This window comes from Myxocyprinus asiaticus, chromosome 6 (genome assembly GCF_019703515.2).
Source record: "Myxocyprinus asiaticus isolate MX2 ecotype Aquarium Trade chromosome 6, UBuf_Myxa_2, whole genome shotgun sequence".
In the NCBI taxonomy this organism is placed as follows: domain Eukaryota; kingdom Metazoa; phylum Chordata; class Actinopteri; order Cypriniformes; family Catostomidae; genus Myxocyprinus; species Myxocyprinus asiaticus.
This window is the reverse complement of record NC_059349.1, coordinates 9,668,981-9,741,069: the sequence shown is the minus strand read 5'-3', so window position 1 is coordinate 9,741,069 and position 72,089 is coordinate 9,668,981. Positions and strand designations below refer to the sequence as shown.

At 38.4% G+C, this 72,089-nt stretch overlaps 3 protein-coding genes across 3 annotated transcripts; 2 read left to right on the top strand and 1 right to left on the bottom strand.

Annotated features, from left to right (window-relative positions):
* Positions 1–13,793: 13,793 nt before the first annotated feature.
* LOC127441954 (arf-GAP with coiled-coil, ANK repeat and PH domain-containing protein 2-like) lies at positions 13,794–23,953 on the top strand. Its single transcript, XM_051699561.1, has 13 exons — positions 13,794–13,907; positions 14,334–14,385; positions 14,467–14,567; positions 14,647–14,755; positions 15,679–15,884; positions 19,845–19,914; positions 19,996–20,090; positions 20,287–20,480; positions 20,628–20,729; positions 22,717–22,809; positions 23,118–23,335; positions 23,630–23,711; positions 23,866–23,953. Exons 1-12 carry the CDS (start codon positions 13,855–13,857, stop codon positions 23,672–23,674), a joined length of 1,338 nt encoding a protein of 445 aa, XP_051555521.1. The 5' UTR covers positions 13,794–13,854; the 3' UTR covers positions 23,675–23,711; positions 23,866–23,953.
* Positions 23,954–25,431: 1,478 nt separating this feature from the next.
* LOC127441937 (translation initiation factor eIF-2B subunit epsilon-like) lies at positions 25,432–51,571 on the top strand. The gene is made up of 18 exons (XM_051699526.1): positions 25,432–25,540; positions 28,176–28,385; positions 39,400–39,555; positions 40,656–40,780; positions 40,865–41,050; positions 41,204–41,381; positions 43,319–43,399; positions 43,513–43,590; positions 43,667–43,979; positions 44,210–44,355; positions 45,657–45,801; positions 49,164–49,265; positions 49,352–49,459; positions 49,564–49,654; positions 49,744–49,867; positions 49,959–50,084; positions 50,953–51,063; positions 51,186–51,571. The coding sequence occupies exons 2-18, from the start codon at positions 28,284–28,286 to the stop codon at positions 51,243–51,245; spliced, it is 2,232 nt and encodes a 743-aa protein (XP_051555486.1). The 5' UTR covers positions 25,432–25,540; positions 28,176–28,283; the 3' UTR covers positions 51,246–51,571.
* Positions 51,572–52,794: 1,223 nt separating this feature from the next.
* LOC127441969 (mitochondrial ubiquitin ligase activator of nfkb 1-A-like) lies at positions 52,795–55,783 on the bottom strand. Its single transcript, XM_051699577.1, has 6 exons — positions 55,688–55,783; positions 55,496–55,579; positions 54,871–54,989; positions 54,597–54,684; positions 54,388–54,508; positions 52,795–53,690 (listed from the first exon to the last, which is right to left on the bottom strand). Exons 2-6 carry the CDS (start codon positions 55,518–55,520, stop codon positions 53,204–53,206), a joined length of 840 nt encoding a protein of 279 aa, XP_051555537.1. The 5' UTR covers positions 55,521–55,579; positions 55,688–55,783; the 3' UTR covers positions 52,795–53,203.
* Positions 55,784–72,089: the final 16,306 nt, after the last annotated feature.

Genomic DNA, 72,089 nt, shown 5'->3' with positions numbered 1-72,089 from the left:
GACAAGGGAACAAGAAGGGAATGTATGAGGTAAATTTTAGGAGAGTTATAATGATGTAAAGAGAAAAGAAAATAGATTTTAGAGGTGTACTTTTAGTCTAATACTTTATTTTAATTATATATTGATATAATTATACATATCATATACTTTGCACCCATCTACTGAGGTACTTCAGCTTGGGAATTAACATTACGTGAGTTTGAACATCATATTTATGGGCAAATTGACGTCATTTTTTTTTTAGACATTTCCATTGAATCAAAGAATTGTGGGTTGTGAGTGCCCAGAAGTATACACCTCATGCATCCTCCGAATTCCCGTGAAAGTAGGCTGCATTCAAAGTGTCCTACTCGCTTTTCTCGATGTATTCGACGTATGCGGCCGACAAATGCGACCTCAGGAGGACGCATCCTTCCAAACGAAACACAGCCAGTCCTTCAAGCCAAACGCCACGTTACGTCATTAATATTCATGAGTCAAGCCTTCGCAGAAGTAGGAGTGGTGAATCCGCTATCCGGATGGGGTGCAGCGCTACTGTATCATCTGGGATGCTTCACCGTCGGATATATTCACACCCGGCGCTGTTCAAATCAATACCATGACCGCATTAGCAATATCTGCCGTCGCGTGCACTGTAAATGATTTGGATTTCTTGCGTTAAACGCGAACGTATTGTGAATCATTGTAATTATTGTGTCTCGTGCTCTTGGGATAACCTCCAGACATCAGTGTCATCATTATCATTCATTCATCAACATGAAAGTAACGGTGGATTTTGAAGAATGTCTCAAAGACTCGCCGCGGTTCCGGTGAGTCCGATGCTTATTACAAACCATAAACGTCCTGCAATACACGCGCAAATGATGCACAAAAGCGGCGCTCCTGCATCACTCTGTCCTCATGAATGCAGCGGGCTGCGTTTCAAACCCTAATGAGCTGCCTACCTAGAAAACATCTCTAGGCACCATATGCGCGTTCCGAACGTTCCATGGCAGTCTAAGTAGGCAGCTCTTAAGTTTTAAGTCACAGCCATGTAGTCTCGCCTCTCCCGCTGCATTGTCAATGGCTGAGATGCGCTGGTGTAGAAATGATATGTTTCTGTCCATTAGAAATGTTTACATTGTGGCTACTCTGTATTTATATTTTATGGCATATAATACTGTTTGTGTATGAATGTCACTATGGTGGGTTAAACCTTGTGTGTTTATATAAAAAGTGTAGAGACACGCATGCTAGTGTGCATTTGGATTATGAAGACAGCAACATGAAAACATGATTCTCATGGTTCTGATTATGTAGTGATATTTTTGTTCATCACCAACACATGGATTTTCATTTACCAGGGCAGGGCAACAAGATCAGTGCTAGTACACTAGTCTAGGCCCTATTCTGTTCACTACAGATGTCATACATTACTAATATTGGCCATTAAATGGACGAGTCTTATTTCCAGAATGCCCACATTATTGCAAACCTGAGAAATATGTGTGTCCGACTGATTTTATATTTTAAAATATATGCAAAACAAATTGCCATTTTTACAAAGATAACCCAAATGTTATTGTATTGGTGAAGAAGATTAAAGTATGTGAAACAGTTAATGGAATACTTGAAAATGCTGGCATTATTTGTTTTAGGTTTGATCTTCTACTTTTGCTCAGCTGTTGTGATATTACACCAAATATCCAATTATAATATCATATCAAATCTCGCAAAATAATTTCGATTAAACAAATCAAACACACATGAATCAGTTAAAAATGTCATTGGGTTCACTTGAAAATTACAGTCAGAAGTTTTATCATTTAAACCAGTGGTTCTCAACTGATTTTGCTTCAGGACACAAAATTGTTTATCATACAAAATATGTTGTGGTCAGCACAAACCATATTTATCCCTGCAAGTGAAACCGTATTTAATGTTGTCTGTATCATGTTTCATTTTACAGAACCTTGCATAGATTTGCATTTCTTGCATTTATGGTTTTCAAATGAGGGTATCTGCCTAATTTGGTTAGCTTCTACCACCTGGTAGACATATTTGCACCAAAATACTCTTGGGTTTTCAGACTGGGGTCAGAGGACCCCCAGGGGCCGCAAAGGTGGTGCTAGGAAAAATTCAGAGAAAAAAGTTACATTTTTTTAATAAAAGTAAAATTTTTTTAATGTTTTCAAATTTAAAATGATTACTGTTTCATTCTGTTTTCTAAGAAATTAAAATTAATTTTTATATAATTGAAAATGTTTTTCTTCAGGTTTATACATCTTGTAACTCTAATAGTGAGTGTAAACAAGACGTGGTCAACTTAATAAAAAAAACTTTTTTTTTCTTCCAAATAATATTTTTTATAATTTCTTTTTGCTTTAGTGCAATGACAAAATCACTGGACGTCTTTCATTCCAGCGCATTCGTAAAGGTTAGGGCAATACATTTCGATACTGTGCTTTAATCACGCTTGGGTGGCATAGAGATAATTTGGGGTTAGGGTTAGAAAAAGGGTTGAAAGTTGAGTCGGAAACATAGAATCAAATTATACGCATGGGCTCAAACTTGAATGAGACCTTAAAGCTGCATTACGTAACTTTGTGCACTCTAGCTACATCTGTGGTTGAAACATAGAGAACAGCAGACTCAATCACTACCAGTATATTTTAATATGATTATTCAAGTGTTTTATCTACTATTAATGTTTGTATTGTACTACACTTACCAATCTAAGAGGTGATACTCGTGTTATGGCTGATTCAAGTTCAGTGGAAGATTTTATTATTTGTATTTTATATTGTACAGCCTCAGCTGATAATGCAAGTGAACCTTAATACTACAATAGTATGTCTATGCAATGCTCACATAACACAGTAAACTAAAAACATAAAACAAGACTTTAAGATTTGAAAGACCAAGGTCATATTTGTGTGGTATTGAGATGTCTAAGGACCAAGACCACAAGATTCAGTTGGCATACAGAATGACATACTACCATACTTTTACTATTTCTTCAGTATATCGATATGGCAGAAATGGTTTTATGCAATTCCAAACTCAGCCTCAGGCTTCAATTCTGGTGCGCATGTCTGTCCAGTCAGAGCTGAGGTACACCTCTGTAATACATTTTGAGAAGTGATCAATATCCCCCCTCATCAGAATGCAAATCATGAATCAGTAGCATGCTAAACACTTCTAGTGTGTCCCAGGTCGATTTATTTTACAGTGCAGAAAGTTTCTCAAATGGATGGATGATTTAAAGTGGAATTTAGCTTCTTTTTTTTCTTTTCTTTTTTTGCTTAGGGAACCATTCATAACAAAGCTGCATGAACTTACAGATGATTCATAAAAATGTTGCATGCTAATTTAAGAACATTTGCTGACTCTTTAAATCATTTCTGTAATGATGTGTTGTAGGGCCACAATAGAGGAGGTGGAGGGAGATGTTGGTGAACTGGAGTCAAAACTTGACAAGGTAGGCTTCTCCTGGGGGCATTGAATTATTTGGACAGTTAAACGTGTGAATGCTACACTTATATCATATAACAATATACATTTACTGAGCACTTGATTAGGAACACCATGGTCCTAATAAATTGCCTGACATGGTCTTCTGCTTTTGTAGCCCATCTGCCTCAAGGTTCGATGTGTTGTGCATTCTGAGATGCTATTCTGCTCACTACAATTGTACAGAGTGGTTATCTGAGTTACCGTAGCGTTTCTGTCAGTTCGAACCAGTCTGGCCATTCTCCGTTGACCTCTCTAATCAACAAGGCATTTCCGTCCACAGAACTGCCGCTCACTGGATGTTTTTTGTTTTTGGCACCATTCTGAGTTAATTCTAGAGACTGTTGTGTGTGAAAATCCCAGGAGATCAGCAGTTACAGAAAAACTTAAACCAGCCCGTCTGGCACCAACAATCATACCATGGTCGAAATCACAGAGATCACATTTTTCCCCATTCTGATGGTTGATGTGAACTTTAATTGAAGGTCCTGACCTGTATTTGCATGATTTTATGCATTGCACTGCTGCCACACGATTGGCAAATTAGATAATCGCATGAATAAGTAGGTGTACAGGTCTTACTAATAAAGTGTTCAGTGATTGTATACACTTGGGTTGTGCGGTATACCGGTACTAAAGAAATATTGCGATACTAAAAAATTTCAAATGGTACGATATCATCTTGTTGTTCATTTCAGTACCATATTAAAGTATGCTGCCATTAGCAAAATGTAATGTAATGTGAGAGTTTTGAGATTAAATCAAAGACCATTTGAAAAAAAAAAAAAGTCTCGATATGGCCAAGTGTGATCATTAAACAGCAGAAGGATGTCATTTAATGAAATAATATACAGTCACATGCGCACCACAGAATGAATGAGAGGGCCTCTATGCTCTGTCATCTCCTTCACTTGCACACAAACGCAACACACACTACTAATGCTTGATTTTCATGCAGTGTGTCCAATAATATCCATCTGCAGAGCCGCAGAGCAGTGTGTTTAGTGTATAATCAGCTGTGAACTCTGAAATGACTATTTTCACCATTGCTGCTCTGAGATTTCAGCTCACAAGTCACGGGAAGCTTGATATAATGCTATAATCCTTCACAAACATGAAGAACTTCAAAGATCTTTCAAAATAAAAGTCCCGCTGAAATGAGAGCTCTATTCAGCTGATTGCGTGAAATTGAAGACATTACGACAGAAAAATATTACTATTGTATAATAGTGTAATATTCAAAGTAGTCACAATAATAATCATAATAACAATAATATAATATTAAATGGTTATATTATTAGTATTATTATCTGTAAGCAATATCACAAAAGTAAGTGTGCTGAATATCAGCATGTTGTGATTCAGCCATGGCAGACTTTTGCCTCAGGTAATAAGATTGTTTTCATTTAATGTTTTCATTAATACTGTAAAGCTCTGTTGTGCATCTTTTTTGTTTTTTACCAAAAATAATATACACTTCCCTTCAAAAGTTTGGGGTCACTTGCCTGAAATGTTTCTCATGATCTTAATCTTTTGATCTGAAGGCGTATGCTTAAATGTTTGAAATTAGTTTTGTAGACAAAAATATAATTCTGCCACCATATTAATTTATTACATTACAAAACTAAAATTGTATTTAAAAAGAAAAAGTTTTTGAAATTGATGACTTGGACTAAATAATTAAGAAAAGCAGCCACTAAGTGCCCATCATATAGATGGGAACTCCTTCAATACTGTTTAAAAAGCATCTCAGGGTGATACCTCAAGAAGTTGGTTGAGAAAATGTCAAGAGTACATTTCTGCAAATTCTAGGCAAAGGGTGACTACTTTGAAGATGCTAAAATATAACACAGTTTTGATTTATTTTGGATTTTTTTAGTCACAACATAATTCCCATAGTTCCATTTCTATTATTCCATAGTTGTGATGACTTTACTATTATTCTAAAATGTGAAAAAATAAATAAATAAATTAATAAAGAATGAGTAAGTGACCCTAAACTTTTGAATGGTAGTGTATATATTATTATTGTTGAAATATTATTATTGGCTCTATATTGTTGAAAATGTATTATATTTTCATTTGATTAAATGCAATTTGATCATAACATTTAATTAAAAAAGGTACCAGGGCTGGTATCGTACCGAAGCCAAAATTTTGGTATCGGAGCAACCCTAGTATACACATCATACAAATGTTATACTTACAGTCATCAATGCAAACCAAATGACAATGTGAAACTGCTCCTAATTCAGCAATAATAAAAAATAAACCAATGCAATTGCTGTTGCTATCTTTGTGCCTAAAGTCTCTGGGTGTCATTTTCCTTTGACATTTTATAAATATTTACAGTAGGCCTAGGCCTCAAATGTGTGGATATTACTAGAAACATATGTTTGTGTTCATTTTGAAGTGGTATGCACCAAATGATAATGTGCTCTTTTGTAGCTGGTGAAGTTGTGTATAGGGATGATAGATGCTGGACGAGTTTATAATCAGGCCAACAAGCAGTTTGTGAATGGAATCAGAGAACTGGCCCTGCAGTCTACCAGAGACGAGGTCATTGGGGTAAGAGACAGCCTTTTCTGTCTTCTTTCTACTTTCTGGCTCTTTTCCCATCGTCTGGTTTGTAATTAATCTCACAGTCTCTCAAATGTGTGCAACTGCTGTTGTTTTATCCAGGCTGATAGTTGTGATTTGTCTTCTGGCTCGATTTTCTGTTTCTTTTACCATCTGATTTTAGAGACCCCTGACTCAATGTTCTCCACATGCTATTCCCAATAACTGCGTTTTCTCTTCTAGTCCAGTTTAGCAGTGTTCGCTGAGACTCTGCTGGAAATGAACAACTATCATACAGTAAGAGCCCTCAGACTGAAAGTATATTTATATATGTGTGTGGGATTACTATACATTCTGGACAAAATTGCCCCTGTAAGTTTGCTAAATGGGACAAAACCTCCCTTTGTGGATGTCCAGGGGACTGTTTGGCGATGTCCTCAAAGGTAAATAATTGTTTTATTTTTTAAATCTAAAAATGCAAAGAAACATGGGCAGAGTTTAGGTTTGAGTTTTGGTTTGTCAGTGTTGGGTAAGTTACTCAAAAAGAGTAATCGACTACAAATGACCAGTTACTTCTCTTAATTTGTAATCAGATCATATTACTGATTAATTTATGTTAAAGGTAATTCAGTTACTGATTACTTTACTTTTAAGTTACTTTCTAAAACACTTGTTACATATATTTTTTTTGTTTTCATGCAACAAATTAAAAACGATGTCAGAACAGTATTTTGTCCCGTCACAGAAAGGCAAACAGACATACAGTACATATTAAGATAATTTTTGTTTTAAATATATTCTACATAAATAATACTGTTTTAGAAATATGTGTAACCCAAGTAATGTGCTTAAAAGTAATGAACTCAATCGAAGGTTAGTAACTGTAATCTTATTACAGGAATTTAAAATGTAATGCATTGCATTACTTTTGAGGAAAAGTAATTAGATTACAAATAATTACTAATTATTGTGTTATTAGATTACACCCAACACTGGTCTGTAGTAATTATAATTATCTAGTTTATGATTTGTTCTCAACTTAGTAAACGTGTGTGTGTGTGTGTGTGTGTGTGTGTGTGTGTGAGTTTGTGTGTGGACATGCTCAGGTGCATCATGATTGTACTTTTCATTGTCATCCTTTAACAATTTCTGTTTCTGATTTACAAAATTATTTAGCTTAATGAATACAATTAAGGTCTGACTTTACATTAGTGTCATATTACTATGTAATTACATAGATAATTAATGAGTAATTATAATGAACAAGATGTACTCTGTGTAATTCTTTTGGTGATCTGCTTGTAATTACACATTGTTAATACTATTGTATTTAAAATAATTATAAAATCATTAAATTTTTATATAACATGTACATGTAATTTAAAGTGTTACCATTATAGAGAAGTTTATTATAAAGCCATTATGTACTGTATTATTAATTTTCAAATTTAACTCTGTTTAAAAATGCTCAAAGCAATTTCTCTTTTCTATTGCGTTTCTTTAGATATTGTTTGATCAAGCCCAGAGATCCATCAAGTCTCAACTTCAGACTTTTGTGAAGGAGTGAGTGTTTAAGACTTTTGTATCATTTATCCTTTGTTTTGTGAGGACTGCTGCCGTGTTGCTTGTTTTTGCATTTACATTTTATCCAAAGCGACTTACAAAAGAGGAATACAATATAAGCGAATCATCTTAAGGAGACAGTGGTACGAAAAGTGCCATATTACAAAGTTTCACTAGCATCAGAGTAGTATTTGTAAGACAGCTTCACAACCGGCGGGAAGGAGAACACAGGGAAGCAAGTTTTTCCTGGCTCAGGTAGGACTTTTAATAGGCCAATTTAGTGCTTTACAACTTCACAAACTCATCAGCTTCACAGGCACATAGGCATTTAACACATCAGCTTCATAAACATAACAGGTTAAACAGCTTCAGCTTCAGGAGCACCGTGGCCTTCATTGTGCCAGACTCTCTCACCCTCTCTGCTGGTGGTTTGGCTGCTTATATGCCGCTCTCCCCATGCTCACTGGAATTAGAGACAGGTGTTACAAATAATCTAGCTCAGCTGCAAGCGCCCTTACCGCTTTCTCTCCGGACGGATGCTTGACCACGCCCCCGCTGCCACAGTATTCAAGACAGATTAAAGTGCAACAAGAATTTTTTGTATTTACAGTGGTGTGAAAAAGTGTTTGCCCCCTTCCTGATTTCTTATTTTTTTGCACGTTTGTCACACTTAAATGTTTCAGATCATCAAACAAGTTTAAATATTAGTCAAAGATAACACAAGTAAACACAAATTGCAGTTTTTAAATGAAGGTTGTTACTATTAAGGGAAAACAAAATCCAAACCTACATGGCCCTGTGTGAAAAAGTGATTGCCCCCTAAACCTAATAACTGGTTGGGCCACCCTTAGCAGCAACAACTGCAATCAAGCGTTTGCGATAACTTGCAATGAGTCTTCTACAGCGCTGTGGAGGAATTTTGGCCCACTCATCTTTGCAGAATTGTTGTAATTCAGCCACATTGGAGGGTTTTCGAGCATGAACTGCCTTTTTAAGGTCATGCCACAGCATCTCAATAGGATTCAGGTCAGGACTTTGACTAGGCCACTCCAAAGTCTTCATTTTGTTTTTCTTCAGCCATTCAGAGGTGGACTTGCTGGTGTGTTTTGGATCATTGTCCTGCTGCAGAACCCAAGTTCGCTTCAGCTTGAGGTCACGAACAGATGGCCGGACATTCTCCTTCAGGATTTTTTGGTAGACAGCAGAATTCATGGTTCCATTTATCACAGCAAGTCTTCCAGGTCCTGAAGCAGCAAAACAGCCCCAGACCATCACACTACCACCACCATATTTTACTACTGGTATGATGTTCTTTTTCTGAAATGCGGTGTTACTTTTACGCCAGATGTAATGGGACACACACCTTCCAAGAAGTTCAACGTTTGTCTCGTCAGTCCACAGAGTATTTTCCCAAAAGTCTTGGGGATCATCAAGATGTTTTCTGCCAAAATGAGATGAGCCTTAATGTTCTTTTTGCTCAGCAGTGGTTTTCACCTTGGAACTCTGCCATGCAGGCCATTTTTGCCCAGTCTCTTTCTTATGGTGGAGTCATGAACACTGACCTTAACTGAGGCAAGTGAGGCCTGCAGTTCTTTGGATGTTGTTGTGGGGTCTTTTGTGACCTCTTGGATGAGTCGTCGCTGCGCTATTGGGGTAATTTTGGTCGGCCGGCCACTCCCGGGAAGGTTCACCACTGTTCCATGTTTTCGCCATTTGTGGATAATGGCACTCACTGTGGTTCTCTGGAGTCCCAAAGCTTTAGAAATGGCTTTATAACCTTTTCCAGACTGATAGATCTCAATTACTTTCTTTCTCATTTGTTCCTGAATTTCTTTGGATCTCAGAATGATGTCTAGCTTTTGAAGATCTTTTGGTCTACTTCACTTTGTCAGGCAGGTCTTATTTAAGTGATTTCTTGATTGAGAACAGGTGTGGCAGTAATCAGGCCTGGGTGTGGCTAGAGAAATTGAACTCAGGTGTGATAAACCACAGTTAAGTTATGTTTTAACAGGTGGGGCAAACACTTTTTCACACAGGGCCATGTAGGTTTGGATTTTGTTTTCCCTTAATAATAACAACCTTCATTTAAAAACTGCATTTTGTGTTTACTTGTGTTATCTTTGACTAATATTTAAACTTGTTTGATGATCTGAAACATTTAAGTGTGACAAACATGCAAAAAAATAAGAAATCAGGAAGCAGGCAAACACTTTTTCAGTGTTTTCAACACTTTTTTTGTATTTTTTTGGGACTGGTTTTTGGGACCGCAATGATATTTTTTATTACATTTTTTTCAGAGACTTGAAGAAGTTTAAAGATGCTAAGAAACATTTTGATAAGGTGAGTGAAGAAAAGGAGGTGGCACTGGTGAAGAACGCTCAGGTTCCTCGTAACAAACAGCACGAGGTGGAAGAGGCCACCAACATCCTGACCACCACACGCAAGTGCTTCCGCCACATCGCCCTGGACTACGTGCTACAGGTCAGTTAATGACTCTTTATCATCATACACTTCATACACTTTATATTAATTTCTGCAGTGAAAAAGTTGACTTGAAATTAACTGATCTAACTGATTACCATCAAAAGTTCAAAAAGGCGTTTGAAACTTTTTTGAACTTTTAGGCTTTTTCAAGCCAAAATTCATCATTCAAGTTTTTCTCAAAAAACTTTCCTTTTCTAGTTTAACATGTTGTGCTCATTTTCCAGATAAATGTCCTGCAGTCCAAAAGAAGATTGGAAATCCTCAAATCGGTAATATTTAGAAGATTTAGAAGACTCTATCATTTACAGAGGACTCTTTAATTCCAGATTTTAAGAAAAATTCCTAATATTATTCCTGTCTTTGTAGATGCTGTCCTATATGAACTCCAACCTCACATTTTTCCATCAAGGATATGATTTGTTCAGCCAACTTCAGCCACTAATGAAGCAGCTGGGCGGTCAGGTACAAACACTGCAGCATGCATTAGACACCCATACACACACATGTCCTGTGTTCGGATGTTTAGCTCACAGTGTGCTAATGTAGTGTTTTCTTCATCAGTTGGATCAGCTGGTAGTGGATTCAGCAAAAGAAAAGAGAGACATGGAGCAGAAGCATTCAACTATCCAACAGAAGGTAGAATGTGGACAGAAACTAGATTTCGTTTGCACATCATTTTCAAAATTGAACTGTATTAACATGCTGTAAGGAATGTGTTCTGTATCTTCCTTTCAAAACCTTCTTGGCTAATTTCTGATTTCTGTCTGCATTTTCAGGCTGCTTTGCAGGTAAGACCTCTTATCACATATACACTCACTTAGCACTTTATAAAGAACACTATAGTCTTAATAAAGTTCCCGACGTGGTCTGTTGTCAAGTCAAGTCATTTTTATTTGTATAGCGCTTTTCACAGCACACATCGTTTCAAAGCAGCTTTACAGAAGATCAGGCATTAACAGAAAATTAAACTGTAATATCTATAAAGTCTTAGAGTCATCATTGTGTAATTGTAAATTGTGTATAAATATAATTAATTAAATAATACTTGTACTTAGAAACCCAGTGAGCAAGCTGAAGGTGACTGTGGCAAGGAACACAAAATGGAGAAAAATAACCTTGGGGGAAACCAGGCTTACTGTGGGTGCCTGTTCCCCTTTGACTAAACAGCATGAATATAATGCCAGTATTACTTAATTATGTGCAGTGCAGGTCATGGTTTAAAATAAGTAAACTAAGTAAGTGTTAAGGGCCAGTGTTTAAACAAAGATTTTTTAAGAACTGTAAGATTAATGACTAAAGTCTTTGATGTTCATTCTGGATTAACTGCAGAAGTTCACATAGATGCATTGTCCTTTGTTAGTTGGCTGATGAAGGCTTTTGTGGCAATTAATTGATAGTCTATGTATTCCATTTTAAGAATGTAGTCCATCAATAGACAAAGGTGCTGCAGGCAGAGATCAATGAGGTGCATCGCAGTTCAACCTGCAGGTCATTTCGGTGAGGTTCGGTGGGGTCCATCCTAAATCCAAGGTTCAGGCAGTGGCATATGATGTATTCGATGTCTTACAGTTGGAGTTGGCAACAGTTCATCCTCTGAAGTCCAGTGTAAAAGACTGTTGTAGCCCATCTGCCTCAAGGTTCAATGTGTTGTGCATTCTGTGATGATATTCTTCTCATTACAATTGTACAGAGCGGTTATCTGAGTTACCGTAGACTTTGTCAGTTTGAACCAGTCTGGCCATTCTCTGTTGACCTCTCTCATCAACAAGGCATTTTCATCCACAGAACTGCCGCTCACTGGATGTTTTTTGTTTTTGCCGCCATTCTGAGTAAACTCTAGAGACTGTTGTGCGTGAAAATCCCAGGAGATCAGCAGTTACAGAAATACTCAAACCAGCCCATCTGGTACCAACAATCATGCCACAGTCGAAATCACTGAGATCATATTTTTCCCCATTCTGATGGTTGATGTGAACATTAGCTGAAGCTCCTGACCCGTATCTGAATGATTTTATGCATTGCACTGCTGCCTCACGATTGGCTGATTAGATAATCACATGAATATGTAGGTGTACAGGTCTTTGTAATAAAGTGCTCAGTGAGTGTATGTCTCTTTCATTGTTTTAAGGACATAAAGTGGATGGTTGAATCTCAGGAAATCTTCCAAGAACATGTCTAGGTCAGATCTCACTCTAAAATCAAAATAAAGAAATGATATTGTTTTAGTTATTATATGTGCTTAAAGAAAATAAAGCCTGTTTTCAGGACCATTACAAATGTTTTGCATTGTGACATTATATTCATGACTGTTAAAGGGATATTCCAGGTTCAATACAAGTTCAATTGTCATTTGTTAATTACCACAAAAATACTTTTGACTCATCCCTCTTTTATTTAAAAACAAAAATTGCAGTTACAGTGATTCACTTAATGGAAGTGAATAGGGCTAGCTGCTAAACTTTAAAATATACACTTTTTTAAAAGTATAGCCCAATGCATGAACATTATATGTGTTAACATAATTTTAGTGTGATACAATTACGGCATTACAGCGTTTACCAGATTATAGGGTTTGCCAGCATTGCTTCATCATGACAATGCAGTTGCAATATAACTTTACACAGATAAGGTTATTTAGTGATTTTATCACATTAAAATCAGTTAACGTATAATATTTACGTCTTGTGACTATATTGACTGGCCCCATTCACTTCCATTGTAAGTGCCTTACTGTAACCCAGATTTTTGCTTTTTCAAAGTCAAGTCAAAATTACCTCTGCAGTTATCAAAACTATGCACAAATGCTGTCGATTGAGCTTAACTTGTATTGAATCTGGAATATTCCTTTAAGCACATTTGCCCCCAAATTCTCATTACTGTAATGCAAAACAAGAAAAACCTTAATTCTCTTTATTGCAAAACTAAAAGACACTGTAAAAATAATTACAGTATGTTATTTATGTCATATAATGTACAATATTACCACATACTTTAAAGTGTAGATTTAAGTTCTGATCAGGCTTAATATACAATAAAAATATAATAATTATTGAGCCCTGAAAGGGTGATATCCATTACAGTATATACAATAATGAGAATCTAATGATAATCATTAAACAATTATGAGAATTACAACAAACTCAAAAGCAAACATCTAGATGCTTCAAAGTAATGAGAATTTGAGGGGAATTGTGCTTCATTGTCATGAAAACAATGTCAAATTGTAACCTTCAGAGACCCAGCGTAGCAGAACTGCAACGTGTGGTCAAAAAACAAAACAAAAAAAAAAACCAGTAGCTGACACTCTGAACTGTATCACAACAACAATTTGGATGGAAAAAAATTGCTTATTGAATGACACAACAATAGTAACCTCAAAGCAAAAATTTCCCACAGTATGCCAAAAAAAAAAAAAAAATTATTGATCAGTGGATTCCTATAAGCACGATCAAGAAGGAAAAACTAAAATATATTGTCAGTCTCTATGGGTGGTTCTCTGGGCATTATTTTCATGCAACATACTGTAAAATACGTATGTAAAATGACATTAAAAAAATTCTACTTTTAATATTATATTTTTTTCTTTTGTTTTGGGGTTAAAGATGACTATGACATGTTCTTCGGGAGATTCACCCAATTATTTATCAGTATATTTGTAGTAGAAGTTGACTGTTACTTCTCTGGTTGAATTTCAAGGATTTCTCCACTGATGATACCAAACTAGAATATAATGTGGACACAGATAATGGAATTGCAATGGAGGGATATCTCTTTAAAAGAGCAAGCAATGCCTTCAAATCCTGGAACAGGTAAAGCAGATCTGCTAATCTGATCCAAATCTGTGGTAGTGAACTTGAGACCATTTTGTTTATTGGTGTGTTTGTGTTGAATTCAATGTATGGGTCGGCATAATTCATAGCATGAGCATTTCACATCAGAATTCATTTTTCCCATCTCCATTGACATTTTCTTTACCTCAGTTGTATTTTCTTTTTCTTTTTGTTGGTTTATTTGCCCTCATCTGCTTTGTTGGTCCATACGAATGTTGAAATGACACACAAAGCTGAGCCTGCCAGGTACAATATTATATACTTAATGTAAGGCTTTTAAAATTCTTACTCCTTTTGGATATCCGTGATCACCTCAACACTATTTTATTTGTGCTGTCCACAAATACTCTCCCATAAAACGTTTTATCTTTAACAGAAATCAAGTTATTTCTCCCCCTCATATAGGCGCTGGTTCTCCATTCAAAACAGTCAATTGGTTTATCAGAAGAGATTTAGGGTAAGTCTAGTGTAAACAGTCAAATCAAGCCGATACTCGTGATCTGAAGTGGTTTTCTGCAGTTGTGTGTGTGTGTTTCAGGATAACCCAACTGTAGTGGTGGAAGATCTGAGACTCTGCACTGTGAAACACTGTGAGGACGTGGAGAGACGCTTCTGTTTTGAAGTGGTGTCTCCCTCCAAGTAAGTCTTATCTTCTCTGGGTAGCGGAATAAGATGTTGTATTGGAGGGTACACTCATGTGATCTGTGTTGTGTTTCAGGAGTTGCATGATGCAAGCGGACTCAGAGAAACTGCGGCTGGCATGGATCAAAGCCGTACAGAACAGCATCGCCACAGCGTACAGAGAGAATGGAGAGGAACACACTATTGTGAGTGAACAACACACACTGAAGGAATAGTAAATGACTTTGACTCGTCTCTCAGTATGTAAAAACAAACAAAAATGATGTTTACAGTAATGCACTTACAATGGAAGTCAGTGAGGAAAGGCATCATATTTTTGTTAAAGTGCATCTTCTGTACAAGATTGTGTGTTATTTGAGCAGTAAAATGATCTAAATAATATCTTTAGAGGTGGAACTACTTTTCTATAGGCAATATAGGTATATAACTTCTGGTTATTCATTGCCAATGTAATTCCTGTGGGTGGAGTTTACTCCATGTAAACTATACTTTGTTGATAGTTGCGTTGTCTTTTTCTGGTATCCATGGTTGTACATTATTATGTGAAAGGTACAGGGTTTGGGGGTTTTACATACTGTAGTCATGACATGAGTTGAAACAGTGGATATAACTTTACACATAGCAATTTTATCACACTAATTTCATGTTAACACATATAAGAGGGGAATTCCCCACATCCTGGTCCATCTTATTGCACTCCCCATTCTCCACTAAGCCCCTGTTTCACTGCGAGGTTGCACTGATTGTGCCTGATAAAACAAGATTTCTGGTGATTAGTGAATAAAACATGGGTTTATTTGCCGAAATACCACAGGCAAAAGAGGCACAGCTGTTAATGTATTTGCCCCATAATGTTTCATTCTTGTGGCGAGGCTTTCGAAATAGCGCTGATTTTAAAGTTTTCCTGGTGCAATGACTTGCCCCATAGACTTGCGTAAATGCGTTACTATCAACACAATTTTAGTTTGTTTTCACAAACTGAGAGATGAGCCAAATTATTTCCTCTGGTAATTGTATCTAGAACATAAGTTCACATGTATCTAAAGTGTGATTCTCAGCCCAAAGGTCATTCCAGTGTTTCTTTGTGAATATGTGTGTCATGCTGTAGAGTCTGGACAGGCAGTCATCAGCGTCTCTGGGCAGCCTGGACTCTGGCTGTGAGTCAGTGAAGCCGGTTAAAATTGAGAGTGCTCTCCAGAGGGTGCAGGCCATCCCTGGCAATGAGTTCTGCTGTGACTGTGGCCAGAGCGATCCCCGCTGGGCCAGCATCAACCTCGGCATTACACTCTGTATCGAGTGCTCAGGCATTCACAGGTACTAGGACAGTGTTTACATGGGATGTCTATACTTGATTCACTTAAATTAAATTTCAAGTGTGTAAATTTTTCAATGTTAAAATACTTTCTCCTGTTCCAACTTAAAATGCAGACAATTAGCCATTCGTAGGTTAATTCCTCTGAAAAGTGTAAATACTGTGGCTCTGTGATGCTATCAAAACATTGCTCTGTTTGTTTGAGCATCCTCCAACATTGACTTGACCAATTGCCAATCTTTTTGAAAACAATCAATATTTTTTTATATTCCGTTTGACGACATTGTAATGCAGAAATTACAAACTTTAAAGGTGCACTCAGTAGCTTTTTTGATTGTAATTTTGAACTTAAAGTGACATCTAGTGGGGTGGATGCAGCATCATTTAAAATCAATAGTTTCAGTTTCAGATGCCATTGTAGAAATGTAGTATTCACAATCATCCATGATTACTTTAATCCAAGAGTGAAAGTGTCCAATAACAGGACGTGATCTCAACATGGCAGCCCCCAAGGGAACACTCTCCATGTAGATTTAAACAGCTTTTATAAGATTACTGATATCTTATGTGAGTGGTCATGATCATATACATATGTTTCAAAGTTACAATTAATTTATTTTGGAGTAAAACCTTTTTAATGCTGAAAAATTACTGAGTGCACCTTTAAGACTAATTGTTCTAGTTATGCACATTTACTTTAACAGCTCTCATTTTTCTAAATCTTTCTGCAAGAGAATGGCCTTAGAAAATCTTTGGTTGTGTTTATTGGATCACTAACATACTGCCTACTGCACAGTATACTGTATATTGTAACGTTGGTGCTGCTGACAATGATGAAGACGATGACGATGAAATGAAGAACCCAAGTGCAATTTATTAATAAACATGAAAACCGAGTGAGGCTCTTAGGAGCAAGGTGGAGCTGGGGGATCGGAAGACTGAGGCGGAGCCGGTGGGACGAGGGACCCTGGCAAAGCCGACAGGCTGAAGGACCGCAGTGGAGCTGAGGGAACGCAGAGCTGAGGCAATGTCGAGGGACCAACAGGCCAAGGCAGAGTCCAGGGCTCGGAGGGTCCAGGCGGGGTCGGAGGGTTGAAAGTTCCCATTGCCTGCTAAGGAGAACTAAGGGTGGGTACAAGTGCGGGAACCATCAACAGGTCCAGCTGCTCAGATGTGGCCATGACATGGCGTGGAACAGACTCAGGTGTGGCTGTGACGTGCCATGGAGCAGGCTCAGGCGTGGCTGTGACGTGCCATGGAGCAGGCTCAGGCGTGGCTGTGACGTGCCATGGAGCAGGCTCAGGCGTGGCTGTGACGTGCCATGGAGCAGGCTCAGGCGTGGCTGTGACGAGGCATGGAGCAGGCTCAGGTGTTGCTGTGACGTGACATGGAGCAGGCTCAGGCATTGCTGTGACATGGCATGGAGCAGGCTCAGGCGTTGCTGTGACTTGGCATGGAGCAGGCTGAGGCGTTGCTGTGACATGGCATGGAGCAGGCTGAGGCATTGCTGTGACATGGCATGAAGCAGGCTGAGGATTTGGGGCAAAAGATGGCGCTAGCTCAGCGGCCATGACGTGGAACTCTGGCTCGGCGGCCATGACGTGGAACTCTGGCTCGGCGGCCATGACGTGGAACTCTGGCTCGGCGGCCATGACGTGGAACTCTGGCTCGGCAGCCATGACATGGAACTCTGGCTCGGCATCCGCCTCCCCCACGGTGAATGTGGAACCAATAATCTGCAGGGCGAGGTCGATATATTGAGCCAGGCTGTGGGTACTCTGACCGCCTGGCATCAGAATATAGATTGGCTTATTCAGTCCAAATCGGAAACAGTCTTTGAGGGCAACCTCATTAAAGTCCACCTGACAGGCCAGAGCGCAAAAGTCCTCCACGTAATCCTCCAGGGGACGATTCCCCTGACGTAGGCGGAGGAGCTGGATTGCTGGGTTCATAGTTCGGTTAGGTATTCTGTAACATTGCTGCTGCTGGCAGTGACGAAGACGATGATGATGAAATGAAGAACCCAAGTGCAATTTATTAATAAATGTGAAAACATGAACTTGACTTGACTTAAAACTTGACTTGACATAAACTGACAATGTTACCAAATATATAACACCTAATAAGGGACAATGGAAAACATGACGGCTTAAATACTAGACATGGGAGAACACATGACAAAGATGACCAATGAACAGACAGAACCAATAACAAGATAACAAGACCATGAACCAATGAAAACAAGACACATGAACATGGAGGGAAAACAGGACATCACATGACTAGGGACACATGACATGAAACAGGAAATAAACTTCCAAAATAAAAGACATGAAATACATGAACACACACATTAAACATTACATATATGGCCTACTATGTTTTTTTAATACACTGCCTGGCCAAAAAAAAAGAAAAAGTTGCGTACTCTAATATTTCGTTGGACCGTCTTTAGATTTGATTACGGCATGCATTCATTATGGCATTGTTTCAACAACCTTATGCAACATCACAGCATTTATTTCCATCCAGAGTTGCATTCATTTTTGGCCGAGATCTTGTATTGATGATGGGAGAGTCGAACCACTCCGTAAAGTCTTCTCCAGCACATCCCAAAGACTTTGAATGGGGTTAAGGTCAGAACTCTGTGGTGACCAATTCATGAGTGAAAATGATTCCTCATGCTCCCTGAACCACTCTTTCACAATCTGAGCCTGATGAATCTTGGCATTGTCATCCTGGAATATGCCCGTGCCATCAGGGAAGAAAAAACCCATTGATGGGATAACCTGGTCATTCAGTACATTCAGGTTGTCAGCTGATTTTATTGCCGGATAATGTTGCTGAGCCTAGATCTGACCAATTAAAGCAACCTCAGATCATAACTCTGCCTCCAGATGCTTGTACAGTGGGCACTATGCATGACGGGTGCATTGCTTCATGTGTTCCCTTCTTACCCTGACGCGCCCATCGCTTTAGAATAGGATAAATCTGGACTCATCAGACCACATGACCTTTTTCCATTGCTCCACAGTCCAATCTTTATGCTCCCTAAAAAATTTAAGTAGTTTTTCCTGATTAGCCTCACTAACAAGTGTCTTTCTTGTGGCCACACAGCTGTTTAGTTCTCATCGCATTGTATGTGTGGAAATGCTCTTACTTTCACTGTTAAACATAGCCGTAAGTTCTACTTTCGATTTGTTACGATGTGACTTCACCAAGCGTTTTAGTGATCTCCGATCATGATCATTCAAGATTTTTTTCTGACCACATATCTTCCGTGAAGCTGACAGTTCACCACTATCCTTTCAAATTTTAATAATGCGTTGGACAGTTCTAAACCCAATTCCAGTGATTTCAGCAATCTCCTTAGTTGTTTTCTTTGCTTGATGCAGGCCAATAATTTGCCCCTTCTGAAACACATTCTCTTTTCCACGACCACAGGATACATCTTTCGACATGGTTGTTTAAGAAATGAGAAGCTACACACTGCATCAGTTATGGATAAAAGAATTGTTGCCAGCTGAAACATATTAATCACTGCAATAATGATCCAATCATAGGCTCTTAAGTATCTGTTTATTTAAATCCAAACGGCGATTTTTTCTTTGGCCAGGCAGTGTAGAATGTGAAACAGTATGCACTTTAGTTTTGTCTCAGAAAATAAATATGGAAACTTATTTCACATTTTAAAATAAATTTTTTGTAAACTCTAGTGAAATGAGTCATGAAAAAGATAGGAGGAGGAGGGTGCTGATTATAAGCAGCAGGATTTGTTTAGAACATTTAAGCAGAACTGACATCAAAGTATTGCTCATTTTTTAGGTTTATTTCTTTGCTGCAGGATACAGCCTTGTCTGAGCTTCTTTGACCTACTTCTAAAGAGAACAAATTGTCTTTTACTTGCTTACAGATTTCTGCTGAACATTTCCCTCATTTAATGTCCTATATTTTCTTCTCAGGAGTTTAGGAGTTCACAACTCAAAGGTGCGATCACTCACACTCGACTCATGGGAGCCAGAGTTGCTTAAGGTAAGTGTTAATATATTCAGTTATATATATTTGCGCAATATGGTCAGCAGTTCTTTAACTTTATTTCTTGACTGTTTACAGTTGATGTGCGAGCTGGGAAACACTGTCATTAATCAGATCTATGAGGCTCGTAGAGAAGAGTTGGGCAGCAAGAAACCTCAGCCTGGAGATCCCAGGTACCTCCCAATGGCTTGAATGCAGCTCTCAAACACATCAGCTCCTCTAACTTCATAATGAATTCCACATCTTTAACTGTCTGAAAGTGGACACGTTCATGCATGTTTATATTAAAGAAATAGTTCTGTCATTATTTACTAATCATTATGTTGTTTTGTGTGTTTACACAAACCTTTTGTGTGTGTGAAATTCAAGACAGGAAATTGAGGCCTTCATCCGAGCAAAGTATGTTGAGAAGAAGTTTGTCCTGAAACCCACAGCTCAAAAACAAAAAGAAAAGATTATGGCGTTGAGGAAACATGACAAACGCATGAAGGGAAACATGGAGTTTCTTCCCCCGCGTCCTCCACCTCCTACACCCAAACTGCGCACTACCTCTAATACCTCTGGTGAGAGCTAGTTTCTTGTTAGTCCATATAAGTTCATAATGCTTTTACAAATGTTAACATGTTACAACTTCTAATTTTAAAAATAGTATTAGTATATGTTATCTTTTTCCTCCTTTTGACCCTGTAACTGCCATCCAATGTGAACAGCTCACCTCGGTGGTCAAGAGGTACGCCGTGATTCGCTGTTCTGCCCTGACGAGCTTGATTCTCTCTTCTCTTACTTTGACACATCCTCAAAGCTACGAAGCTGTAAGTGCTACACTGCCCAAACCCTCCTAGCAACCAGTGCACTGACATCAGAACACTGGCTCTGTCTGTTGGGTCTCAGAACAGTACTTACAATTATTTAACCCTTGTGCCGTGTTCCTCATTGGCTACCACTTCTTATGTTCTTGAGTCAAAATGACCAACCCATTTAGAAGAAGAAGCCTTTATTCTGTCACACATTTGCATATATACAGCAAAATTCTTTTTTTTTTCCTTCACATATCCCAGCTAGGCTGGTGTCAGACATGATCAAGGGCCTAACAGTGGCATCTTGGTAGTGCTGGGGCTTGAACCCCCAACCTTTTAGTCAGTAACCTAGAGCCTTAACCACTGAGCCACCACTGTCCCCAATAATGGTTAAGGCATTAGTTCTTTTTTTCAACTTGATTTCTAGTAACTAGAACAGGTTTTGTACCTCTTTTTGTAATTTATTGACAATAGGCCTAAATTACCTAAACTAATGCAACTAAACTTTTGCGTTAAAGAGTTTTTAATGGATATTTTTACTGTATTAAATACATCTAATTTTCTGTCCTGCTTATCACACTTTGTGTTTAATAATGTTTAACCAGATATTGTTTTACTCTTATTGTGTAAAAAATTGCATAAACTAAATTTGATGTGCTATTTATGACACAATTATTATTTTAATGTTGTTTTAATGTATAACAAAGAAGTTTGCTTTGACACACTTTTTATTTTCTCAAAACTGGAACACACATTCTTACTCTTTGTGAGAATGTGAAAGTTCCCAAAGCACACTGTTAAAATATTTATCCTTTGTTCCTTTGTTACTGTGTTGTCAAGAATAGTTCAGAAGTTGCCTGGGATATCAAAGGGTGTGTGTGTGTGTATGTGTGTGTGTGTATGTGTGTGTGTGTGTGTGTGTGTGTGTGAGTGTTTGTGTGAATGAGTGAATGTGAAAGTTCCCAAAACACATTGTCATAGTATTGTTTTCAATGTTCTTTTGTTCCTATGGAGTCAAGAAAGGTTCAGAAGTTGTCAAGGAATCAAAGGGTGTGTGTTTATGTTTGAAGACTGACTGCAAGCACACATGCACATATGTACTCATCTAATGGTTGAAAAAGCTTCTGAACACCAATTTTGTCTTTTTTGGAAACTTATCCATTCATTCCGAATGGCCGGTCATTTCTAAACGGGAACACCACAGGTGTGTGTGTGTGTATATGTGTGTGTGTGTGTGTGTGTGTGTGTGTGTGTGTGTGTGTGTGTGTGTGTGTGTGTGTGTGTGTGTGCGCGTGTGCATGTCCGAGCACACACATTCACCCATACACCCCATGCACCCCCACACGCCCTTTGGATTCCCAGGCAACCTCTGAACCTTTGCTGCATTGGTAAAAATCATGCAAAATTTCAGAGCTTGCCTAGGAAACCAAAGGGCATGTGTGTTTTTGTTTATATGAGAGAGTGTGTGTGTATGGGTGTGTGTAGGAGTGTGTACACATGTCCGAGAACTTTATATGTGCACATACACATATGTGATCATCAGATGGTTGGACAGGCTCCTGAACATTATTCTTTTTTTTTTTTTTTTTTTTTTGTAGCACCAGCCATTAATTTCCAGTGGCCTGTCGTTTCTGACCATGAACACAACAGGTTTAACAAAGTGAAATAAAACCAAAAAACATTTAAAGAAAATTGTAAAAAAAAAAAAGAAAAAGTGTTTTCAGATACCATATGTGAACAAAGTCAAGGTATTTTTTCCAATTGGATTAAGTAAAAAAAAAAGTTATCTGGGTCAAAATGACTGGAACACAACATAAGGGTTATACTGGTGTTGACAAAGCTCCATATACTGTATGTTATTTGCCCCAACTGTTGGGCAACTGGTTGCACTGTAGCACCAGTACCAGTGTCATTGTAGGTTTTACTGCTGCAATGTTCTGATTACACATGCATTGGTTGAAAAGGTCAGATACAGTCTTTACTTTTGTCCATGTAATGGCAGTGAGGAGTGCAGACAGTGGTATTCAGAACAGTGCAGACGGGAGCAGAGAGATGTTGGCCTCCACTGCCTCTAACAGTAGCCTGAGTGAACCAGGTGAGTTTAACACAATACAGGTTTAGATACTCTAACAATCAAATGCAGTCACATTTAATGTCTTTTTATGAGGAATCAAATGTTCCTTGATTCTTTGAGATAAAAGAGTAACATAGTATAACTTTCAAAACCCAAATATCTTTTGATGCAATGCAACATGACACTTGAGTCTAGTGTAGACAGGGTGTTAGCTGTCTAGTCAACCGTTGTTTTTTTTAAAACCCTAGTGTAATTACAGTAGCCTTATACATCTTTTTATGTCATGAGTAAAAGTCCTATCATAATAACCACAGCTGAATATATTTCAGAGCTCCAAGAGTCAGAGTCGCCCATGTCAGTGACTCAGACGGACTGTCTTCCTGTATTCTCTGAGCTGACTGATTTCTCTGCTGATCCTCTGCTGTACTGGGCATCCTGTGCCTGCAGTCTGACAGACATGGTGGAGGCACTGGCTCACGGAGCCGACGTCAACTGGGTCAACGGTGAAGATAACAATCGGACTCCACTCATACAAGCTGTACAGGGGGTATGTACATATGTGACAGCACATCAGATGAATCAGATCTGAATTAAAGATAATTTACATTGATTTGTAAGCAGAGGTATGCTGTAATTCTTTAGAAGTTGAGTATTGCTCAACTATATCCTATAGTAAGCCGGTTTCACTGCAGCACACTGCAAGAGTTTTCTCTGAAACCCTCTTCCTCCCCAGCTCCAATGGTCTAGATCTGCTACATGGGGACTGTTTGTAATTCTAATTGTGCAACAGCATGTCATACATGCTTGATGCAGCATGTCTTGTGTTTGTCTAATTGTGTAGCAGCAGTACTTTCAGCAGAAGCAAGTCTCCGTACTTGCCCCGTAGTCTCCGTTGCTAGTCCGCCAAGACCAATATCCTATCAGTATGTCATACCCACATTAACATGCTAAATCTTTCAGAGAGCTGTCATGACTGAACTAATTTAAAAGTGTCTGGCATTTGAAAATCAATTGTAGCTCTTACCCAACTGCAACACTCATACAGGTAAACACTCCATGCTTGTGTGTGTGTTTCAGGGATCACTGATCACCTGCGAGTTCCTGCTTCAAAATGCTGCTAACGTGGACCAGCAGGACATTCGTGGCAGAGGACCTCTGATTCACGCCACCATACAGGGTCACACAGGGTATTTCAGTTAAAAGTAACTTGTATAAAATGACAATATAATTGTATATTTTAATGTACAAAGACACTCACGTGAAGACGTTATGTCATGTCACGTGACACAGCAGTTATTGCAGTATTTATATGTTTGCTGTAAGGCTGTAATGCGTTCATTTAGGAAAATTAATCAATATGATTATCAGCGTTACATTTATTTAAAACGTTTAACAAATTTTTACTTGTTTTTTCATTATAACAATACATAATTCAGAGTCCCACCTCTTGAAAGAAAGACCTTCTTAACAAATTGTAACGGGGGTAATGTGGGCAACGAGGAGGCGGGAACCGGCTGAACAGTCAACATAAAGTTTAATGTAAAATTAAACATAAAACAAACATAAACACACACACATACAACGCAGCCGCATGTCTCTCTCTTGAACTGACATCTCCAGCCGCCCCTTATCTTGCTCTCCCGCTGATCAGCTGATTCAGCTGATCCATGCCTCCTCCTTGTCACACTCCTCCCCCGCCCGATTAAGGCCAGGGCGCCACCGGTCTGACTAACTACCCCCACATCTCTGGGGGGGAGACGCTGCCCTTCCGGCCGTTCTATCAGCCAGTGGTCCACCCCGCCTCCTGTGAACCTGGGGGGAGAGACGAGGGGAGGCGTGGGGAGAGGGAAAGAGTGAGTGGAGACACAGAGAGAGAGAGAGATGAGAAAGAGAAGAACTTTTTCGCCGGCTCCCGGACGCACTGTCACCCGGTCCTCAACCGCTCCTCCACCCTCTGGCAGATGCCAGCTCGCTCCTCCCCCAGCAGATGGCAGCGGGTCCTCCGGCCCCTGGCGGACAGAACCTCTCCTCCCCTTCTTGGCAGATGGCCGCGGTTCCTCCGGCTCTCTGCGGCCAGCAGCGACCCCTCAGTCCCCAGGCAGATGGCCACGGCTGCTCCCCTGGCGGATGGCAGCGACGCACCCCTCCTCCCTCCCGGGTTTTGGCACCAGTGTAACGGGGTAATGTGGGCATGGAGGAGGCGGGAACCGGCTGAACAGTCAACATAAAGTTTAATGTAAAACTTAACATAAAACAAACATAAACACACACACATGCAGCCCGGCCACGTGCATCTCACTGTCTCGAACCAACGTCTACGGCCGTCCCTTATCTCACTCTCCCGCTGACCAGCTGATTCAGCACCGGCCGTGCTCCATCACAGCCTGGCCACGCCCTCCTCCTCATCACACAAATGTATCCGGATGGGACTTTTATCAAAAAAGTACAATAATTTGTAGTCTTAGTATGATAAAACATTTCAGCCACTGGAATCCATTGAATCCACTTTATTCTGAATAAAAACAATATATATTAACTGTTTATTTAGCATACTCAAAATGTCAGATTTGTGATTAATCGCAAACAAATTGAGAATGTACTTATATCTTCAATCTCTTTCTCTGGATTGATCTTGTGCCAGTCAAGTATGTCTGTTCCTGAAGCGAGGGGCCAAGCAGAACACTGTGGACATTGATGGCAGAAGTGCACTGTCCATCGCAGTAGAGGCCGCCAATGCCGACATCGTCACTCTGTACGTTACACACCATAAACCCTTCTCTCTGTTCCTTCATTAAAGTTTCTGATCATTGAATTCCAACTGTTTTGTCAAATTTCGAACAAAGGTCTAACAATAGTGGATTTTGCCGATAACGATAACTAAGGTGGTGGAAAAGGCCGATAACCAATTAATCGGCAGACAGTTTTTAAATTCAATTTTAAGAATGTAAAAAATCCTTATTGTAACCAGCACAGACATAGAGGCTGCGTGAGTCAAAAAATGAATAAAATCCCAGTAATAATCAGAAAAAATTAAGATTTGGTGCATAAACAAGCCCAAAAAACACAATGGGCTCTTAATTTGAAATGACGGAGACTTGGCACCATTACAATGCGCTTTTTAGAGCCTATATATTCACCAGATGAAGAGTGTGTTTATATATTTCACCAGATGAGGCTTAATTAGGAATAAGGTTTATTATTATTCTGTCAGGTGTATTCTGTTGATTCATGTCTTTTATTTTGAAATTCTAGTTCCTGTTTCATGTCATGTGTTCCTGTTTCCCTAGTCATGTGATTTCTGTTTTCCCTCCATGTTCATGTGTCACGTTTTCATTGGTTTATTGTTTAATTATCTTGTTATCAGTTCTGTTTGTTCATTGGTTTATGTTCTCCCATGTCTTGTATTTAAGCCCTCATGTTTGCATTGTCTATTGGTCTAGTATTGTATGTGATGGTATGTGTTTGTCAAGTCAAGTCAAGTCAAGTCAAGTCAAGTCAAGTCAAGTCAAGTCAAGTCAAGTCAAGTCAAGTCAAGTCAAGTCCATGTTTTGTAGTCAGGGTTATTGGAGTTCACGTTCTGTAAATAAACTGCACTTGGGTTCTTCATCTTCACGTCCTCGTCATCGTCATCATTGTCAGCAGATCCAGCTTACGTTACAGAATACTCGACCAACCATGAACCCAGCAGTTTCACTTCTGCGCTTACGTCAGGGGAATCGTCCTCTGGAGGACTATGTTGAGGACTTCTGTGGTCTAGCCAGCCAGGTAGACTTCAATGAGGTTGCCCTCAAGGGTTGTTTTAGATTTGGACTAAATGAGTCCATTTCTTTTTTGATGCCTGGCGATCGCAGTTCCCTCAGCCTGGCTCAATATATCGACCTCGCCAGAGTTCCACGTCACGGCGACGCCTCAGCCTGCTCCATGCCTCGTCACGGCGACGCCTCAGCCTGCTCCATGCCTCGTCACGGCGACGCCTCAGCCTGCTCCATGCCTCGTCACGGCGACGCCTCAGCCTGCTCCATGCCTCGTCACGGCGACGCCTCAGCCTGCTCCATGCCACGTCACGGCGACGCCTCAGCCTGCTCCATGCCACGTCACAGCCACACCTGAGCAGTGGGACCTGGAGATGGTTCCCACCCTTATACCCACCTTTAGTTCTCCTGAGCAGGCAAGGGGAACTTTCGGCCCTCCGATCCCACCTGGACCCTCTGAGCCCTGGACTTCGCTTTGGCCTGTCAGTCCCTTGACATTGCCTCAGCTCGGCGTTCCCTCGGCTCCACTACGGTCCTTCAGCTTGTCGGCTGTGCCGGGGTCCCTCGTCCCTCTGGCTCCTCCTTGGTCTGTCGGTCACCTGGCTCCGCTTTGGCTCTCCAAGCCTCTAGCATCGCCTTGGTCCTCCCTGCCATCGGCTCCACCCTGGCCCTTCGAATCTTCAGCTACTCTCCGGGCACCACGTTCCAAGGCTCTGCCCCTCAAGCCTCTCACGGCTCCACCTTCCATGGCTCCGCTCCTCGAGCCTCTCATGGCTTCACCTCCCACGGACTTTGCCCTGGTCTCATGCCCCTCGCCCTTTCTCGCCACACCACGCCCCACGCCTCAAGACACCCCCCCCCCGCTCCCTACAGAACTTTGAATTATGTCATGTATTACGTGTTTTGTTTGTGTTGGGGTGTCAGGAGCCACCCCTTAGTGGGGGGGATATGTCAGGTGTATTCTGTTGACTCATGTCTTTTATTTTGAAATTCTAGTTCCTGTTTCATGTCATGTGTTCCTATTTCCCTAGTCATATGATTTCTGTTTTCCCTCCATGTTCATGTGTCATGTTTTCATTGGTTTATTGTTTAATTATCTTGTTATCAGTTCTGTTTGTTCATTGGTTTATGTTCTCCCATGTCTTGTATTTAAGCCCTCATGTTTGCATTGTCTATTGGTCGAGTATTGTATGTGATGGTATGTGTTTGTCAAGTCCATGTTCATGTTTTGTTTTGTAGTCAGGGTTATTGGAGTTCACGTTCTGTAAATAAACTGCACTTGGGTTCTTCATCTTCACGTCCTCATCATCGTCATCATTGTCAGCAGATCCAGCTTACGTTACATATTCACAGGATATGAAGTTGAAAACACAATGTATGTTCCATATAGTCGCATTTTTCTTTGCATGCCCTCGCTTCAATTTAGATTACTTGATTATGAAATCAAATAACGCTGGCCACAGAGAAACACGGAGGAATAATAAAAAAAACCTATCCATAACCATTGGCATAGATTTTTGCAGATTACCGATAGGTCCAAAAAGCAACTATCGGCACCGATTAATCGGTAAAACAGATATATCAGTCTACCTCTAGTATTCAGACATAAAAATTTGTTTTCTTTCTGTCTCTCAGGTTGCGTTTGGCTAAGATGAATGAGGAGATGAAGGAGTCTGAGGGAGCGTTTGGTCAGTCAGGTCCACACTCTCTCTCTAAGAGTCACACAGAGCAGCAGTATAAAAAATGCATTCAAGAATTTATAACTTTACAACTACAGGAGTCCTAAACTTCAACACCTCACCAGCGCACAATAGTGTAATTCTTCCACCTACAGATCACGTTCAGGTATAACTGTATTTACACTGGACGCCACAACTATTGTAGATTTGACAAACATTATCCTTTACGTCCAAGTGTGTGACGTCATTCTCCAGCTAACAGCACAAATACTTTTTTCTTATTACAAATATGCATATATTAATGGTTTATATGTGTGTATCCTAATTTTTTAGTCATATCATGTATAAGGTTTTTTTAAATTCCTCACTGCACTGGTGCTTGTTTGAGACCTGATGAATTCCAGGTCTGCTCTGTTTATAAAATCAAATTTAGTAATTTTGAGAAATGAATCGTTTAACATCAAAAGGGTGCTTGTTTGTTCCTGAACCTATTTGGTTGACGTCAGTATTTTCTAATATTCTGTTTAATATCAAAATGGAATTACGGACAATGCGTATCAGTCAAACAAAGTAGATGTAAACTTTGAGGTAAAATTGTAAATGAAATCTTGACACTTATCTGTATATCATTGACCATGTTTACATGCACATGGATATTTAGATTAATATTGGAATTTGGTCATATTCTGATTATGTAAGAATCATGTAAATGCATTAACCCGATTGTCTTAACCTGATTAAGCCAATATTCAGTTTTTTAGTAATTTGAATAAGACAACCGTCATACACTTGTATTAATTGTAATTCTGTCTTATTTATAATGTCTACTGTTCCAAATGTTTAAAAAAGGAAGAAAAATCTACATACAGAGAGTTGAAAGCCTCATGACCTACACTTTTGCATTTATTGTGCTCTTGTGTGCTATTTTTAAGGACATGAATAAGAATTAATAAGCTGATTAAATTACTGTGCAGAATTACTGGAAATTATTTGAAATAAATAGAACAGAGAATAGCAGGAAAAGAACATTCATGTCTTAGTTTATTCAGAATATGCTGATTACATATATATTCTAATAGATGTAGAGCATGTAAATGTCTTTTTCAGAATAAAGGCTTTACCAGAATATGAACTTTAATCAGGAAAATAATGTGCATGTAAAAGTGGTCAGTGATTCATCTGAACTGCCCATAAATCGAGTGCTAAAGTTACTCTTTCTTTAATATTTACAGTGGCCCCAAAAATATTTGGACACTTAAATATGTATGGATGTTGTTGCATTAGGTATTAAAATATAAAAAGCAAGTAACATTTATTTTAAAGAAAGATAGCACAAGCACACCTTTCAAGCAAAACATTTAATGAAAACTAGTTTTTAAAACCAATAGATATACTGTTCATTATGAAAATGACGTATTTAGACAATTTCTCTTTTTCAGACATTAGTGGAACATGTCCATAGTTAAGCTGTGGTTACTTTGCTAAGACACCTTTGTGAACTTGAGGGGAAACTTCATGCATCCAATAAAAATAATTTTGGGGCCAGTTAGGTAAAAGTACTGGAAAAAAATGTCTCTGAAAAGTGAAGTTTGTTGTGTGAAAAACTCTAGAATAATTTGTTTGCAGATGCCATTTGATAATTTGTATCTAATGCAATGACATTGAGACGATGCCATAACTAAAAATGTTTGGTGAACTATCCATTTAAGTGTCCAGATACAGTGACAAGACAAAGTATGTGAACCCTTTGGAATTAGCTGGTTTTCTGCATTAATTGGTCATAAAATGCGATTTCATCTTCATTAAAGTCACAAGTATAGACAAACACAATGCGCTTAAGCTAACAACACACAAACAATTATAATCTTTCATGTCTTTACTGAACACATCTCATTCACAGTGCTGTGGAAAAAGTAAGTTAACCCTTGGATTTAATAACTGTTCGGTCCTTCCTTGGCAGCAATAACCTTAACCAAGCATTTCCGGTAGCACAACGTTCATATGGAATTTTGGACCATTGTTCCTTACAGAACTGCTTCAGCTCAGCCATATTCTTAGGATGTCTGGTGTGAACGGCTCTCTTGAGGTCATTCCACAGCAAATCTATTGGGTAAAGGTCTGGTCTCTAACTGGGCAACTCCAAAAGGTGGATTTTCTTTTTTTGAAGCCATTCTGTAGTGGATTTACTTCGATGTTTAAGGTCATTGTCCTGCTGCGTCACCCAACTTCTGCTGACCTTCAGCTTGTGCACAGCTTCCCTGACATTATCATGTAGGATATCTTGATAAACTTGGGAATTAATTTTTCCCTTGATGATGGCATGTGTATTCTTCCCAAACAATTCATCCTTAGTTTCATCAGTCCACAAATCATTTTCCAAATAGCGCTGTGGTGTGTTGAGTTGGTCTTTGGCAAACTTAAGTCACGCAGCAATGTTTTTGTTGGAAAGCTGTGGCTTCTTTCATGGTGTCTGCCATGGACACCATGCCTGTTTAATGTTTTTTGTGTAGTAGACACATGAACAGAGATGTTAACCAGGTCCAGTGATTTCTTCAAGACTTAAGCTGTAACTCTAGGGTTCTTTTTTACCTCATTGAGCATTCTATGGTGTGCCCTTTGAGTCATCTTGGCTGGACGGCCACTTCTAGGGAGAGTAGCTACAGTACTAAATCATCTCCATTTATAGAACAATTTGTCTAACTGTGGACAGATAAATATTTAAGCTCTTTGAGATAACTTTGTAACCCTATCCAGCATTATGCAAAATAACAATTCTTGATCGTAGGTCTTCTGAGATCTCTTTTTGCAAAACAAGGTCCATGTCAGCAGATGCTTCTTGTGAATAGCAAACTCAAAATTTTTGAGTGCTTTTTATAAGCCAAAGTATCTCTAACCCACACCAATCTCATTTCATTAATTGGATGACAGGTTTGCCAACTCCAGACTCTAATTAGCTTTTGTTGACGTCATTAGCCTAGGGGTTCAGATACTTTTTCCAACCTACACTGTAAATGTTTGAATGATGTACATCAATCATGTAGAACAGTACAATCATTTGTGTGTTATTAGTTCAAACAGATTGTGTTTATTCATTATTGTAACTTGGATGAAGATCAAACCAGATTTTAAGACAAATTTATACATAAATGCAGATAATTCCAAAGGGTTCACATAATTTTTCTTGCCACTGTACATGTGCAGTAATATATCTGTCCTTTCCATTCATACACATGAAGAGTCTTCACTTGTATTATTTTAGCATTTGGATTAATTGAGAATAATGGCCTTTGCACATATATTCTGCATTTAGCCGCTAAATGAAAATGTCATCTTGTGTCTTGTTAATGCTGGTTTAAAAATGTAGACATCAAATTCCAAATCTAAAAGGGAAATGCTTTCAACTACCTCAAGCCAGTGACATCCAAAAACACTTTTGAGTTTTTAGAGAAGATACAAGGTAAGACAATTTCACGTCAGATTTTATGTGCAAAGGTCTTCTGAAGATCAGATATTCTTCTCCATCTTGAAGGAACTCTTCCATCTTTTGCTATTCAGATCCTTAATGTAACCAGCATCAAAGGCAAAGACTTTTTCATATGTTGCAAAAAAAAAAAAAAAAAAGGAAATTTCTGCAGTTATGATACTTCTGCTCATCAGGGGCTCAATTGTTGGTTTCTTATCGTAACTTGCATGTGCTTGTAAGGTTATATGTGTCGTTCATAGATATGATAGCAACCTCTGGACAGGTATGCAAATATGGTAATCCTTCATTCAATTGTATAGGCTATGAAATACTGTGCAGTAATTATAACACCATCATGATCCATCACTGTATATGAAGCACACTTTAAGTTTATGGATCAGTTAAGTGAAAACCAGCATACTTAAGTGGAATTTGTTGGACCAATTTTTAATTTAACCAACTCTTAAAGGTAAAGTGTGTAATATTTTCCTGACAAGTGTAAACACTGGTGCTCTGTGGTGCTATGAAAGCATTCTCTGTTTGGTTGAGTGTCCCATATAGCTCACCAATTTCATGAGTTAGGGGCAGGACTACCTGTTTGTCCGACCAATGATGGGGGAGTGTTTTGGTTTTTGCAATTCATGTTTGGTTACGCTAGCAACGCAGAAATTACATACTTCACCTTTACACATTACTCTAGCATTACTTTAATGGTACAGCATTACTTTTTTGGGTTTGTCTAGGCTGCCCAATCAAAAGCTATAAAATTAATTAGACAAACTTTTTTTTTCTAGCTCATAATCAAAACACCAGTTGTGTATATAGTGCTGTAATGCATTTATATCACTATGAAAATGTCTTGTATGGTGTAGCATAATGATCATAGGATAGCTGTGCTAACTGAGGAGCAGACACTTGAAGTGTGTCAGATCGCATTACTTTGAGAGGACACTGGATGGAAAACAAGGGCTTTGTTCAGAATAGCATACTAGTGTACTACGTGTACTATTTCTGCAATATGTGAATTTTTTGTATGCATGGAATACCCAGTTGACCTACTATATTTTCCAAAAAGTACAGTATACAACCAAACACACTTCATAGAATACCATATCCTAGAAACCCTTTTGAAATGTAATAATGTACATGATATGATTTATAGATATGTACAATTCAGTTTTCGGTAGTTACAGTGCTAATTCTTGAGATCATGGTTTGCACAATTGAAAATGTATCCACTTGTGGAAACACCCATTCTAGATATCTTAAGTTGAATTTGAACAAGTAAAAATAATTATTGATATCTGTAACGGAATTATCACTTGTAGAATTTTACATTTATCTGTCATTCACTCATGTTCAAAATGCAATCACAAATATCTATAATAGCCTTCAACATCTTTTAATGACTCTTCAATGTATTGATATATGAAAAAAAAAATAGATATAAAAGTATCACTTTAGCACTTTTACTTGAATTCAACTGTTGATATCAGGACTGGACATTTTCACTAATAGAAATTATTGATATAAAAAAATTTGTACTGTCAGTCAATTGAAATTGTTAATCGTGATAAATCACATAATTCTTTGTTGTTAATTGGGATTAATCACAGATTTTGAAAGTGCTGTTGACTCTATATATACTTCTTTTCCTGTCAAAACTGATTTCCTTTTTAGGAAAGAAAACAAAACAATGTTACAATATAATGCTTTATTAACATTTTCCAATCAAAGCCTCAACATTGAACTTTTCCCAAAGTCTAATTGGGAGATTGACTAATTGAAAGAACTAGTAGAATTAGCATTTTATCTTGTTAAAATTGAATTGTTGATATCTGTAGTTCATATCCTGCAAACCACTGTTTCAGATGTTTCTCATAGGCACTGTTTAATAGGTAGTAAAATGTATGCAGATAGCAGGACACTAGTAGGCCTATTCTATTTTCTACATAGCCAAGCAGTAGTAATATATTCTAATCAAACTTCCTCTCGCTCCATATGTAATCCTGCCTTCAAGTTATGTCAGAATGATGGCATTTAAGTAATGAATGCACATGAATGCCACTACAATGAGTGCGTTTAGATGCACACCAATGCTCTGATTACGACCAAAAATCTGCGTATTCCAAAAATCCGATAACTCAAGATTTTAAATCATCGCAAAACAGTTTGATTAATTAGCGAATCAATCTGAATCAAAATTATTTAAAAAAATGTGTTTCCAGATATCACATATGACTGGAAAAGTCATGAAAATTCATTGGTCGAAAAAGTTGGGAACCCTGCATGATAGTACCCTGGGATTCTTAAGCCGCTAAAACGCTGGTAAAGGTGGTTTACATGGTCTGAAAATCTGTAAAATGGGCAAAAATCTAAGTTTGTCGATTGGTTCATGCTTAAACCGTTTATGACATTACCCTGATAAAAGAAAACCGTTTAAAACGTTTACATGACTTTACACGTTGTCAGCTTGTTGTATAATCGTGTGTTTATAATTTTAACACCTAAATCACTTGAATGCATATCACATCGCAATCACGACTTCCGAGCTCGTAAGTAGGAACTTCCCAGGAGGACTTGAAGGCAGCAAGCATTGTCCTATTCTTGTATTTATTACGCTGTGTGTCTTTACTCATTGCTGTTATTTGCTGATGTTATAATTCCGTCTTGTGCGCAGTTGTGTTTTTATTCACTTGACATTTCATCCAGAGGTGTTGCTACACAATACAGCGGATGCTGTTAGTGGACCTACCTTTTTGTATAGTACATAAAGAGTGTTAAAGTTTCTGTGTAAGTAAATAATATTAGCAAGCTGTTGGAGGAACTATTTCCTCATGTTTTCTCTCATTTCTGAACTGGAGAAAATAGTTTTTATCAGAATCTGGAGTGAAGTCGCTTTGAATGAGCTGAAATGATGAGAGGGAATAATATTGTTTCAACACACTGAAAGAGCATCACATTTATAAACTGCTGCAGAAAGGGCTGAATGATTGTTTGATGTCAGCAGATTTGTATTGTTGACAATAGTCCATGCTGTTTTCAAGTATGCAAACTGAACAAGACAAACCACAGTAAAGAGGTTTTATCAGAGCATTGGAATAAGCGCCATTAGATGCATAGTATGTGAGGGCCGTGTCTAGGTTTCTTCCATTGTACTAGCAAGAGGGTCTTACTGTACAGTACATGAGAGATCACATGCATGGATGCTGTTTTCCTCCTTTATCTTCACTCCAGAGCTTGTGCCTTTTTCTGTTCTATCATTTTCCTGTCAATTTGCACTTTAAATAAAACATCTGTTGGTTGTTGCAAACTTGGGAGTTTGAATCTTCTTTCCATGCTGTTCTTATTCTAAGAAACATACTCTTCACAAGTGCACAAATACAGACGCCAATGCTTGGCCAATGTATTGCAAATGTGCCTTCCCATTGTACATGCAGTTGTACATACAGTGCATCCGGAAAGTATTCACGGCGCTTCACTTTTTCCACATTTTGTTATGTGCCTTATTCCAAAATGGATTAAATTCATTATTTTCCTCAAAATTCTACAAACAATACCCCATAATGACAACGTGAAAGAAGTTTGTTTGAAATCTTTGCAAATTTATTAAAAATAAAAACCGAAAAAAATCACATATACATAAGTATTCACAGCCTTTGCTCAGTACTTTGTTGAAGCACCTTTGGCACCAATTACAGCCTCAAGTCTTTTTGAGTATGATGCTACAAGCTTGGCACACCTATTTTTGGGCAGTGTCTCCCATTTGTCTTTGCAGGACCTCTCAAGCTCCATCAGGTTGGATGGGGAGCATCGGTGCACAGCCATTTTCAGATCTCTCCAGAGATGTTCAGTCGGGTTAAAGTCTGGGCTCTGGCTGGACCACTCAAGGACATTCACAGAGTTGTCCGGTAGCCCCTCCTTTGTTATCTTGGCTATGTGCTTAGGGTCATTGTCCTGTTGGAAGATGAACCTTTGCCCCAATCTGAGGTCCAGAGCGCTCTGGAGCAGGTTTTCATCAAGGATGTCTCTGTACATTGCTGCATTCATCTTTCCCTCAATCCTGACTAGTCTCCCAGTTCCTGCCGCTGAAAAACATCCCCACAGCATGATGCTGCCACCACCATGCTTCAATGTAGGGATGGTATTGGCCAGGTGATGAGCAGTGCCTGGTTTCCTCCAGACATGATGCTTGCCATTCAGGCCAAAGAGTTCAATCTTTGTTTCATCAGACCAGAGAATTTTGTTTCTCATGGTCTGAGAGTCCTCCAGGTGGGCTGTCATGTGCCTTTTACTGAGGAGTGGCTTCCGTCTGGCCACTCGACCATACAGGCCTGATTGGTGGAGTGCTGCAGAGATGGTTGTTCTTCTGGAAGTTTCTCCTCTCTCCACAGAGAAATGCTGGAGCTCTGTCAGAGTGACCATCGGGTTCTTGGTCACCTCCCTGACTAAGGCCCTTCTCCCCCGATCGCTCAGTTTGGCCGGGCGGCCAGCTCTAGGAAGAGTCCTGGTGGTTCCAAACTTCTTCCATTTACGGATGACGGAGGCCACTGTGCTCATTGGGACCTTCAATGCTGCAGAAATGTTTCTGTACCCTTCCCCAGATCTGTGCCTCGATACAATCCTGTTTCGGAGGTCTACAGACAATTCCTTGGACTTCATGGCTTGGTTTGTGCTCTGACATGCACTGTTAACTGTGGGACCTTATATAGACAGGTGTGTGCCTTTCCAAATCATGTCCAATCAACTGAATTTACCACAGGTGGACTCCAATCAAGTTGTAGAAACATCTCAAGGATGATCAGTGGAAACAGGATGCACCTGAGCTCAATTTTGAGTGTCATGGCAAAGGCTGTGAATACTTATGTACATGTGATTTTCTTCATTTTTTATTTTTAATAAATTTGCAAAGATTTCAAACAAACTTCTTTCACGTTGTCATTATGGGGTATTGTTTGTAGAATTTTGAGGAAAATAATGAATTTAATCAATTTTGGAATAAGGCTGTAACATAACAAAATGTGGAAAAAGTGAAGCGCTGTGAATACTTTCCGGATGCACTGTATGCCAAGGAGTCAAAAAATAGGAAGAAAAAAACGTTTTGTGTTCTTTTTCCAAAAGTGCCTATAACTCCCTTTATCCCTTTATATTCTTGTTCAGAACAAACATTCCTTTTAATTTAAACTTGAAAGAAACTTTCTTAATAAACTTTAGAATAATTTTTCTAATTTCATTTCTATAATTTCTATGGCCCTATATGGTTAAATCTGAGATATATGTTTCTCAATGTGGCTTCATCTGTAAGTTGTAATATTTTACCCATTTTTAATGGTCGAAAACCATATGTGGGTCACAGTATGAAACTATTTTTTCTTGTCCAACAAAAAGTACAAATAATGTTGAAACTAGAAATACCTTTATTTATTCACATAAACTCCATTAGATCAAAATATTGTATATATATATATATATATATATATATTTAAGCAATATCACACGAGTAAGAGTGCGATATGGCCCTACATCAGCACTGCTGTGATTCGGCCACAGGTTGAGTGCCGTAGGTAATCACAGCAGTGCTGATGTAGGGCCATATAGCATGATTGTGAGTGTGATATTACTTATATACAACAGTTCAATGAACAAGTAAATTTTTTCAAATTAGGAAAAACTGAGTACAGTCATAAAAACACATTTGTGCATGGAACTACTTTCTTACGAGACGGATCAGAATCTGCCGTTAATGGTTCAAAAAATTATGTGTCCAAGCCTCTCAAAAACATCACTTGGAACTAGTATCACAGCTTGGGCTGTTTCTAACATGTTATTGGAGAAACAAGGATGTGTGCGTGTGTGTGTGTGTGTGTGTGTGTGTGTTAGAGAGAGAGAGAGAAAGATATGGGGCATTTGAGATCACCTGTTGATGATGCTATAGTCTGTTAGTCAGCTTTTTGAAGATAATGTAATTTTGGTGAAATTCATCCTATTTTCTCAGTGCAAAAATAGCCATCCAAGCGGGGGTATTCCTCCCTATTTCACGGTAACCGGTGCGCAAGAGTTTTTCACTATAGAAACCTCAAAGTCCTCTGCCATTTTGTCCTCTCTAATGTGGAAACTCCGGTAAGAGGTAAGCTCCTTGAGTTTGTTTCATTAATCAGTCTGTCGTGTCTCTCAGCTGTGATGAGCCGTAATGCTGTAGTTGTTAGATCATTTAAAGCTATTTCCTAGCTTTAGTAGTGTAGTAGTAATACAAGCGATCACGGAGCACTGTTGAATGAAAACACTGAGTGACGCTGACTCACTTCACCAACTGGCTCATATTACACACAAAAATGGTCTTTGCCTCCACCTGCTTGCTAAAATATGTAATGTGACAAAATTAAATGTAAAGAGACAGATAGCTCTTAACACATCTGCACTGCTCTTACACTTTAGTTTAGAACGGCACGAACACAAGCGGAGTGACACACACAGTGAAGCGTTGGAGTGATGATGGTGTGAGACCATCAGTACTCATTGAATGTCTCTCGTCCAATCACATTCGAGGACTGGAACTAACTGTTTTATATATATATATATATATATATATATATATATATATATATATATATATATATATAGTGCACACAGAAACATTTACTGAACATTTCTTTCTTTAGCTGATTGCAGAGGTTATTTATTCTGAAATTTGGTGAATAACGTGTTACCTAAACATATTAAAAACATGTGAGAGGCAAAGGACGATGCAAATAATAATTTTAAGATTTGTACATTTCAATTTCATATCAAAATTCCATCAAATTGAATTGAGTAAACTTTAATAAAATAATATAAAAAAAATAATATTCTAAGTTTGATTAATTTAATATATATATATATATATATATATATATATATATATATATATATATATATATATATATATATATATATAATTTATTTATTTTTTAATCAACATACCCCAAGGGCAGACCTGAAGAGACTTTATGTCTATCCCTCATAGCCTCGTTTTCATTCCCGTGAAAAATCAAATATGTAAATGAGGTCTATAAACAAAAGATCGATAAACTATTTAATGATATTTTAAATAGTTTGGGTTTAATTCAACTTACAACACCTACATCGACGTTAGTCAACAGAAAAAACTTTCTGGCCCCGTCCGGCTTCTGTACTCGTAGTATGATGCCACAGCTGTTCAATGCGCAATACTCGTTTTTGACCAGCAGCAGGCGCACGGCGGCTTAGAAGGCCGCATCCTCCATTGAGCCGCATTCAAATCTCACGATATTTGTTGGTCTTATTGCGCACAACTGTATACTATAAATATTACCATTTTAATCTATTAATTCCAAGTTTTTTTACCTGTTATAAATAAATATACATTATCCCTAGTGGTTACCTATAAATTCTCATATAAAATGTCTTTACCCACTAATCATGATCGACTGTGATTGGTCCATCTTGAACTTGCGCTGAGAAACGGAACACATACCACGTGCTACTGCCATTTATTAGCTTCCCCAGCAGCGCTGGATAATAATTTACACCCGAATAACGACATTGAAAAACATTAATAACTATCACATTGAAAAGACACCATGAATAGTTAAAAATAATATATATTATTTTGAACCATTAAACCTAACATCCCATTTAGGGCTTTACATTTCATTCTCATTGCCATTCTAGCATCTTCTTTATTTCTGTGCGCTTGTAGTTACAGATGAGAAACATGGCAGGCAAAGCAGGGAAACAGAACCGCGCTCGGAAGCCCGGAGCGGATCAGGATGAAGAGGAGCAGCCGCTGCAGGCGGTTCTCATCGCGGACAGCTTCAACCGCAGGTTCTTCCCCATCACTAAAAACCAGCCGCGGGTGAGTCAAGTGCACATGACAGTGAGCACATGTGTGCCTCTGGATCACCATGCAGAATACTGCTCATCACTACAATACAGTAATAACAAAAAAGTACCTTACAGTGGCAATACTATGTTTCTGGATATGTAACCATGGTAGTGCCATGCTACTGTTGGAAGTGCCTTGGAGTACCATGTAAACACAATTATACACGAAGAATATGGTTATCATTCAGTATCATTTTATATTTCAAAGTATCATGGTTTTACCATCTAATACCATAGGAATATCATGTTTTCTGGACCTGTAGTATGGCATTGTGTTTTATTTATTTTAATATGTACCATGGTATTCTTTGACATTCCTTGTTTTGTTAATTTTTTTGGGCATGATACCATAGTTATGCCATTTTATTTGGACATGTTCCATGGGTTAGTGTTAGGGTATACCTATTCTTTTAAGTTCCTAGGAGTACCTTGTAAATACCATGCTAATCATTCAGTATCATGGGATCAAAGTACTATGTACCATTAAAGTAACATCCAATACCATGGTACTGCCAAGTTTTTTGGATATATACCATGGTAGTACAATAGTATTTTCTTACATGGTACCATGGTACAGCGTTCCCCTTATAATGAAAAACCTGTAAGTATTGGGTATTTTAAAACTGTGTTTTCCAGGCCTGTAAAAGTCATGATAATAATAAAATCTTCGAAGTCATGGAAAATCGTGGAAATTTCAATAGAGATTGTTCATTTTTTGAGTTGCACTTTGCTCATTCCCTAAATATTGCTCTTGGTTTGAGGTTTTGTAGATTAGAACTGGCTTGCAAGCCATTGTGTGGTTCGATTTGTGAGCAAATCCTTCTTTTGAGTCTGCTGTTTGCAGTTATTTGGTTGAAATGGTTTACAAAACGGTGAAGGTGGAGTATTTAATTGGTCGAAAAAGGTGGGAACCCTTCATGGTAGAACACAGGGATTCTTAAAATACTTCAGAGTTTAGGAAAATGGCAATCATTCAGTACCAAGGTGAAACAGTCACTGTACCATGGTACTTTTTTTGTAAGGACATTATTTGTTGCCTGTTTAATTCAGAATAAACCTTTGTCCTATCAGGCTCTTCTCCCACTGGCAAACGTCTCCATGATCGACTACACACTAGAGTTCCTGACATCTACTGGAGTGCAAGAGACGTTTGTCTTCTGTTGCTGGATGTCCAACAAAATCAAGGAGTACTTACAGTGAGACACTGTACCTTTTGTTTAAATTGATATCAAAGAATGACTGGGGTCCTTTTGACTTATTATTATTTTCTTATTTTACAGAAAGTCAAAATGGTGTCGCCCCTCTTCCCCAAACACGGTGCACATCATCACGTCTGACCTGTACCGTTCCCTCGGGGATGTATTGAGGGACGTGGATGCCAAGGCTCTGGTCCGCTCAGACTTTCTGTTGGTATATGGAGACGTGGTGTCCAACATTGATGTTTCCCAGGCCTTACAGGAGCACAGGTGAGTGTTAACCATATTTAGTAAACATGATCAGGTTCTCTGTCCTGTCTATAAACTGCATTCATCATAATTTACTGTGCCAAATGTACAGTTATATCGTACACTGTCGTTGATTTTAACTCTTAAAACAATATGTGGTGTTTTGTCTCAAAGGCAACGGCGCAAAATGGAGAAAAATATCTCGGTGATGACCATGATCTTCAAAGAGTCCTCGCCTGGCCACAAGACTCGCTGTGATGAAGACGACGTCATTGTAGCCATGGACAGCAAGAACAAACGTGTCCTTCATTATCAGAAAGCACAGGGGCTAAAGAGACTACAGTTCCCTATGGTATGAGATTTCAGTGATATTTTAGAGTGAACATGTCCATGTTTTACTACAGTCTGTTAGGACGTTGCTATGTGGTTGCAAGGGTGTTCTGGGTGGTTAGTAGTACCATATGTGATTGCTTACTGGCCCAAGTCAAAAGAGCCCACCCCCAAGTCTCTCTGATATGCTGGTGTCTAGATGTGACCTAGTTGAAAATCCTTATATCGTTATTGTAAGAAGTACTTGAACAAATCTCCTCAACAAGCCACTTGATTTGAGGTGGTTCATGTTGGTTGCACAAACATGTGGGATGAGCTACATGCCAAAGTAAATTGTTTGTTTAACTGAGTTTAGAGGTTATTCAGATCCTCACTCTTCTCAGTGTTTACTCATTTGATTCTCATTATTGTAATAATGTAACAAAAATCATCCTTCCTATCAATACACAATTGCTTTTTAATATAAATTAGCATATTATAAATTCTAGGGCTGTCAGTCGATTAAAATGTTTAATCAAATTAATAACATGACCTGCCAGTTTATTCATAGAATAAATAGCATTTTATTGCAAATATCTTTATTTGCTGAGAAAGGCCCCCAAATAAAGATAATTAAATATAAATAATACATAATAATCTGTGCTATTTTTAATTATATTGTCAGTCTATGTACATGTGCGACAGATGGACGATTTTGAAGCATCTAATTGGTTTTTGAAGTCATAAACGGCACGTTTTTAGGATGCTGTGTGAAGTTAAAAGTAGTTGAAACTTTGAAGATCATGTCTCGAGATCCCAGCATTTTGTTGTGTTTCGTCCAGCTGTCAAGAATGCGCTCTGTGTGACCGACTTTCATTCTGTGGCATCACTGCTTGTGAGGTTTGTAGAGGCGTGCTGACTGCCCCCAGCTGATGCAGCTCATAAAAACATGAAGTGACATTTACTTCAAGTTTGTTCCAGTGGTAGCAAAATACTTCATATTATTACTGATATACGTACGCTCAAGTCAGGAGGCATGATTAATTGCGTTCATTTTATTTTTATATTAATTGCACTAAATTTATAATTAAAATGAAAGCCCTAATAGAAACTTCACAATTTCAATTATATATCTTTTTTTTCCTTCACATTATGGAAATGATATTTTTTGGGGCAATTGTGCATAATTTTCCTATAAATTATTAATAATAAATAAAACTATTTGTAATTTTTTATGTGTATTTATTTATGGGAGAAATATGTTCAGTTTTATTAAGTTCAAGAGCCTTTAATGGAATAAAGTAATGATAATCGGTCACACTTTATATTAGGTGGCCTTCACTACTATGTACTAACATTAAATACATACAAGACTATGCATTTACTGTGTAACTACAGGTTATTCTGCAAAATTCCCACATTTGCTGCTATGGAGGTTGAGGTACGGGTAGGTTTAGGAGTAAGGGTAGGGATAGGATTATGGGTTAGATTTAAGGGTTGGGTTAGGGTTAAGGGTAAAGTTAACAGTGTAACTACAAATGTAATTAAATGCAATAACATGTATGTACATAATAAGAACACTGTATCAAATGGTTAAGTACATAGTAGTTAAGGACACCTAATATAAAGTGGGTCCAGATAATCATCCTTCCTGTCAATAGACAATTACTTTTTTAATTAAATTAGCATAAATTAAAGGTTGTACAACAAATACTACCATGATGCATATATACTTAACTAATTTAGTTGTTGTATATCATTTATTTGTATTAATATTGTTTTTTTAAATTAATTTGATTAATTAATTTGCAGTATGGTAATTATAATTTTGGGGGAATGTTGCGAGCCCAGCTGTCATTAAAATAATGTCATAATGCAATAATAATAATAATAATGGTCTTAAAATAGGTTGCATTTTTTTTAATGCAAAATACAAGTATTTGTTTTTTAATTGACGGCAGTTTTTCCTCTTGCACTCAGAATATTTTCCATAGTGGAAGTGATGAATTTGAAATTAGGTATGATCTATTGGACTGTCATATCAGCATCTGTTCTCCACAGGTGAGTATGCTGTTTTACGTTTGTACTGTACGTGTTTGAATTATATACATATCTAAATGTATCTTGATCAGTTTTAAAACCCTAAAATAAACAGTGAAGATTTTGTCTCTTAGGTTGCTGAACTTTTCACTGACAACTTTGACTACCAGACAAGAAACGACTTTGTCCGTGGGATTTTAGTCAGTGAGGAGGTATGAAATGTGCAATAAACTGACACACTCTTTCATGCATTCTTGTCTTATCCTTATGGAGTTTCCTTTTCTTTAGATCTTAGGAAACCAGATCCACATGCACGTCACTAAAGATGGATACGGGGCTCGGGTGTCTAACCTCCTCATGTACGACTCCATCTCTTCTGACATGATTCAACGCTGGATCTATCCGGTCACACCTGAAGCTAACTTTGCAGACCATGAAGGCCAGAGCTGTACACACTCTCGACATAACGTGTACCGTGAGCTGGGGGTCAGTCTGGGTCTTGGCAGCCAGATGGAGGAGAACGTGCTCATTGGTCGAAACACAGTGATTGGAGCAAACTGCACCATATCCAACACTGTGATCGGTGCAGACTGTGTGATCGGTATGGTCTTCATATGAAATTCATTCATTTTTGTTTATATAATGTTTCTGTCCTCTGTGTCATGTATGACGTGGGTCTGATGGTTTTGTTTTCAGTGTCTTGCATTTACAAATATTCAGTGCTTGCAGAAAGTCAATTCCGTCTTATGACTTGATTCCTATGTTAGTATTTTTTTAAATACCATGTGATCTGTTTGATTGGCCCCATCTCTCTGTTCTCCTCTCTCGTAGGGGACAATGTGGTTCTGGACAGAGCTTATATATGGAACAGAGTCCATATTGCCAACAATGTGAAGGTCCAGCAGTCTGTAATCTGTGACGGTGTGGAAGTGAAACAGGGAGTCACCCTCAATAAGCAGTGTGTGCTCGCTTACAATGTAAGAAAAAAAGAAACATTTTTAAGGTTTAACACAAGGGTTATCTTGCAGTGTACCAACCTAGTTGCTGGAGTTTAAAGAAGTGTTTAATATATGTAAGTTAAACAAAGTCAGGTAAGGTTAGATTGAAACATTAGTTGACCTTGTTTATTTAAATGAACATTTTAATGTACAAATTCCGTGGAGTTGGAGGCTCTTCGTTGAATCTCTTTTTATTAAGTATTGTTTTTAGGGATGTCAGAAAAAATCGATATACTGATTACTGATCAGTACATTAATTTATCAATATATTTTTGAGGCATCGATATATTAAAATTAGCCGACATTTAAATTAGAAGCCTAATTTACTTGTTTTCCAATTCACCCAGCTGGCCTCTGTTTAACAGTCTTGCGTAATAGTGTTGGGAGACCACAAGAGTTGATCTAACATTTACTGTCCATGTACCCAGAGAAATGGACCTGAAACACCAACACTCCCTACTACACTTGACAGTGGGGAAATGATCAAGGAAGACGTGTTTTCCATGTACAGTACTAAGACAGTGGCCCTGGGCCAAATGTATTTTTGTAGCACATTATAAAACAGAAAAGTTTTAAAAAACAGAAATGGCTTAACATTTATCAATTATAGGAAAGACAACGCTTTTAAAGGTTTAGTTTTGCCTACTCGTTGTATAAGTGCATGCACATTAAGCATTTTTTATGTTAGGCATTTTACAATATTCCATTAATCAAGTCAGTGAATTGCATCATACTTGGCTGGAAGAAAATTGGCAGCCTATGCGCGACATGTATATAACCTGCTGTATTTGACGTCCTTCCTTCTAATTTTTATTACAAATTGTGTTATGTATACTTGGACTGACAAATGATGACTGTAGCTCGACTAAGCAAAAACCCACTGTAGCTCAATTACGACTGCGCATGCAAATGTACTGACAGTCGCCTAATGAGCACATAGAATGGTGACAATTATCCATAATGGTCTGCTTCAATAACAACTAATGCCTTTCTGCTTACACTTGACATAAGACATGCTGGGACACTACTATATATATATATATACACAAACACATACACCCTCTGTCACTCTGCTGAATAGATATTGATACTGGCCATTAAAAACCCCATATCAATCGACCACGTATTAGGATTATCACTAAGATCATTAAATTATAGTGATATATTCATATTTAATTAATAATTACATTTTTATTTTTTTATTTGTCCACTGTGCCATGAGAGTCTCTTAAAATCTGAGCTGGTTGCCTTGTCTTTTAATCAGATGTCATTATATGCAGGTCGTGGTTGGTCCAGATATCACACTTCCAGGAGGCACAGTTCTGTCCATGCACCATCCAGATGAAGAAGATGAGGAGGATGATGATGAATTCTTGAGTTATGACAATGATGTCGCCCACAATAAAGACAAAATCCGACAGAAAGGTGAATGTCCCAATTATTTCTTTAACCCTTTAAGCTCGGATGGGCCTGAGAGGAAAAAAATACTTATGATAAAAATATTCATGACTGCAGTGTTGACCAACACAAAACAGGTTTAGTTTGAAAGCTTAGAAGCTGTACTTTACAGTTCATGTAGGCATTATGACCAAATTTGTAGACAAATCAGTAGTGTTCCGTCTTGATAATTTAATACAAAAAATGCACTGTACATATTATTGCAATCAGTAAAAACATAAAACTCATCAAATAGCCACCTGCCATATGTTGTTGGAAATAGTGATGGGTCGGTCACGAACGAGTCGGCTCTAAGAGCCGGCTCTTGTAGGTGAACGTTGGGAACCAGCTCGCATATCAGAAGAGCCAAATCTATTTATAAAAATATAAAAAAAATTAAGATATGAATAATCAAAAGATTTAAATGAATAGAATTAACGAATTCAAAGAATGAAAAAAGAAATAAAATAATATAGGCCTAAATGCTCAAGCGCACACACATTCGTTCTGACTGTCTGCTCAGACTAACAGCCTCACCTGTTGTTCCTGTCAATCAGACACACAGTCAACCAATGAACCAAAGATGCGTGAGGGAGGGCGGAGCCAACTTATTATGTTGTTCAAATTGTATTATTTTTGAATGGTTAGATTTATATACATTAAAAAGTTGTACTTTACATGAAAATGCAAACCAATGTATTTTTAAATACATTGTGGTTAAGGTAGAGTATGATTTCATTGAATAATTTAATTAGAATTGTTTTAACACCAATCATAGTCAAACTATCGCAAACTTCAAGTCTGACTTGAAAACATACAAAACAATTTTTTTTTAAAGAGCCGTTTGGGAGCCAAAAGAGCCGGCTCTTTTTGGGGAGCTGAGCCGAACGAGCCGGCTCACTGAAAAAAGCCGGAATGCCCATCACTAGCTGGAAAGCTCTCAAAGAATAGAATACTACCAGCCTATTTGCTTTACTCGCAGACAAAAATATAGTGAGTAATAGCTAAGTATATGTCTTTAACAATTATGTTGTTGTTGCTTATATGCCGCATTTCCACTTATAACTTCACGAAAAATAAACGGAACATAAAATATGACAGACCATTACTTAGAGGAGGTTGATTATCTTTCAAACGAGCCCACACACAATGTAATTGGATACATAGATCATTAGACAATCGACACAAAGCACAATGTTACATGTGGCCACCAGGAGATGGCGCCAAGTTCATGACACAGACCCAATGATGGTGAAGTGAGTAAAGACGCTGACTGCCACCCCTGGAGTTCGCAAGTTCGAATCCCAGGGCGTGCTGAGTGACTCCAGCCAGGTCTCCTAAGCAACCAAATTGGCCCGGTTGCTAGGGAGGGTAGTCACATGGGGTAACATCCTCATGGTCGCTATAATGTGGTTCGCTCTCAGTGGGGCACGTGGTGAGTTGTGCGTGGATGCCGCGGTGGATGGCGTGAAGCCTCCAGACGTGCTATGTCTCTGCGGTAATGCGCTTAACGAGCCACGTGATAAGATGTGTGGGTTGACGGTCTCAGACGGTTGATGGAGGCAACTGAGATTTGTCCTCTGCCACCCGGATTGGGCGAGTCACTACGCCACCACGAGGATTTAGAGCACATTGGGAATTTGGCATTCCAAATTGGGGAGGAAAAAAAAAAGATGACTCAAATGGCACAGAATGAAACTCATTCTGTGAAATCTCATTACTAAAATCATGTCTCCAAGCTATGCATACCTTTAGTCATTGTTGTGTTTGCATGTTTAATTTGTTTTTTCTGTACAATTGTTATGTTTTATTTGTTTAGAGAGGCTTTAGGACACATGGAGACGTTTTTTGGACACTATGATAAATTATTTTTGTAATGCTATATCTTTTGATGGCTTTGTCGTATCAACACAAATTTGTTCTCAGATGCAGTTGACATGATTGGGAACAAAACAAAAGCACTTTTTCTGAGCCACCTTATTTACACCCAGAGATACATAATGTCAAATAAGAAAAATAAAATAAGTACATTTTTGGCTCAATGTTTTTGTGATTTTCTAGCAGTTTCTTAGGCTGAGAGTCTCAGAATTTATCATAATCTATATTAATAACAAATTTGAAAAGTTTTCTTTACAATGATACCATTTTATAACCCTTTAATACTGTGTATGCCACTGAAACAGGAAATCTTTAAAAACACCTTCAGTGCTTAAAAAATAACTGCACACTATCATGTGACTTACATTGTAAAAATCTACATAAAATCACCAATATTGTTAGACCAACAATATTCCCCCTAATGTTGTTCAAAGCCTAACAGAATAAATTATGCGTTTAGTGTTATAGGCTTATTTTTTGCTCTTTACTGACTTTATTTCTGCTGTTTTTGTTGTTGTTTTTTTTGCCACTTTAGTTAATTGGTGTGTGGTGATGTTGAGAGCTCATCTTTTAACTTAAAGGTGCTCAGTCATTTTTCCTGATTAAAAAAGTTTTTCTCCAAAATAAATGAATAGTCATTTTGAAACATGTATAAAATCATGACCAGTCGCATGAGATGAAGACTCCAGTCATATCAGTAACCTTATAAAAGCTGTTTTATTCTACATGGAGAGGGTCCACACATGGGGGCTGCCATGTTAAAATCACATGACCAGCCGAATACCACTCACTTAATCTCAGTAACTGCAATGTCATTGGACACTTTCACACATGGATTAAATTAATCATGGCTGACTGTGAATTATATACAATGACATCTGTAACTGGAATCTGTTGTGTTTGAGTGATGCTGCATCCAAGCCGCTAGGTGTTACTGTAAGTCCAAGATGACAAATTCAAAATAATTACTGAGTGCACCTTTAATGAGGTTTGTTGATTGTCACCATTTTTGAGGTTTGTGTGTGTAGGGTTGAGCTCTAAGGCATATCTTTCTTCAGAGGCAAAGATTGCAGTTAACTTCATGTAAAAGTAATTTAAAACCTTATTTAAAGTTGAAAGGGTGACAAAATGAAAGTTGTTGAACTGTGAATTGATAGTTGGCTGAACAAGAAATTTGTAGTTCTCTCAGCAAGAGTTTTTTGCATTCAGTGAACAAACAAATTAAAATCGACTAAACAAAGCAATGTTACGGCAATGTAAACATCTTAAGACAGGAGAACATCTTGAACGGATTGCACGTCTATTCCTCACATTCCTCGTTTTCATTCGTTTTATATTGAATGTGGCGTCTTCCCCGACTTACTAAGATCCATTTGAACATTTTTGGACCCTACTATTACTTGACTTGACTTGACACGTGATTGACATGTTTAAAGTGTCATTAACTCTGAGTTTTGTGCATTTGTGGTCAGTATTTAATCCAGCAGAGGTGGGCACAGAGGGCAAAGGATACAGATGGAAAACAAACAGCCTTGATGAAACCGAAGAAGACGAACTTGCAGAATGTATTTGGGGTGAGACGTCTGTCGTATTCCATGAACACCTCAAAAGTTCATTAAGAATCACTGTAAAATGCTTCATACGGTTTGCATTTGACTAGGCCTAGTGTTGAATCCAGATCCAGAGAGTGACAGTGAGAGTGAGGTCAGCGAAGGGTCACATGACACTGGAAGCCGCACGGCATCACCTGAACTTGATGATGTTAAAGGTGAGGACCGTAAAAACTACGTAATTGCATTCCTAAATGCATCATAAATATTTCCCAGATTTTTTTATTGTTTTCTCTAATATGTCTTTTCCTCATGCTCTCAGTGTTTCAGAATGAGGTTCATGGAACGTTACAGAGAGGTTTGGATGAGCACATCAGCTGTGACAATCTGGTTCTTGAGATTAACTCACTCAAGTAGGTCAAATATGTATCATGCACGTACCTTAGTTATAATTTAGATGCTAATAAATGACAGTTGACAGTTGTTTTATTTGCTCTGTCAGGTATGCATACAACATTACTCTGAAGGAGGTCATGCAGATCTTGACCACAGTTGTGCTTGAGTTTCCTTTCCATCAACAGGGAGCTCAGATCACCACAGCCCAGTATTCATCACATATGCTGCCTGTGAGTGACTGTCAGTCCCTTCTGCTGTTCATTTAATAATAATACAGTAGCTGAAGAAACTGATAACAGTTGCTGTCATGTTCCTCTGCAGTTGTTGAAGAAGTGGGCACCGGTCTTTAAGAACTATGTGAAGAGAGCTCAAGACCACATGGACTGTCTGGCCTCTCTGGAGGAGGTCTTTCTGGAGCGTGACACTCATTGGGCAGCATTAGTCAAAGTGAGTTTAAACACCAACTGGCTATGTTCGAATAGCATACCAGCACACTACTTGTACTGTTTCTGAAGTATGTATACTGTGTGCAGTCTGTAAATTATCAGAATGCTTGGAATACCCACAGTCAAAAAATGAAGTCATAATTCCTTTGCTAAAATGGGCAGTATACATCCAGAGCACATTGTGTGGTGTACTGTATCCCACTATGTAGTATACTCAACTTGACCTTCCATTTCCAGTATGATGCATGAACCAGAAGTAATATCAACCACGATTTTGAACATCTTTTCTTTAAACAGATTAAAATGAAGAAAATGAACTGATATCATATTTTTGGAGATTATAACCAGATGCCGCTTGATGAATAACATGTAACAATGACGTGTCGTGACAACAATGAAGCCATAATACTTTTTGAAACGTGTATTGTTACCTAATTATGAACGGTTTCACTTTCTGTTTAGGTAAGAACGGCACTGTTTAGGCTGTATACAAAGTATAGAATTTTTTCTCTTTTTCTTGTGGAAGCCACGTTTATTTGTTACAGCAGGGCTCCCATACTCATGGAAAACCTGGAAATATCAGTGGATTTTTAAAAAATAGTCATTTCCAGGCCTGGAAATGTTGTGGAAATTACTAAAATCTTGCTAAAAAAATTGCTCTAGTTAATATTTTTTTTCTAGTTATGTTATGTTCTGAAATGTATATTTTATTGGGTAAATGTCTTTTGAGTGCAAAATCATAAACAAATATATACAGTAATCACGAATGAATGGAAAAATCATGGGAAAGCCATGGAAATTCCTTGATCAATGGTGAGGGAACGGTCATGGGCTGATTGTGCAAACTTTTCTGTATTTGCACATTTTAGGTGCTGATAAACATGTACCAGCTGGAGATTTTGGATGAGGATGCCATCATGCGCTGGTTCTCTCAGGGCGCCACTACAGACAAGAGCCACCAACTCCGTAAGAATCAAGGGGTGAGGACCACACTATGAGGAAGAATCAAATATTCACTCATTTAATTGTGAAAAATTATGGTTTTCATGCTATAAAATGAAGTCAAATCCAGCTTTGGAGGTTACCGTCTGTCTTTCCACAGCTCCTGAAGTTCATTCAGTGGTTGGAGGAGGCTGAAGAGTCTTCAGAAGGAGATGAATGAACATGAACCTTCATCAGGATCTGATATTGACTCGTAAACCCATCCGATGGTCATTCTGACACTTTACAAACCTAATAAAACATGCTTTGAGGCATGCCATGTTCTACCAAAGCTGACTTGACTTACAGAAAGTTCATTTTCTCTTGGTTTCATAAATTGACCAGCTGGATGGCAAAGTATAAAGGAGTGAAACTAGCATTGATACATAGTTTTCTGTTTCTTATGATTTGATGTATGGGTTGTAATGCTTATTTAAAGACATGTATTGTAAAACAATGTTAAAAGACCTCATTAATGAATAAACTTCTATACAAAAAGTGTGTAAACACTGCGATTGACACTTTTTGGGGGTTCAACATTGTACAGTATCACTAGTGCATTATTTGAATGAGAGTTCCCATAAATAATGAACAATTACATTTTTGTGCCGAAAACAGTGAAGCGAATTTTAAGACCTCATGAATCAGTGAATCACTTAGCTTCTTTCTTAAAGGAATAATTCACCCAAAAATGAAAATTTCATCATTTACTCACCCTTGTGCCATCCCGGATGTGTATGACATTCATTCTTCAGCAGAACACAAGATTTTTAGAAGAATATTTCAGCTCTGTTGGTCCATACAGTGCAAGTGAATGGTGACCAAAATTTTGTAGCTCCAAAAATCACATAAAGGCAGCATAAAAGTAATACATATGACTCCAGTGGTTAAATCCATGTCTTCAGAAGTGATATGATAGGTGTCGGTGAGAAACAGATAAATATTTTAGTCAATTATTACAAACAATTATCTTCCCTGCTCAGTCAGTCTCCACTTTAACTTTCACATTCTTCTTCTTGTGTTTTTGGTGATTCACATTCTTCATGCATATACCCCCTACTGGGCAGGAGGAGAATTTCAAGCAAAAATGTACTTCAATATTGATCTGTTTCTCACCCACCGCTCTCATATTACTTCTGAAGATATAGATTAAACCACTGGAGTCTTATTGATTACTTTTATGCTCCCTTTATGTGCTTTTTGGAGCGTCAGATTCTGGCACCCATTCCCTTGCATTGTGTGGACCTACAGAGAGGAGATGTTCTTATAAAAATCATCATTTGTTTTCTGCAGAAAAAAATAAGTTATACACATCTGGGGTGATGTGATGGTGAGTAAATGAGAGAATTTTCATTTTTGTGTGAACTATTCCTTTACGTTTTAACCAGTGGTTGCCGATATGTGTTTCTGGAGGGGCGTTGCACTTTACAAAAAGCAGGATGGCAGGGGAACACACCAAGCGGCAACTTTTTGGTTGGGGTTAGTTTTTTGGGTAAGGACCGTGTTGGATTTAACTTTCTCCAACCAATCAGGTAATGCTTTAATGCTGAATATTACAGGTATGGCTTTCTTCATGAATATAATGACTCTTCCCCTGCCATCCTACATTTCAGAAATTGCTCCATTCTGGTATGGAACCCCCACTTTTACAATCCAAACAATGTTCAATTAATAAAATCCCAATCTACACTGGAAATATGGGAAATATGTGTCACATTACGAACGTAAAATGGATTACAAATTTTAATGTTAAGCTCTTACATTCAAGGCAAAGGCAATTCAGACAAATGCAGATTGTAACATTTAGAAAAGGGGATGAAATAATTTTGCATTTATAAAAATAAACACTGATATGAAAAGATTGTTTGGGTCACTTCTTGAAGTGCACGACACTGGAAAAATTTGTCAAACTGGAAGACTGTAGCAAACAGTTGTTTATTATTGTCATGATTTTGCATATTTCATATTTATCTTCAACAATCATAAATGTCACCATAAGAATTATCATTATTCAAATGAAAAGCATATTGAAGTAAGTTTCACCGGATTCAAACACACTCCCATGTGAAGAGCCACAACAAATGTTAAAACCACACAAACCAGTTAATCTATTATTGTAAGTGTAGTATATAACCCAGACTAGTTCTTCTTGTCCTTATTAATGGCACTATGGATGAAACCAGCCAGCAGCGTAAACCCTGTGATTCCAAACACTGCCATCAGCCCTTTCCACATGATGGCGCTGCTCTCGTGTCGCTGGATGAAGCTCTTATAATCACCGGGAATCAGAATGTAGCTGCGGCCATCTTTGGGCGGCTGTAACCTCATCACTTTATCCTGCTCCAGCACGAGTTCTCCGAAACCTGTGAGGGACGCCCCCACACGCAGCAGCTCCTCCCATTCCTCTTGAGCTACAGGCCTCTCACCGCTCAACTCCTGCACCACGATGTCCACCAGCCCCTCTTTAGCATGCCGGAGTCGCTTGTGCACCTGCTCGAGGTAATCACCGCTTGCTTCCAGAGGAGAGTCCACGCGGACGGAAACGTCACTGATGTATGAGCCAGGCTGGACCAGACTGAAGGGAACCGTGTTGGTGGTTTGTTTCTTGTTCATTTTTTTGGAGACCCTGGGTGGAAGATGTTTGGAATGTTTAAAATGAAACGCTCTTGACAAATGGTAAAATCCCTAAAATCATTGCTTTTATAAAACATCAGAAACAGCAATATGATAAAAGACACCAATGTTCAATAAAATAGTTACATTTATTATTAAAAGTAATCACAATTACATATCAGGGACTTTGTCTTCTAGCGGAGGAATGCCACTTAATAAATTCCCAGATAGCACATGTAGATCTCCCAGATGTCTGTTTTAGATCTTTTCATCTGGAAAGCATCGCATTCTAATTAACATCTGATAAATATCTTAAAAACATTCTAAATCCTAAAGAAATCTGATGAATGTCTTGTGACATCCTAAAGGAAGCATCTTATAGACGTATTTCAGATGAGCAAACAATGCAAAAATACGTCTTCCAGATGTAAACACACAAATCGTCTGGGTGATGTACGGGTGCTATCAGGGTTTACTTAATAAAATAACGTTTTAATGAAAATATGTCACTGATACTTTTATTATGTACTAGTGACCATTTTATAAAAGCAATAAGCATTTGACACTGTGCCATAACGTAAATATAGTCACTCAGCTGTGCATCGTACCAAACATCGCCCTTTAGCCATGACAATATATTCACAATATAGCACAGCCTCTCTGACCTTATTGCCTTAAACACACTACATTATTATCAATGAAGAATTTACCATGACTTTATATAAGAGTTCCAATATTTCCAGTGCTCTTGCACAGAAATTTTCTGTATAACACCATGACACCGTGGCACATACTGACTGGAAATGGGCTCACCAATGGCCTGCACCAAACCTACAATGGAGGGAAAATAAAGATGCATAAATTCAGAAGTTTCCAAGCATGTGCAGTTATTTTCTTTAGTTATTGAGAGTTTCAGTACCATCTACAGCAACATAATGAAGTCTTTTGTTGGGTGATGCATTGAGAATCCTCAACAGGTGATGGTCTGGCTGAAAGTTTGGGATCTCCTGGGAATGTAAGTGTTGAGAATAGGTTATATCAAATTACCAGTAGCTCAACTAACAGAGCATAGTGCTAGAAAGCTATCATTCCAAAGAAAGCATATGGCCTTATGGTTAGATGGCGAAACATCCAAGTGGGACCTATTATTTCCTATTCTTATTTTTTCCATTGGGTAATATGAAAAGCATTACCTTCAACTTCTCTATTTCTCGTCTTTTATCCAAGTATAGTTTATAAAACAGTCCAGAGAAGGCAAAGCAGGATCCCGCACATATGACGGTCAATGGGTTAAGCAGAGGATCGCTCATTTCTCCATTGCAGTAAAGAGAGAAACACATACATGTAAAGCTCTTCCAAGACTTTTGTTCAGTAGTAACATGGTAAATATGGTAAAAGTGGTCTCTTTGGCAGGCATACATTAAATAATTGTAATGGAGCTGATTAAATGTCAATGATCTGAATGAGCTGATTAATCTTTGGCCTGTGTAGGAAGATTTGTATAATATAGACAACTGCTAAATTTCAGATAAAGGTCAAGAGGGCCCATGTTCAAAGCTATATGCAATACAAAAGATTATTTAAAAATAATAATAATAAATCTATGTATGTTAAATGGTTTTTCATAAATAGGTCAAACAAGGAAGTGAATCAATCTTCAATTCAGTTCTGTTGAACAGTACAATCTAGTTTCATTTCGCCATCATTCATCAGAACAGATTTGGCCCAGTGTAACAAACGAATTGTTTGCAACAATAAAATTGAAATCAAAATGTATGTGACGTCACGATGAAACGATACAATAGCGATGTAACTTACCAGGTAACACAGCAGGTGAGGGCATACACAGGATGAACCTCAGCGAAAGTAAAGCTTCGGTTTCGATGGATCAGGAAAACGTGACTGAATATCGAACAGAAACAAGATTATGATAGTATGTTTATATCATATTTCATATCTCCAACTATGAGCCCAGTCGATCTGAACTCGTTTCAACATTAAGATTCTCACCTGGTTTCAGAATCGTCTGACTTTGTTTCCTATACAAGTGCCAGATCCGCCATCATTCATGTTGCAGTGTAATGTAATGTGTGTCCCTGTTCGCATGAGGTCGCTGTTTATTAAAAAATAAATAAAACAAAAGACACTCCCACTCGGAAACTAGTGAATTCTATATATATATATATATATATATATATATATATATATATATATATATATATATATATATATATATATATACACACACACACACACACACACACACACACACACACACACACACACGAAGATATTTACCAAGTTCATTATTATTATTATTTTTGTCAGCTGCACTTTCATCATTTTTGCATTCCTGCTTTAACTTTGATATTCTTATATACATTTCTCAGTATCTTTGGTTACTCTATACCTTTAAACATAAGGTATGCTTTATTCATATCCTTACTTCTCTATTTGATTTGATGCAACACCTTTTAGAAGATAAAACAATTCCATTGTGCTTGTACAAATACAACAATAAAGAAATTTGAACTCGGATAATAACATTTCAAGATAACAAGAACTACACTAATTTGTGTACTGTTACTACTGCATCTAAGTACCTAAAGTATAATAAGTTTATAAGCTTTATCAGCATGGTAAAAGTGTTTTACATCCAAAGTATTGATAATCACATATTAATATAGTATTTAACAGCCCCAAACGTATTTGGACACTCATGCTTTATATTTTAAGTCATGCTTAAAATGAATGTCATTACCAAAATATCAAACCAATAGCATTTATTTTGAAGATAGCACAAGCACACTTTTCAAGTCAAATATTTAACAAAAAGAGGTTTGTTAGGTTTTAAATGATAAAAAGAAATAGATACAGGGTCACCTGTGTAAACTTGAGGAGAACTGACTTCATAAAATACATCCACTAAAAATCACCTTGACGCCAGTTGGTTAAAAGCCACTGCAAAAATTTGACTCAGAAAAGTGAAGTTAGTTCTGTGAAAAGCCTGAGCATCATTTGTTTTCAGATGCCACATGGATTGGTATTTTGAACATAAATATAATAATAGTTTATAACATATTCAAATTCCACTACTAGCTCTATTTGGGAAAATATGTATTACAACTATGAAAACTGCCATTTTTGTTTTTTTAGTATTTTGAAATATATGGTTTTAAATATGTGAAAACTTTCTCTTCACTTTACAAATCATGAAAACCATATGGACATATTTTATTTTTTGCATATTGAGTGTCTAAATACTTGGAGGCCACTGTATATACACTAAAAAAAATTACTCTTTGGCTGAACTTGATTGAATCTTAGACAGTGGTTCAATGTGATTGAAGTGAGTTTTCTTTAATTAAAATTACCATGTAGAACCAACTTAAATATTTCAAGTAGAGGACACCTAATTAAACAGAGTAAACTTAACTAAATTAATTCAAATAAATTTCTTTCCATTATACACCGATGAGCCAAAACATTATGACCACTCACAGGTGAAGCAAATAACATTGATCATCTCCTAACAAGGCCACATGTCAAGGTCTGAGTAGATTAGATGGTAAACAAACAATCAGTTCTTGTAGTTCTCGAAACCCTGGGTCCGGCCATTCATGTGGACGTCAATTTGACATGTGCCATCTACCCAAACATTGTTGCAGACCAGGTACACCCCTTCATGGCAATGGTATTCCCTGATGGCAGTGGCCTCTTTCAGCAGGTTAGTGTGCCCTGACACACTGCACACATTGTTCAGGAATGGTTTGAGGAACATAATGAAGAGTTCAAGGTGTTGCCCTGGCCTACAGATTCTCCAGATCTCAATCCGATTGAGCATCTGTGTGATGTGCTAGACCAACAAGTCCAATCCACGACAGCTCCACCTTGCAACTTAAAGGACTTGAAGGATCTGCTGCTAATGGTTCCAGATCGGCAGGTCGTCACTGTTTTGGCAGCATGCGGAGGACCAACAGCATATTAGGCAGGTGAACATAATGTTTTGGCTCATCAATGTAAACTAGCTAGCTAAATGCATGCTAATGGGAAACATTAAGCTACTGGATGATCAGCATTTCAATTGTTCATTGAGTAAAGCCATTTTTAGAGCATTCTCAACATAGTCTGTCCTCAAAATAAGCGCAAACTCCACTCTTCACCATAATGGCAACCCCAAAAACTCCAACATAACAGAAACTCTTCTAAATCTCAACACTAAAAACATTAAACACTATCTAGTCTCCGTATTTACATTCATCTTGCAGAAAGACACTAACACTTAATTTTACTTTCCGAGCTCCTGGGAAATACAAATCCCCTGCCCAGTTTCAGTTAACCAAACAAAAAATATTTATGTTGTCCCAACACAAATTGATTAAGTAAAGCTTGAAAGCATTGAAACAATTGAATTAATTTACGTTCTCTTGGTTACATTATTATTATTTTATTATTATTTTTTTTTTTTGTAAAATGAACAAGAGAGGATTTTTTTGAGTGTACATATACACTTATAATAGATGTATTCTATGTTATGCCATATAGACAAATGTTCAAGATCATTTTATATCTTTTTCACAGTATTTAGTCATTCTCTGTTAGATGACTGTGTCACACTGGTTGCTTTGGTTGTGGATTGACAACCTTGCAAGCAAGTTTGCACTTTTCTCCAAGCATGTACTGTATGGATGTTTTTCTTTGTTTGATTTCAATTTAAAGTGGGGGGAAAAAGTGTCTCTAATTTGTGAGTAAAGGGCTTGCACTTTTTGCAGTTGTCATTTTGTAAGTAACAGGAACACAGACTGTCTTATTCTGTATTTAGGTCTTAATGGCAGGCTGTACATAAGAGCTCTCACGGGAAACTCTTCTAACTGTGAGGTCACATCCTGAACATCTCGTCCACAACAGGATGTCATGAGCTATTCTCTGTCCATCTGGCTTAATACCAAACAATGTATTTACCCCCATGTTTTTCAAATGTACTCTCTGCCCCCTGAATTAAATATATGCTATAGAAAATAAACAACTGTGGATGTTGTGAACCTTTAGCGTTTGTTCACGTGACCTTTCAAAATATATTTATGCATGTTGTTGTTCACATTCTTTGTTTTGTAGTGTGTATTAGGGTAATCTGGGACATTTTTGGCATGTTTGACTGTTGCATTAAGTGTGAATGTCTACTTAGCACTTCAGACCATCTATGAGACTTTTTCACATCCAACTGGAATATAGTAATGATGACAAAGACTTGCTTGTGCTGGAGCAAGGAACGTACATTTTAGCTTAGGTGTTCAATTAAGCTTATGTGTTGTCAGTGTAATGTTCCCAGAAGAGTGGAAGCTGTTAAATAATCAGTGGAAGGACCAACCACTAAAAAGCACATACTGTATGGGTGTGATGTATTAAAGATCACATAATTATCAAGGATAAATGAAAACAGATATTTTTATTGTCGTACATTTATCATAATGAATCCAGGAAGTGCATTTACATTCCCAAACACCCTTAGTGCTCTTTATTGCTTCAGTTCGATCAATAAATACAGAGATAAAGAGATACATCACATTTCTCTATGAAGAAAGAATTTTAGAAATTGTATGACTAGTATTTGACTAGTACTGACCAGTTTTCTGAACTGAACAACATCTCCCATTGCCTATGAGGGAGTATATAATGAGGAATGTTATACATCATTCTGAAGAGGAGCATGACTCAAGGTATTTAATGATTTATAGAACCCACCCATTTCAAACGATTTTAACAAATATCTTCTGAGAAGAGACACTTGTAAATCATTTTCTGTTTAGGAGGGTGTAGCCTTGTTAAGAAAAACAGTAAAACAAATGGAACTTAAGTAGAACAAATGGCAGTTTCTCCTTTTCAACAAGGCAAATGATGAATGCTCAAATCAAAAGTAACAGTCAGTATCTGGTGTGGCCACCAGCTGCATTAAGTACTGCAGTGCATCTCGTCCTCATGGACTGCACCATATTTGCCAGTTCTTGATGTGAGATGTTACCCCACTCTTCCACCAAGGCACTTGCAAGTTCCTGGACATTTCTGGGGGGAATGGCCCTTGCCCTCACCCTCCGATCCAACAGGTCCCAGGCGTGCTCAATGGGATTGAGATCCGGGCTCTTCGCTGGCCATGGCAGAACACTGACATTCCTGTTTTGCAGGAAATCACGCACAGAATGAGCAGTATGGCTGGTGGCATTGTCATGCTGGAGGGTCATGTCAGGATGAGCCTGCAGGAAGGGTACCACATGAGGGAGGAGGATGTCTTCCCTGTAACGCACAGTGTTGAGATTGCCTGCAATGACAACAAGCTCAGTCCGATAATGCTGTGACACACCGCCCCAGACCATGACGGACCCTCCACCTCCAAATCGATCCCGCTCCAGACAGAGTACAGGCCTTGGTGTAACGCTCATTCCTTCGACGATAAACGCGAGTCCAACCATCATCTCTGGTGAGACAAAACCATGACTCGTCAGTGAAAAGCACTTTTTGCCAGTCCTGTCTGGTCCAGCGAAGGTGGGTTTGTGCCCATAAGCGACACTGTTGCCGGTGATGTCTGGTAAGGACCTGCCTTACAACAAGCCTACAAGCCCTCAGTCCAGCATCTCTCAGCCTATTGCGGACAGTCTGAGCACTGATGGAGGGATTGTGCATTCCTGGTGTAACTCGGGCATTTGTTGTTGCAATCCTGTACCTGTCACGCAGGTGTGATATTCGGATGTACCGATCCTGTGCAGGTGTTGTTACACGTGGTCTGCCACTGTGAGGATGATCAGCTGTCCTTCCTGTCTCCCTGTAGCGCTGTCTTAGGCATCTCACAGTACGGACATTGCAATTTATTGCCCTGGCCACATCTACAGTCCTCATGCCTCCATGCAGCATGCCTAAGGCACGTTCACACAGATGAGCAGGGACCCTGGACATCTCTTAATACTAATTGTAAACAGTTTTCATTCATCTGAAGCAGTTCTGGCTGTAGCAACTTCTCCAGGTGGCTTGGAATAATTTCAGCATGCATGGACTTGTTTCCTTTATAAACAGGAAATTCAATGAGTGACATGAGTGTCTTTCAAGTGGGGGATGTAAAGGCCCAGTATACCAGATACCAGTGGTTGCAGACAGTTTAATGTGCAGTAACAGAGACACTCCAAAGTACTTTTTGTATAGAGATTTCATTAGATTTCCACATTAATTTAAAAGGTTACAGCTAAACTTTCAAAGAGTAATATTTACCCACCTCAGGCTCAAAGTACCTGAAACATGATCACACGGGAAGTCAGCATGTTGTTTCAGAGAGTACCGGTACCCTAGGATCAGCAAAATTATGCCGACTCACTGACAAGCGGCATCTCAAATCAGACATTTTTGCATTGGCTCCAGTGTGTTTTCCTTGCCTTGTGGTGCGACCACAAGTGCGTTGTATTAGCAGCATGGGAGACTTTGATTTGGATCTTGCGCTGAAACCAAGAAGTATTTGTGTTTGCATAATTAGTGACGAGCGCGATTCTGAGGTTGCATTTTCCCCCTCTAAGATTACATTTTTACTCAACTGACAGTTAGGTTTAAGTTTGGGGGATGTGTTGGGGGTTCAGTTTATAAAATATCCGTTCCTCTTCACTGTATTACAGTCCATACTCACTTCACATCTTTTTGGCACCCCTGCATGGATATTACACCTGGAAAATGGAGATCACACATACCTACACGCCAAACAGCACTAACCGCTTTGGCCACTGTGGACAAGGTTTCGCATTTCGGTAAGCACAGAATGATTTAACCAAAGAAAAGTCAACATACTGTTTCCGATTTAACTGTGAGATCAATCTGAAGTACCGGGGCCATAGACACTGGGGGACCACCTTGGTGGGATGTCCATCCAGCCATTCATTCTCTATAGCCGCTATGTAGGGTTACAGGGAGTGCTGGAGCCTATCCCAGCTGTCTTGGGCCAAAGGCATGAAAACTCCCTGAACAGGTAGCCAATCCATAGCATAGTTTACACACAGAGACAAACACATTCACACTCTAACTCACACCTACGGGCAACTTATAATCTCCTGACTTCACTTGATCTGCTCGTCTTTGGATTGTGGGGGGAAATCGGAGCACCCGGAGGAAACCCACGCGAACACAGGGAGAACACGCAAATTACACACAGAAAGGCCCAGGATGAGACGGGACTCGAACAGGGCATCTTTTTGCTGTGAGGCGACAGTGCTACACATACCCACAGTGTCCCCCAATATTCAGATTAGTGGTCAACCAATATGAGTGTTTTTAATGGCTAATTATTAAACTTTTACCCCAATACTACTAATAGTTATTTATTGTTACTAACCTAACCCTAAAATGCTAGATTATTTCAATCCAATCTGCAAGTTTGGAATTCATAGAATTTGAATAGATAACTGAGTAAATTCTGGTAGTATCACTCTGTACTATGTACCATGTACTGTACCTTGCAATAAATCACTCATTAGAATTGGAAAATAATAATACTAATATTAACTCATGGCATTTCTGTTTCAAAACATTTGTGCAAAAACAATTCAACCCTGTTACATTCATGTTTCGAGTTTGAATGATATGGGGCTGAAGGTCTTAGCTATATAAACAGGATAAAAGCATGATATTTTAAAGGGGTCATGACATACTCTTTTTTCAAATAATGTTATTATCTTCCTTCTTGCGGTCCACTGATATTGTTAGTGAAGTTTTTTTGCACCATAACATTAATAATTTAGTAGTATATGATCATTTTCCACCCTGTCTCTGGCCCTCTGTCTGATATGCTTGGTTTTGGCCTAAATGCCTGCTTTAAACTTCAACGTTATCGCCCACTGTTATGATTGGCTAACATCGTGCAGATTCTCCAATACAGCCATATTTGAAACTCAATAGGAAAAGAATGAACAAAGCTCCACAACATTATAAAACAAAATTTCAGGGTTTTCACATAATGCACATCCAGCACATTGCATCTGAATATATTAAACTGTTTACTTACTGTAATCACAGCAGCACCATAAACTATCAAATAGTCATGACATTTGAAATATTCATGAATGAAACTGTTTAATTACTGTTTTGCGATTGGGTCCAAGTGTTTTTAAATGCCCCATCCTTCAATAACAGTTCCTTTGCAAAGCTTAAATCGTATTATGACTGGTTCACAAGCAATCCACATTTATATGAGAAGAAAAAAATGCACATACAATACGTAGCAGCAGCTGTATGACAGAAAAAGGTGTCTCCGTTTCAGAGTTGTAACTTGACACTACATCTTTTAAAAGTGGTGTGAGATACATGAAAACCATCAAAGAGGTCTGAGTAGTGCAGGTTTATATACAAAAATATATGTCAAAATAGTCCAGATGGGTCCTCTTTGGTGTTCAGGAATAGTTAGTAGGCCACACTAGGCCTATCTATCCTGATCTCTTTCTGTGTGTACAAACTGAGCGCCAGTGGGCGGGGCCAAGGGTGCTATGACATAAAGTAGGGATTGATGTTGTTGAGCTGTAGAGGCGGTCATGAATTAATTGGCCCCCTAGGGTAGGGAAGTAGCGGAAGTAGAGAACGCGTTTTAATAAATGCTTTTATTGCACTGGGGATTAAGTTTTGAAATCTGAGATTTACTGTAGGTTTTATTTTGTAGAATGATCTCTTATATGTCAAAATATCAAGGAAAATGTGATTCCTTATGACATGACCCCTTTATTTTCAATAAAAGCTACATTTACATGTACATTCTCTGAGATTTTTTAATCTCGAAAGAACTATGTACAGTAGTGTAACAATGTAAAAGGGAAAGGAGGAGGCGAGAACCGGCTTGACAATATAAATAATCTTTTAATAAAACAAAAAGACACAAGCATAAACACATGCAGGGCAGCTGCCCGTAAATCTCTCTCTCCCGAACTGCCGCCTCCGGTCGCCTTTATCCCTCTTGAGGGCTTGATTAGCCTGATTAGGGGCTGAGTGTGCAGCATCACGACCCAACCTGGCCCCGCCCTCCTCCCTGCCACAAGTAGCAAACTCAAGAACTCAGGGAAAAATTTTCCTTGATAAAAGAGGGTTCTCTGTAAAGAACCATTAAAGAATCTTAATGTTATTTAAGTTTATTACTATATTTGTGCCAACAATACAGGTACAGTATATTAAAAGTATATAAATATAGAAAATAATACCTGAAACTGTCATGATCCTGCCATTTTTGATCTTGTGTTATTCTTGTTTTGGCAGGGTTATGACAGTTTCCTCCACCCACCTCTCAGGTTGTTCCATGTGCTTGTGTATTCTTCTCTCCCTTGTGTTTCCCCAGGTGCTGCTCAGCAGCGAAATCAGCATTACTATGGCAGTGCTGATTAGCACTGCTTGTGTTTATGGGCAGCACCTGGTTTTCATTCTTCTGTTCCCCTTATATTCTCTCCTTTGTCTTGTTTGTGTTCATTTTGTTTCTTGTGTCCAGTTGGTTTGTTAGTGTAAAATTCCTGTATTCCTGTTTTGCTTCCTGCCAGTTATTATTTTGTTCTGTATTTGTCTAGTTATTATTTTCTCCATCGTGAAAGTTTGCTTTTGTTTTTGTTTAATACATTTTCAGTTTAAATCATTCCTGCATTTGGGTGCTCATTCATATTACCAGTTACTGACAGAAACAAGACAGAACCAAATGTGCTAGAACCTAAGGGCTGTAGGAAAGAACTAAGTCCCTTGGGACCTTGAAGCAATAAGTAAATAGACAAAAACAACTGTAAGGTGACCCTTTAATCCACTTTGCTCATCCAGCCACCATAACTCTCATTAACGCATGTATACTGACAATGAAAAACTCAATCAGCAGAGTGATTAATGCATCTACCATGAAGAGAAAGCAATTATAAGACGAATCAAATGCTGGGCTTAAAAGGAGTGGAACAAAACACGATTTTATTAAATGAAAACTACAATAAAGTTAGAATGACTTTGTGTGGTTGCCGTTTTATGTCAGTATATAGAGTGAAAAGAGTAGTAGGAGTATTTTGACTTGAAGCTGGATAATCTGCAGTTACTGAGGTCCAGTTCCCTTTAATCTAAATTTTTACTTTTCTGAAGAAAATGTGAGAGGTTTTTGCAGATGCTAAACTTTATACCATGACTCTAGGGTTTTGTGGATGGTTGCCAGGGATTACTATGCAGTTGCTAAGGTGTTTTTGGTGGTTGTTAGAGCATTTGATGGTTATAGGGGGTTATGCCAGTTTTATCATTCAGCAATACAGTATATCAGCAATACAGTAATAGTGCTGCTTGCCTTACCAAACTCCACTAACTACAAAGTTTTCTCAGGTCAGTGTAAACAGCAACATTTGCATTTAAATCTGCTCATACTCCAGTGTCTGGTGAAGCTTTACAGTTATTTTGAGTTCAGTATAAAATGAGTAGACAAATCCCCCATACTTATCCTTTTGCTGTCACGTGACGTCTCTTGGAGATGTTGATGGACGTGACCCATGTTTTTCACCAATGCATGCAGCCACTGCAATCTATTAAACTATCCCTCCAAACCTTTGCTATTTAATTACATTGGATCTAATTAGAATATGTGACACATTTAGTAGACCATATGACAAAAGTGTTTCATTCATTCCAGAAGAGCTTCCATAAGTCTGATGGCTTTAATTGTCAGTCTTTCATTCTTTTGCTCACGTGGCCAAACGTGCAAACAAGCATGTCATGTTCTTATTCTAAGATCCATAACTCTGTCTTTGTTTTATGCTCCTTACTAAAACAAAGAATGAATATTGACCATTCTGTTAACTTTCAAAAGCATCTGTGTTAAACTTTGCAGTCTCATTGTTAACATTTCAGTGAAACATCATCAACAAAAAGCTCTACATATATATTTATCAAGACATCAAACCAATAATCACATTTTTACAATTGTGTTCTCTCTGAAATTATCTATTATAGAAATTACACCATTCGCCATTTCACTCTGTTTGCAAGTTGTCTTGGAAAACACACCCATACATAATAATAATAATAAAAACTATGGGTATAGTGTCACAGTGTCTCAAGTTCATTTCTGCATAATCTTCGTTTGTGTTACCAAACAATGATTAATGGAAAACTAAACAGACTGTGAGATGAAATGCATTAGGGAAATGGAAAACAAATTATGGTTGCTTAAGTATACATTTGAAAAAAACCTCAGTTAAATACTTTAGATTTATTTTATGCTCCTTTATTAGAGCTTCAGGTGTGATTTTCATCTGCTAAGAAACAGTCAATAAATCATCTATTTATATATATATTTTTATATATTATTAAAATTATATAAAGACGTAAAACAAAAATATAGGGTAATATTTCAAAGTTTAACCTTAATTAATCTAAACTTTAATTCCAACACCCAGGCCTAACCCTTACTCGCAATCCCAACTTTTAAAATACCTGGAGAATGCTATCTGTTAGCATTCCCATTCAAATGTCACACATTTAAGAGCCCTTCAAAACATCTGTTTACTGAATGCAATTAAATAACTGCAATTTAAATATTTTTGGAGAAAAAAAATATAATTTTGTCACACAACACAGCTACTTTTGAATGGCTGTGAATGGAGCAACATGCTTTTTGCCATCATAAGATGTAGTTCCAATGTCTACCAGCAGGGGTTAATAGGAACCTGCTAACCAGCCATGCATTCCAGTGCATATAGGGCCTAATGTAAATTTCGTCATCAGCACAGCCATTACAAAATATCTAGAGTTCTGGAAAACTTGCAGCAAATTTCCCACTCATTATTTTCACATGCAAATAAGCTTGCGATTCACTGCAAATGTTTGCCAGAAGTTTGCAGCTCTTAACAAATAGTGGTGAACCTGCAGCAATGAAGAGTTTGCCGCAAAGCTCATTTACATGAGAAAATAATGAGTGCCGAATTTGCAGCTTTTTTACATTTCAAAAAATTTCAAGTTTTTTACATTTTTGAAAAGGAGTCTGTGCGGACTGCCCGTGTGCAGCCCGGTTTTATTTATTTATATATTTATTATTATTTTTATTTTTTTTTCTCCCCTTTTTCTCCCCAATTTGGAAGGCCCAATTCCCAGTGTGCTCTAAGTCCTCATGGTGGCGTAGTGACTCGCCTCAATCCGGGTGGCGGAGGACGAATCTCAGTTGCCTCCGCATCTGAGACTGTCAATCAACGCATCTTATCATGTGGCTTGTTGAGCATGTGTGGAGGCTTAACGCTATTCTCTGCGGCATCCATGCACAACTCACCACGTGCCCTTTCAAGAGCGAACCACATTACAGCGACCATGAGGAGGTTACCCCATGTGACTCTACCCTCCCTTGCAACCGGGCCAATTTGGTTGCTTAGGAGACCTGGCTGGAGTCACTCAGCAAGCCCTGGATTCGAACTCGTGACTCCAGGGGTGGTAGTCAGCGTCTTTACTCGCTGAGATACCCAGGCCTCCCGCAGCCTGGTTTTATAACCTTGTGCACCTGTTGATTATTACAAAGCAGTTGTAATACGCATACTTGCAATGTGTCCATACAGGATCACAGTCAATATAGTATATTTTGAAAGGCTAAAACGTAAAGGCACACAGAAAAATTAAGTAAACTCTAGCCTTGAGCCCAATCCCAGACCCTAACCTATACTTTTAACACTGACCCCTTACCTCAACTTTAAATTGATAATCATTACCACTACTCCCATAGCTTCAAACCCCAACCAGTAATCCTAAAATCCTCAAGCTGTAACCCCAATCCAAACCTTTTGCCAAATGTATTTTCAGTACTGGCCCTACTTTGTTGATTAGGACCCATTAGATATCCCACCAAATCACATACCTCTGCACTATTCTACTCCATTTTGTAGTGTAAGTAGTGCGAGTCGATATGTTCACACTGAAAATGCAACAAAAAGAAGAGTACTATGAGTTCCCGGGAAATGTACTTCTTCAACCAAAACACACACACACACACACACACACACACACACACACACACACACACACACACATACACACACACACACACACACACATACACAAAACAGAGTGTGGAATGTTGGACATTCAATGCACAATGGTCATGTCTTGTCTTATGCAGCGGAAGGAGCAGAGATACATGGCTGCAATGCTGGCCTTAAAAAAACTGTTGTAATTAATGGTGATTTGTGGCAACTACCAAAACTTCTGTGAAGGCAGCACCTTACAAATGTGAGTTGAATGCTTACCATCACCCCATGCTGTGTAAATAAGTACATTATTTGAGAAATAAGTGTTGAACTTAGTTTGGCTAACGTGCTAAAGCTAGTGTCAGCACATCGTGTGCAATTGAAACGTCACTTCCGTAAGCTGAAAAACAGCAAATGCTTCTGTGTAGTAAAAAACTGTTAAGTGTTCCATCTGGGACAATGCTACACTTTGAAAATTCATACACTACATGGCTAAATGCACAGTGTATAGTGCGTCATTTGGGACACAGATTTTTCTTAGGAACTTAAAATGATCCACATGAGGCTCATGCTGTTGTTCTTTAAAAAAATTAATTTCTTGTGTTGACATTTTTCTTATTGAAACAGGAAGTTTGTGTAGTATATATCAAACAGCTTCTCTCTTTTTTTAAATGCCAATAGCCTTAAATTTGCTCTGCAGCTTGGAACCATGATTTGCTGCTTGCTGTTGCTAGTTAGAGTCAGGTTGTCGCTCATGGCCCATGAGCACAAGATGAGTTATCAGTATTTTAAGCACATAGAGGGTCTCAAAGCTAAAAGACATGGACTAAAAGCAAGAAAACTCCAACTGTGATCACATAGGGTCTTTAAGACTGGCCAGTTAGACAGTATAACCACCTATGACTGCTTGCTCATGGCAAGCATGGAAAATACAATGTTCTTGCCAGCGGCCGTTGGAACAAGAAGGTGTGTTGGTGTGTGTGGAGAGTGAGGATGCTGCAGAGCAACACGTGTGTGATAAGGATAGTCTCGTGGGCAATGGAGGAGTCAGGAGACAACGAAACAGGTTCAAGGTCAGCGTTTATTTTTCTCAGGTTCTGGGGTGACTTAATGCAGTCTATTCACTCAAACATATATCAAAATAATCTGTTCTTGGAACACCACGTCAGAATCACAACATTCAGTCAGCGTCGAGATCATGCTCTCTCCCTCCCCACTCTGACGCTCTGGCATCCCTTTTAGGTCTCCCTCCGCCATCACTATAATGAGAGACAGGTGTTAGAAGTAATTACGGCCCAGGTGACGAGCCTTACCACTGTCCCTTTCCCACAGACCGACACATGACCACGCCCCCATGCCACATACCCCCACCACCGACTCAGGCTGGGGCAACATCTGGCCTGCCTATCCCCCCCTTTCTGGAGAGAAAGTCAGCCACGACCATCTGCGCCTCCGGTCTGTGGACCACCTTGAATTTAAAGGGCTAAAGAGCCAGATATCAATAGTTGATCCGCGTGTTAGTATCCTTCATGTGATGGAGCCACTGCAGAGGAGCGTGATCGGAACAGGTAGTAGCGGACCGTAAGAACAGTCCACTTAATCGCAAGACACTCCTTCTCGATGGTACTATACTTCGTCTCCCTGAAGGAGAGCTTTCGACTAATAAATAGCACTGGCTGTTCCTCCCCTCCCACCTCCTGCGAGAGCACCGCACCCAGCCCTCTGTCAGATGCATCAGTCTGCAAAATAAAGGGGAGAGAGAAGTCAGGTGCATGTAAAAGTGGCCCCCCACACAGTGCAGACGTTACCTTAAGGAAAGCCTGTTGGCACAAATCAGGAGCCCCCTTTTTAGTAAGATCAGTCAGTGGGCTGGTGACATCAGAATAATTAGGCACAAACCTCCGGTAGTAGCCAGCCAGTCCCAGAAACTGCCTTACCTCCTTTTTGGTCTTGGGCGTCGGGCAAGCTGCAATCGCTGTGGTTTTATTAACCTGTGGACACACCTGCCCCTGACCCAAGTGGAACCCCAGATACCTAACTTCCACCCGTCCAATTGCGCACTTCTTCGGGTTGGCCATGAGTCACGCCTGCTGCAGTGCTCTCAGGACAGCCCTCAGATGTTGCATATGCCGCCGCCAGTCATTACTATAAATGATGCTATCATCTAGATATGATACGGCATATGCTGTGTGCGGTCTGTGGATCTTATCCATAAGGCGCTGAAACGTGGCCGGGGCTCCGAAGAAACCAAATGGAAGGGTCACGTATTCTGATTTCCTTGGTGAATTTGCAAATTTTTTTTATCAGATCTTGTAGTTACTGTAGATAGAGCTTTAATTGTTGGTGACTTCAACATTCACATAGAAAATGAAAATGACACATTGGGATTAGCATTTATCGATATTCTCAACTCTATTGGAGTCAGACAAAATGTAACAGGACCAACTCATCGCATAATCATACGCTAGATTTAATTCTGTCATATGGAGTTGATGTTGATACTATAGAAACTCTGCCACAGAGCAATAACATCTCGGATCATTACCTCATCTCTTGTATGCTGTGATCAGCTAATGTTACTCAATCTACACCACGCTATCTTTCAGGTAGTACTATTGTTTCGACCACTAAAGATAGCTTCACTAATAATCTTCCAGATCTATCTCATACACTCAGTAAACCCCAAAGCCTAGAAGAACTTGATGAAATAACAGAAAATATAAATACAGTCATCTCTAGCACTCTTGATAGTGTCGCCCCCCTTCGATTAAAGAAAATTTAAGAAAAAAGCCATGCACCATGGTAAAATGATCACACTCATGCTCTCAAGAGAGCAGCTCGGAAAATGGAGCACAAGTGGAAGAATACAAAATTAGAGGTATTTCGTGGTGCATGGAAGGATAGTGTCTGTAGCTACAGACAGGCACTAAAAGCTGCCAGGTCAGCATATTTTAGCAAACTCATAGAAAATAACCACAACAATCCTAGGTGTTTATTCAGTACTGTGGCTAAATTGGTTAGGAATAAATCCTCAACAGAACCAGATATTCTGTCGCAGCACAAGAGTAATGACTTCATTAATTTCTTTACTGATAAAATTGAAATAATCAGAAATAAAATTGGAATTATGCAATCATCTGTCACAATACCTCAGAAAACAAGTGTCTCAAAATTTTCCTCATGTGCAGCTTCAATCCTTTGCTGTCATAGTTCATGAAGAGCTAACAAAACTTATCGAAACATCAAAAGCCACAACATGTATGTTAGATCCAATACCAACCGAGCTCTTTTAAGAGGTATTCCCTGTAATCTCAGAGCCTCTTCTTAATATTATTAACTCCTCACTATCCTTAGGACATGTCCCAAGAAACTTTAAAATGGCAGTTATCAAACCGCTTATTAAGAAGCCACAACTTGATCCTGGAAAACTGGCTAATTATAGACCGATTTCAAATCTCCCGTTTATGTCGAAAATACCAGAAAAGGTAGTATCCTCCCAAATATGTTCATTTCTACAGAGGAATAGTATACATGAACAATTTCAGTCAGGATTTAGGCCTCATCACAGTACAGAGACTGCACTTATCAGAGTTACAAATGACTTGTTCTTATCATCTGATCGCGGCTGCATTTCACTTCTAGTGCTTTTAGATCTTAGTGCTGCATTCGACACGATAGATCAAGACATTCTCTTGAATAGGCTAGAGAATTATGTTGGCATTTGTGGAGTTGCATTAGCATGGTTTAGGTCCTATTTAGCTGACCACTACCACTTTGTCTATGTAAATGAGGAATTGTCAAACCAAACAAAAGTAAAGTATGGAGTGCCACAGGGATCAGTTTTAGGGCCTCTGCTTTTCTCCTTGTATATGCTATCCCTGGGAGATTTTATCAGGAATCATGGAATAAGTTTCCACTGTTATGCAGATGATACCCAACTTTATATTTCTTCAAAACCTGACGAAATTTCACATTTCTCCAAATTAGCAGAGTGCATCAATGAAATAAAAGATTGGATGGCCAGAAATTTCCTTCAACTCAATTCTGACAAAACAGAGGTACTAATTATTGGACCAAAAACCTCTAAAAATAAGCCGCTAAAATATAATTTGATTCTCGATGGATGTACTGTTACATAGTCTTCAACAGCAAAGAACTTAGGTGTTATAGTTGATACCAATCTGTCCTTTGAAAATCAAATTACCTATAAATGTAGAACAGCATTCTTCCATCTAAGAAATATTGCTAAATTACGACACATGCTCTCTGTTGCTGATGCCGAAAATCTAATTCATGCATTCATGACCTCAAGACTCGATTATTGCAATGCATTACTGGGAGGATGTCCAGCAAGATCAATAAATAAACTTCAATTGGTTCAAAATGCAGCAGCCAGAGTGCTGACTAGAACAAAGAAATATGATCATATTAGCCCCATTTTATCGTCA

Excerpts from the sequence above, each read along its gene's own strand:
- LOC127441954 (XM_051699561.1), top strand. The coding sequence starts at position 13,855 with ATGGAGGGATATCTCTTTAAAAGAGCAAGCAATGCCTTCAAATCCTGG. Across the intron at positions 14,756-15,678 it reads ATGGAGAGGAACACACTATT|AGTCTGGACAGGCAGTCATC; the intron begins GTGAGTGAACAA and ends GTCATGCTGTAG. Across the intron at positions 23,336-23,629 it reads TCATACAAGCTGTACAGGGG|CAGCAGTACTTTCAGCAGAA; the intron begins GTATGTACATAT and ends CTAATTGTGTAG.
- LOC127441969 (XM_051699577.1), bottom strand. The coding sequence starts at position 55,520 with ATGCCCTCACCTGCTGTGTTACCTG. Across the intron at positions 54,685-54,870 it reads GAGAAATAGAGAAGTTGAAG|GAGATCCCAAACTTTCAGCC; the intron begins GTAATGCTTTTC and ends TTACATTCCCAG. Across the intron at positions 54,509-54,596 it reads TCATTATGTTGCTGTAGATG|GTTTGGTGCAGGCCATTGGT; the intron begins GTACTGAAACTC and ends CCTCCATTGTAG.
- LOC127441937 (XM_051699526.1), top strand. The coding sequence starts at position 28,284 with ATGCATTCAAGAATTTATAACTTTACAACTACAGGAGTCCTAAACTTC. Across the intron at positions 41,382-43,318 it reads AGAGACTACAGTTCCCTATG|AATATTTTCCATAGTGGAAG; the intron begins GTATGAGATTTC and ends TCTTGCACTCAG. Across the intron at positions 44,356-45,656 it reads AGTGTGTGCTCGCTTACAAT|GTCGTGGTTGGTCCAGATAT; the intron begins GTAAGAAAAAAA and ends CATTATATGCAG.